Genomic DNA, 70950 nt, shown 5'->3' on the forward strand with positions numbered 1-70950 from the left:
CTGTTCCTAAAGAGAGCGAAGAGGAGATGCCCTGAAGCGTCAGGATCTGGGTCCGGAGGCCTGGTCTGAGCTGACAGTGTGTGTCCTGCGCCCTTACCCACGGGGGCAGCGGGAGGATGGAGGTGGTGTTTTCTTGACACATGGTGTCCCCCTGGCCCAGGGCAGGACCCAGTGCATGGGCACCTCAACTGTGAAGACTTGCCAGGCATCAGGCTCATTTCTGCCTGGCGCTGGAGACCATCTCATGTCTCAGACGACTGGGGGAAGAGAATGAAGGAGGAAGGATTGGTTGAAAGACTGGATTAGCAGAGTGGCCGTGATCCGAGAAATGTGGGATAAAAGTGAACCTGTCCCCTTATTCAGAATTGTCAGGGAAGCGAATTTGGTCCAACTCACTTGAACTGTCATTTCCTGAGTCATTGTGTTAGGAACACATTCTGGGAACGTCAAGAGGCCTAAGACACTATGCCTGTCCTCAAGAGCCTATCATATGGCCATGGAGACAGACTCCAACAAGAGCATCTTCTATGACATGCTATGGCTCCAGGTTTGGCGAGAGAGCTCAGTGATGTTATCAGAAACTCAGGCTTTTTCTATCTTTCTGCTCTGCTCTCCTCAACCCATGAATTTATTGTCCGCATGCGTGTTACTTCAGGGTTGCAAGATGGCGGCTGCAGCGCCTCCTATAATTATATTCAAGGCAGGAAACAAAAAGGCCGAGGAGAAAATGCGGCTGCATTTTTATCAGGGAAGAAAAGTATTTCCCAGAAACTCCATCTGAAAAGGACCTCTCATGTTTCATTGGCCAGGACCGAAAGGCAACGCTGCAAGGGAGACAGGGAAAGTGAGGGTCAGGCAGTGGGGGTGGGGGAGGGCGGGCAGGATGCTTGTGACATCTTAGAGGAGCCTTGGTTCATCCCTGGGGCCTGGATCCATTGCCACCTGAAAGGTGGGGGTTCTGGAGGAAGTGCTGGGCCATTAGGTAGAAGGAACAGTGTTTTCTACATGCAGTAAGAGCTAAGATCAGGCCTGGAATGCAGAGAGAAACCAGAGGGGCAGAGTTAGCCCTTCCCCGGGCGGGGGGTGGGAGGGCAGCAGTGCTGAAAAAGGTGATCCCTGAGCGATGTCTGGGGCACACCTATCAAGACCAGTCAGAAGGGGAACCTAGATGGAAGGAACAGCCAGAGGAGAAGCACGGGCGTGTGTGCACAGTTAGATATTAAGTTCAAGGACGAAGTCAGAGAGGTAGAGGTGGGTGCAGGTGGAGATGTGACAAGAAACCAGACTGTAGTGGGCTTTGCAAGTCCTGCTGCTTACTTGGATTCTACCCTGTAGGATCTTGAATGGCTTTCGGCAGAGGAGGGGCCCGGTGTGCTGGGATTTTAAGAAGGTGGGGGCACTGTGAATGGATGGGAGAGGCTGGGAGAAGCTCAGGCGGAAGCAGGGAGGTTCCTGCCCCATCCAGACAAGAGCTGCTAAGGGTCTGTAGTAAGATTTTCCAAATCTGCCTGCCAATATTTCAGCGACAAGATAGGAAGGATTCCGTGGCACGAATCTCTGGAGGGACAGATGTCTCAAGAGGGCTGGGAAGCTCCCCAAAATGTACATCAGACTGTGCAATCACACTCAGGGTAGTCTATGTCCCAGTGCTGAAGAAAGAGGAGCGGCGGCTAAGGAGATCAGTGGGCGGCATGGCAGCTCGGCGCTGCGTTGCTGTTTTAGGAAGGCTCGAGCGGAGAAGGGAAGGGCAAATCGGAGACGGGGCCATGAGCCTGTAAACACAGTGCCTGGAAGACAAAAATAGGCAGAACTTTGTGAGAGATACCAGGGACAACCGAAGAGCCCGTGGAGACCGGGACAGGAGGAGACCGAGGCCAGGCCTAGGTGATGGGGAGTGGAGAAAGGGGGTGTTCCTGAGGCTGTGTTGTTGGGGTCCCTCTGACAGAGACCAGAGACGAGGCCACGTTGGGAGAAGAAAGAGAAGCCCTTCCCCAGCAGCTGCTCCCGGGGTCTGCAGGGGGGCTCTCACCATAAAACATTTCAGGCACAAGGGAATCTTCTGGATAAGACTGCTGGGTCTTCTTGCTCCCCTCTGAGAAAGCTCAGAGCATGGAGCTGGGTGCAGGGAAAATGTGGCTCTGGGTTCAAAAAGAGAGGTTTGGAATCTATAACTTCACAGCTGAGGGCCGTTCTGGGCCAGGATCCTTGCAGACTGGGACAGGGATGGTTCACGAGCACTTAGAAAGGGAGGTGGCGGGATGGTTTCAGGGACCCAGCAGGGGCTCTCCGTGACTAGCGTGTCAGACCAATTAAAAACAAGAGTGTTGTGAAATAGATAAGAAATACCCACAGAATAAAATTCAAAAGGCACCAAAGAGTATACAGAGCAGAGTCCCCCTCTCCCCACTGCCTGCTAGCCCCCCAGCTGCGTTCCTCAAAGGCCTCCAGTATTACCACTGCTCATGTATATGATGCACCCATCTACCTACTCTTTAAAAAGGGCAAATGCGGCATATTTCACTTGCCACGTTTTACCAAAATTTCTTTTCCTCTAACAGTAGATTGCAGAGATTTTTACTCAACAGTGCACGTGGGGCTGCCTGGTTCTTTCGACAGCTTGGGAGTACCATAGTAGGACGCCCTGTCATTTATCCCACTGGCCCCCCACAGTCGCCAGGCCTTCTCTCTCATTGTCATATCTACAATGAATAACTTTGCATACATATCACTTTCTGCATGTTTGACATATGCAATATGTGTATGCATTTCTATAGAATAAATACTCAGAGAGGGAGTTGCCGAGCAGAGAATTTGCCCACATTTGATTTGGATAGATATCGTCAAATTGTCCAACTCCACAGAAGCTGTGCGGATTCATGTCCCCATCTTCATATATGAGAGGGTCTGTTTCCCTATATTTGAGCTAACTTTGTGTTTTCCAACTTTCAGGTCTTACTGGTGCTGGGCGGTCAGATAGAAGGAATCTCTAGTTTTTTTTTTTTTTAAAGATTTTATTTATTAATTTGACAGACAGAGATCACAAGTAGGCAGAGAGGCAGGCAGAGAGAGAGGAGGAAGCAGGCTCCCCGCTGAGCAGAGAGCCCGATGTGGGGCTCGATCCCAGGACCCTGGGATCACGACCTGAGCCGAAGGCAGAGACTCCAACCCACTGAGCCACGCAGGCGCCCCAGGAATCTCTAGTTTTAATACGCACTTCTCTTAATAAGATTTCTGACTAATGGGGGCGCCTGGGTGGCTCAGTCGTTGAGCGTCTGCCTTCAGCTCAGGTCATGATCCCAGGGTCCTGGGATCGAGCCCCGCATCGGGCTCCCTGCACTGTAGGGAGCCTGCTTCACCCTCTCCCACTCCCCCTGCTTGGGTTCCCTCTCTTGCTGTATCTCTCTCTGTCAAATAAATAAATAAAGTCTTAAGGGAAAAAAAAGATTTCTGACTAATGGATTTTCTGACTCCCAAGAGGATTGGATACTGGTAGATGCAGAAATTGTGGGAAGTGCAGGAACTCCACAAAGTTCTTGATAACATCTCTCAGGTGCTTTGATGGTCAAGATGGAGAAATAGAGCCGTGATCCTCAAGTAGCTTTATGGGTCAGTAGCTGGAAAAATGGTCATCCATTCATTCAACAAACATTCATGGAGCTTACATTCTACAGGAGGAGACCGACAATGAATGAAAGCCAGAACAAATAAGTAAATTATGTGATATATTAGAAGGCCATATGTCAACGATATTGCTTAATAAATCCACATTGGTCTAGAAAAGGACAATAGATGCCACGGGGGCTCCATCATTAGTCCCGTCTTGTCCATTCAACAAATAGTGATTGACTATCCGATATGTGTCAGGTGCTACTTTAGGAACTAGGGATACAGCTGTGAGCGAATCAGACAGAAATCCCTGCCCTCCTGGAGCTGACACTCCATTGGTAGGAGACCAACACTAACAAATTGAGTAAGAAAAATAGGGACGCCTGGTGGCTCAGTTCGTTAAGTGTCTGCCTTGGTCTCGGGTCCTGACCCAGGGTCCTTGGATGAGCCCCACGTCTCATCTCATAGGGCTTCCTGCTCAGAGGGGAGTCTGCTTCTCCCTCTCCCTCCTCCTGCTCGTGGGTGTGCTCTATCAGCCTCTCTCGCTCACTCTCCCAAATAAACAAATAATCTAAATAAAATAAAGAAAAAAATATATATAGCATATTAGAAAGAAAAAAAAAGTGCTATGGAGACAAATTAGGTGGGGAGGGCTAATAAAGAGTACCAGAGAGTGGGGTTGCAATTCCAAAATGGGGCTGCCAGGAAAGGCCTCACTCAGAAGGTAGCATTTGAGCAAAGACCTAAAGGAGGAAGGGAGCCGTGAGGCTTTCTAGAGAGGGAAGGCTGTTGCAAAGCCTGGGAGGCTGAAGCAATGCTTGGGTGTTGGAGGAGCAGAGAGGGAGGGGGAGCATGGAGGAGATGAGACAGGTTGGGGTGGGGGAGGGAGCTGGATGGTACAGGCTGTGGGGGCCCTCGTGAAGCCCGACACTTTTACTCTGAGGCAGGAGCCCTCAGAGAGTCTGCGCAGAGGAGGGGTGGCGTCTGAATTGGGTTTTCATAGGCTGATTCTGACAGCTTGGAGCATAGACGGAGGGCAGAGCAGGGAAACTGTAGTGATCCAAAGAGCAAGAGGGCAAAAGTCATGAGGCTCTTGCAAAAATCCAAGCGAGAAATGACAGTGGCTTGAACCTGACTGGAAGTGACAGAGGAACGGTTGGAGTCTGCTATGTTGTGAAGGTAGAGCCAACGGGATTTGTTGACACACTGGCCAGGAGATGTGAAAGAAAGGGACGAGGGCAATAGAATGGCCAAGGCGTTTGGTCTGAGCAACTGGAAGGATGGAGTTGACCTGCCCGGAGATCCTGAGATGGTGAATGGGATGTCTGGGATGGAATGCTGAGTCTGAGATGCCTGTGAGACACCCGGATGGGGAGGCGATGAATGGGGACAATGGGACATGCAGGTCTGGGAATCAGAAGGGAGGGCTGGGCTGGAGACTGAAGTCTGGGAACCGGCAATTTATAAATCTTATTTAAAGCCTCTCATCTGCTTGAGATCGCCCAGGGAGTGAATGAAGACTAGGAGGAGAAGGGGTCCAAGCACTAGCCATGGGGCATTCTAATGTCACAGAGTTGTGTCACAGAGAGGCACCAGCAAAGGAGGCTGAGAAGGAGTGGCCGGGGTGGGGGGGGGGGCGCGGCGCGGCGGTAGGAACCAGGAGAGTATGATAGCTTGAAAATAAAGTGGGAAAAAGGGTTCAGTGAAGAGGCGTAACCAGTTGTTCCAAATGGTGCCGAGGGGTGAACTGGGATGAGGACTGAGGAGAGACCCTGGGAGGGACTGGAGCACCATGCTGGAGAGGGGTGGGGGTAACATCCTGCCTCCCACTAGCTAGGACTTGGAGGAGGGCCCAGATGTTAACCGATCCTCTTGGGAAGAAAAGCAAACCACTGGGGAGGGAGTGGGGACACAGGAGGGCCACCATAGGTGGCCGTGAGGGACATAGAGATACAAGGTGGCATTTACCAGGCTCGGCATGGGGGTCCCACACATCAACCGTCTTGAGTACAAAAGACCTGAGACTTGTTGACAGCTCCTGGTGTGTCAGCAGTGACGTGTAGTGACCGAAGAGCATGGCAATTACAAGCTGGGTTAATGGACATATCGTATCCAGAATGAGGGAGGTGACTGACCTGCTGGGCTCAGCAGCATGAGGCACATGGGGGAACTGGGTTCAGCTGGGGGAGGGGAGCCGGGAGTGGACCCAGCAGATCCAGGCAGGGAGTGCACAGAGGGCCAAGGGCCTGCAAAGGAGTGGACTTGGGGAGCAGAGATGTGTGTCTACCGTTCAGAGAAGAGCTCTCCTAGGAGGGTACGTCTCACAGCAGTGGAACAAGGCTGAGGGAGCAGAAGCTGAAATGTGACCAGACTGGGTGCTGTGACTTTTTCTAGATTTACTGTGGATTCTCCATGAAATTTTGTGATTTGTGAGCATTTCAAGCCACTTCTGACCCAGGAGTGACCCACGGCTTGCTGAATGCCTCAATCTCAAGTCTTGGGAAAACAATGCTTTCTCTCAAGATCAGCTGAATGAAACGAGCAACTTCTAATCTGATCATCAACCGAGGCCAAGGAGGGTTATCATGCGAGGCCGCAGGGCTGGGGGCTTGGCCTTCCTGAGAACACGCTGTCACTGACAGGGCAGACAGCAGGGGCAGCCAGCTCACACAGTGCCAGCCCTCTCCCCTCCAAAGTGTCTGGGTTGCTGGGGTGAAACCAGGAGAGAGCAGAGAACTGACTCCTGTCCTCCCAGGGCCCCCAGTCTGATGTTGGGGGTGGGTATGGAGCAGACTCCAGGGGTTGGAGAAGATGGTGTGACCACACCCCACATTAGTAAGTAGCAAGCCACATTGAGAGACTAAAATGAACAGGTGGTATACATTTTAATCTACTTTATGTATTTGTACATATATTTATTTATTTAACCTACAATATCCACAAATAGTCTCATTTCAACAGCTAATCAAGGCATGAAAATGTCATGAGATAATTTACACGATTTTTTCATGCTCAGTCTTCAGAAGCCATGTGTATTCTGTTTACTCACAGCACATCTCAGTTTGGGCCAGCCCCCGGCGCCGGGCGTCGAGGGCTCGGTTGCCTGTCTCACGTTCTTCCCTGCGCTGGAAGGAGCCAGAGCCGCCCGCCGGCGTGCAGGGAATCGGTGCTGGCGCCTGCCTGGCTATGGAAGGGGCTTATGGGGACCCTCGGATGTGATCTGCTGCATGTGGGGTGCATGCACCCCTGTGTGCATTCCTGGGTGGTAGGGGGCTGTCCCCAGTGTGCCTGCCATTTTCCAGTGGTGGTAAATATTAACGAAGTGGTGGGTGGCAGGCCCTCTGGGAGGCCTGGGCTCTCCCCGAGGGAGGAATGGAAATAATGCTGTGTACCTTAGATAGGGCTTTCGGTCTGGCCCCGGAGGCTGCTGGGCCCTGAGCTGCTGGGGATACACAGGCTGGCCTTCTGTTCCCAGGACCAGGATGGCTTGCTGGGAGAGTCTCAGAACCCACAGACCTCAGAAGTGCCACTTGCCTCTACGCGTGCATCGGCCTCGCCCCACTCCTCAGTCTCTCTCGCAAACCACCTCTTCACCTGAAGACCTCTTCTCTCCAAATCCACTTGCCAACAAGTCCAGTTAAGCCCGATTTAAGGGCATAGGAAACACATGGAGTTTAGATGATATTTTCTTAAAAAAAAAAACAAAAACCAAAACCAAAAACCAGTCTGCACTCACTTACTGAGCACTTGCTGTAAGCTGACCCGTTACAAAGGCTGCCTCCTTCCTCACGGCACGCAGGGCCACTGGTTGTCCCCTCTGCCCCCCGCTCCCGCAGGAGAGGGGGCCTGAAATTCAAGCAGGTCAACGTCACAACTGGGATACAAGCCTGGGCATTTGACTGGACTAGTTCTAGCTACCAGAAAGTTCTCTCTGGGGAGGGGAAAGCAGGAGTAGTTACTTTCATTTGCATAAACAAACACCAGAAGGACACATAGAAGCTAATGTGACTACATATGGGAGGGAATGGGGAGGAATGGGGTACAGGAGGTTTCTCAAGGTATATCCCTGGGTATTATGTTGATATGATAACCATATCCATATAACCATATCTACTAATAATTAGATATATTATCTAATTTTAAAAGCAAATGAGATGAAATTTTAACTGTTCATTTTGTTCCTCCTGGTAGAAGAGGTGTTTCTCAGAGTAGATGAGCTTGATGGCCGAGCTGAACGTTTTTTTTTTTTTTTTTTTTTTTTTACGATTTTATTTATTTACTTGTCAGAGAAAGAGAGAGCCAGCACAAGCAGGGGGAACAGCAGGCAGAGCGAGAAGCAGACCCTTGGCAAAGCAGGGAGCCTGCCATAGGGCTCCATCCCAAGACCCTGGGATCATGTCCTGAGCCAAAGGCAGACACTTAACTGACTCAGCTGCCCAGGCATCCCCAAGCTGAACATTTTTTTGATATCCAGAATGTGTGTGACCTTACTTTCCGTAAAGATCAATTAATTAATTTAGATGACAGAAAAGAAGTGACTTCTTTCTGGTCATGACTTACAACTGGTCTTTAACTTATAGCCTTGGCTCCTATTTCTTATTCTAGAAGCTTCCAGTACGATGAGGAAAACAATTGATTTCTACCCCTCAAACAACCCCCAGTCTGAGGTAGAAACACAGCCCTGCCCTCAGGGAGCTCCAGTCTGAGGGAGAGACACAGCCCTGCCCTCAGGGAACCCAGTCTGAGGGGAGACACAGCCCTGCCTGAGGGAGCCCCCATCTGAGGGGAGACATCCTGTGTTCACAGAGTTCCCAAGCCCAGCTCCTCTGGACCATGTGAGAGAAGTGAAGGGGCTCCTCTGTGTTCTGAAGCACCCACTTCTGCCCTGGGTCTGGCTCCTTCTTCCCATCCCAGGAAACTCCTTCACTCTTAGCCTGCTTAGGGTGTCAACACCTGATTCATTTCCCTGAATGCTTGTCCCTGGGTCTCAGAAGATGTCTGTGTGTCTCTCCTTGCTTCCAGTCTCTCCTGAACCAGGGAATGCATGTCCTGAGGGCATGTGGGAGGTGAGTGCCTCCTTGAGAATCTCCCTCGCAGGACACAGACTATCTTGTCACTCAGACCGAGCTGGGCTGAGCCAGGGTGGGCCAGAGTGCTAGTCCGTGTGGGGATCTGGGGGCTGCCTTACCCTTTTCCCAAGGAGCACGTGGGCCGTGAGCACTGAGGAGAGGGCCCAGGAGGTTTCTCTTTACTTGGGGATCTCATTCAGTGAGTCTGACCTGGAATGAGGCAGAAGGATGGGAGGCCCTGAGTGTTCTCAGAGTACCAGAGGTCATTGACCTGGGAAGGAAAGGGCAAGCCTGGGGTGGGGCAGGCGGGATGCGTGCGTGCGTGTGTGTGTGCGCGCGCGCGCGCACACACACACACACACACACACACACACACACACACAGGCTGTGTTTCCTTCTAAGCAGAAGGTGCTGCCCTTGGCAGAACTGGAGGGGCCCATCCCATTCCCAGCTGGGCTTCTTCAGCATCTTTGAGGGGAGACAGGCTGTGAGGCGAGTGAGGCCAACCACACCCCACTCTATCCTGGGACAGTGCTCACACCACCCCACCCAGCCTACATTCCCTTTTCTTTCCTCACTTGCAGAGGGGTCCTAGGAGTTGGGACAAGGACTTGGAGGCTGGAACAGCATGTGGGGCTGGAGGGGTGGAAATCTGGTTGGGAGACTGCGGGGCGGCAATGGGGTGAACCCCTTGAATACCCTGCCCGTCTTCCCATCTCCAATCTTGACCTCCTCCACCTCCCAGCCTGGCCATGAAACTGAGAGGGAGATCCCAGCTGCCTGCAGCGTCCCAGGAGGCCCAGGCAGGGCCAGCAGCCACTCTGTCAGGTACAGACACGGAATCTGAGATTCCTAGTTCCTCAGAGACACAGAGGAAGGGTCTTGGCATGATGTGGCCCAAATGTCCTCATTGAACAAGCTGGGGAACAGAGGTCCATAGAGGTTCTGGGAACACATCCCAGAGAAGCCTCAGAAGAGAGGGTCCTGGGACTGGGTCCTGGAAAGCGATTTGTTGGCATGATGTGGGGAAAATGTCAGGGTTAGGGTGAATAAGATGAGAAAGGAGAAAGATATTCGATGGGGAGAGGGGCTGGGGGTGTCTGCCCAGAGTATCAGGCCTGCATAAAAGAAAACAAAGCATTCGGGATCTTGGAAGACAAGACCTCACGTAACCCCAAGACTCAGCAGTCAGCTCCCTAGGAATGTCGGCCGCTTAGCTGTACTTTTGACTCAGCGCCTTTGTTCCTCAGCCCAGAGTGACCTTGTGCAGGCCATCCCCGCTCTGGGCCTCAGTGTCCCCTTCTGTAAAAGGAGACTGGTACCCAGCCTTCTTAAAGGACCCCCCCATCTCCATGTTTTACATGGTATCTTTGAGTGGCTTTTCTCCATCGGGCACTTCTCACTCTCCCTATGAGTCAGTTTCTGCATCTGTAAAATGGGGATGAAAAATAATACTCACCTCCCAACCTTGTTGTGAGGATTAAATGGGTTAATACATGTAAAGCATCTAATGCCTGGCACACAAAAAACTCTTACTAAATGTTATTTATCATTGGGGTGCCTGGGTGGCTCAGTCAGTTAAATATCTGCCTTTGGCTCAGGTCATGACGCCAGGGTCCTGGGATCGAGTCCCGCATCAGATTCCTTGCTCAGTGAGGAGTCTGCTTCTCCCTCTGCCTACCTCTCCCTCTCTCTCTCTGACAAATAAAAATAAAAATCTTTTAAAAAAATTAAATAAATGTTTCTTATCATTATTATTATTAATAATTAGGAGAGCAATTGTCCTTGGCCTGTAGTACATTTCTTTGTTAATGAAAAGGACCTCCATGGGGTATTTTAAAGGCAACCTGGCTCCAGGGAGGCATACGTCCTAATCCAGGTGCCACCCATGTCCAGGCTGGAGAGCCCAGAGGTCAGTGAGAGCCAGGAGTGGAAGGCTCTGGAACCTCATGCCAGGTGATGAAGGGTCTCTGGGTCTTGGGCCCCAGAGAGAGAGTCAGCACCCTCCTCCCCCAGCCCCACCCCCACCCCAGCTGGAGACACCCAGCTGTGAGGCCGACTGGAGATAGGGGAACACCGAGAGGCATCCCATGGAGGGCTTTCAAGAGGCTGCCCTGCTCTGGGTCAATATTTGTTCAGCTCTTGGACTGGCGTGTTCCATCACTGCCTCTGGTCTCACATTCCAACCATCGCACCCCTATCTCAGGAACGCGCTCCCATCGACTTGGGGGACCACGCCCGACATCAGCAGTGGTCTGCCCTGGTCTGTTGCCGCCACCACCCCCATTCCCAGGCAGGTGCGTGGAGGATGCAGGCCAGGTACTGGCTCTGGGCCATGCGCCGTCTGCTTCCGCATCATGAAGTTCTGGCTTCCTTGCCAATTGCATCAGGGAGGGAGAGGGACAGGACCTTGCCTGCTTGCCGCTGAGATTCCTACTTAAATTAGATCATTACTTTGACAGACATTAACTAAGCACTTACTGTGTTCCTGAGAAGATATCCCCTTCCACCCTCAAAAGAAGAAAAGACTTCTTGTAGGCTCTTGAGAAGCTTGTAATCAAACAGATTCTTCTCAACCATCAGTAATGGTTAGGACCTCATTTCAAGGAAAAATATTCTAATGGGACCCCAGTTTTTTTTTTTTTTTTTAAGATTTTATTTATTTATTTAACACAGAGAGAGAGACGGTGAGAGAGGGAACACAAGCAGGGGCAATGGGAGAGGGAGAAGCAGGCTTCTCGCTAAGCAGGAAGCCCAATGTGGGGCTTGATCCCAGGACCCTGGGATTATGACCTGAGCCAAAGGCAGTCACTTAACTGACTGAGCCACCCAGGCGCCCCATGGGACCCTAGTATTAAATCAAGTTTGCTTAGATATATGCAGACATACAACTAGATATAAAATACCTTTCACTTTCAGCTTATGCACAACTCAAAAGGAAAATCAATTTGCTGTTTAAGTACAAAGAAAACAGTACAAGCAATTGATTTCAAAGGGAGGACACATATACTTTAGTGCTGAAACCAAATCATCACTTGCAGTGTGAACAAGCTAGGGACCTCCAGAATACAGGCTTTTGTTCCTTTGAAGGGGGGCCTGGAAGTGGCTGGTGACTGCTGGACCTTATACCTCTTTTACATATTAAGCACCGCCTCTGCTCTTTCCTCATTGGCGAAGGACAATTGGTATTAGTGAGGTCAGGGGAGGAGCAAGGAGGCTAGCTTGTAAGTGCAAAGGCCCTGAGGGATAAGAAGCAGGTCTGAGGACAGGATTATTCTTACATTCTTTGTTTTTTTCTTTTTTGGTTTTTTTTTCCACGTCAGATGGGTAATGTGCCGAGGTCATAACAAGGTTTAAGGGAGGCACATGTCACACAGGAGCATGAACACCCAATCATCATGCTTATGAACTACAAAAGGATCTATTCTTATATTCTTATTCCAAGGTGGAGAGGTGGGCAGGGCAATTTCTTTCCAAGTCCTTTCCAAGTCCCTTCCAAGTCCCTTGAGTTTTTGCCTTGCCTCTGTGAGGGAAGGCATGAATGTTTTTAAAATTTCTATTCTTATTTTGTTCCCTTTCTCCAAAAAAGGTAGCATACTTTACACATGGTTCTGTATCTTACTTCTTCAGTTTACTCCATCTCAGAGGGCTCTTGATAGTGGTATGTAAAGAATGCCTTGAGCTTTTTTTTTTTTTACAGCTGCATAATATTCCATTGTATGGCTGATCTGTCATTTATTCAACCAGTCCTTTGTTGAGTTAGGTCATTTCCTTCTTTAGTTTTTACAAACAATGCTGCAGTGAATAATCTCGTACATGCGTCATTTCGCACGTACGAGGTATATCTGTAGCATCAATTCTCAGACCTGGAATTGTTGGTCAATGGTTATATGTGTTTGTAATCTTGATACATATTGCCTAATTGTTCTCTGCAGAGGTTTTAACAATTGAACTCCCATCAGCAATGGATGAGTGTGATTTTTTCTCTACAGCCTGGCCAACAAAGTGTGCTACCGGAAAAAAAAAAATTTTTTTTATTTTTGCCAATCTGATAGGTGAAAAATTGTATCTTACTATAGTTCTAACTTGGACATGCTTTTATTCACAAGATGCATGCCTGGGAGGTGAAGGATGCGGTGTTCTGTTGGGGAGTGAAGGATTTCCCAGAGCCAAGCTGTCAAGGCAGGGTGCAAGCACCTGACCCTATTTGCTTTAATCTGTGGGCACCTGGCCCAGGGAGAGACTCTAACTGCAGCAGGACCCACCCAAGTCATCTCCGGATCTGAAGGCACCTGGAAAAGCCACATCAGCTTATCCTTGCCTATGGATAGGTTGGGTGGGGCCTTGGGTGTATCAGCTTAGAGCCTTCTCCCAGATCGTGGCCAGGTTGCTGGGACCTCACACCAGTGGGGAAGTTGCCCTGAGGTTTAACCTCCTCCACCAAAGACCATGGCATTTTTCTAGGTTGCTCCTCTGTGGTATAGGAGAACCATAGGACAAGAGGCTCCAGTGAATGACCAGATGCCAAGCCCTTATTGCTTGCTAGACTATATTGCTAGACTCACCATATTCGTGGTGTCCCTCAGGACCAGAGACCCTGTAGAAGGAGAAAACAAGGTTAACTTCATGATCTGTTCTATGTGAACCTACTCATGCTCTAGGGGATCAGCGCTCTTTCTGGAGATTCATTCCTCAAGGAGGGGTCAGAGACAACTTCACCCGAAATATGTGGGCCTGGCATGGCTGAGGCGTGGGAGGCTCAGAGAAGGGCTGCTGTAGGATCTTCTCCCCCTGGAACGTGCTTGAGTGTTCAGATGCTGGGCCTCTTTCCGTCTGAATGCCACAGTGTTTGCAACAGCACATGGGCCCCAGCGTGGGACCCCGGAGCCGCTGTGTGTGATCTGTGGGTCAGCACCCCAGACTCTCTGGACTGAAGAATCTTGGACGCAAAGCAGCTCAGACTTAGAATATGAAACACCGGAGCTGAAGTGACTCTGGCAGTACCCAGTCCCTCTATGGTACAGCTGGGGAAACTAAGTTACATGTAAGGTAAGGGACTCACCCAAGGTCTCCTAACCAGCAGATGGAAGAGGCAGGCAGGGCGCAAGTATCTGGACTCCTAGCCCAGACCTCTCTGAGCTCAGCTCTAAGGGGTGGGGACTTTCTGACCGAGTGTGGGGGGCCAGGAATGGTGGATGCCACTGCTTGGATGGCTGCCAGCTAAGGCAGGACCCCCAGAAGCTAGAGTGGATGAGGGCATTTACAGGGTCCACTGTCGGCATGCCCAGATTTGTTTCCCCCGCCTGCTTTTAATTGTACCTAATGATCCGCAGAGGAGCCCAGAGAATCCCTGGCTCCTTCCTTCGGCTTCCCTCCCTTCTGCAGACATGGGGAGAGGGGCAGGTGGAGGCAGCCGCCTTCCCAGAAGTCAGCCTAATCCCTTTGCCTGTCTTGGGAAAGCTCTTAATGAGGATTGTTCCAAAGGGCGGGGGCAGGGAGGGGGCTTGCTTCTCTGCCAGCACATGGAATTTCTGAGAATCCCCTCCCCCAAGATGCCAAGCCCCAGGTTTAGCTGCCAAGGCTCTGAATTCAAGGAAAGAGGAAACTGTGAACGAGGCATGGAAAAGGGAAAAGCTCCTGTGGCAGGGATAAGATGTGTCATTTAGTGCTTCCTCATTGCCCTCTTGATTGGTGGCCTGATTGCCAGCCTCCTTGGCTCCTGTCCTTCCTTCTCCTGGGAATTCCATCTCCACTGCTGTCTGCCTGTTCCACCACCCCCACCCCCCCCCCCCCACCCCCGGCCCCAATGGCTCAGTTCCATCTACCTTCTCAGGAACTTTCTGCTACTGCTCCAGCCCGGTGAGCTTTCCGCTCTTTGAACCCTCCATGGCTGGGATGCAGAATTTGCTCAATAGACCTTCCTTGATTAGAATGTGTCGAGTACCTAACTCTAGGTCGGTGTCTTGGGCTGGTTCCCCATCAAGATGAGGAATTGAGCACCAGTAGCTGATTTGGGAGGTGATCCCGTGAACTGGTGGTCAGGGAGTGAGGAAGTGAGGCAGGGAAAGGAAGCTTGGGCAGATGCCTGCTGTGGGCACCTGGGGCGGGGCCCGCACTGGGGACCCCTTGGAGACTGGATAGAATAGTCACCTCCAAGTGACCGCCCAAGGGGAAGTGAGCTCAAGTATCATCCCCCTCCATCCTGTGGTCATTGGTTGAGAGATCCTGGGGTTTGGTGTCAAGTCCCTGGCCTTCCTGGGCTGCTCTGCATGTGAAGCCAGGAGGGCTCAAAACATCAGAATGGGGAATACTGTGGGGATAGGAGCAGGTTTGTTTGTCCGTGTCTATGTGCGCTGGCCGCTGAGGAGACAAAGATGAGCCGAGCCGCCCCTGCCCTGTAGGACTTCACAGTCTATCAAGGGAACAGAGGGTTAAACACATCATTCCAGCATAGCCCGGGCAAACACCAGAATGGAGGTATCCATCCTGGGCCGTGGGAACGTAGAGGTGGGACACTTGACCAGCCCAGGACCTAGTGAAGATGTCCCAGAGAAGAGAAGCGAGCAGAACCGGAGTTTGCAGGGATGACTCGCTTTCGTGGGAGGAGAGAGCGGCAGGGCAACGGTCCACACAGAGGGAAGAACACAGCACAGTCATGATGGGGGCTGGGAGCACTTTGAGCCCATTGTCAGCTGACATCACCAGTGCTGCCACCATCTCTCCCCCAGCATGAGGGTCAGCTCAAGTTCAAACCAATTTTGAGATAGCAACTAATCTTAACCTTAACCTGGAAGGACTGGCTGATGTTGAATTTGCAAACACAGAAACATTTGCTCATTTAAGGAGCTCAGTTAGCAATGTGTCACCCACACTCTTGAAGTACCTCAGTGGTCTTGAAACACGGTGTGCAAGGCTGGCCCATCAATATTTGGGAAGGCACTGGAAGCTTCTATTTATTTTTTCTTTCACCCTTTAAAAATGTCTATTTGGGGTGTATTTTTCAATAATGTACATAATTATTAGTATGGTAGTATATGTAAATTAAAACAAACAAATATACATATGCTGGGGCATATCACAGAATCACAGAGTTTTTATTAATGGAAGCATATGATCGAAAGAATCAGGAGCCTGTTGAAGTGGAGGACGGCTGGGGCCTGCTTGGGATGTGCCACAGGAAGAAGTTTCTAAGAACCTGCTTTTCTCTATCCATCAGCAAGAGGTTTGGGCTGGGCTCTCCAGTGGCATTCCCCAGTCCTTTGTCAATAACCCTGTGCCCACTGACCCATCAGGGACTTGCACCCTCTTTGGTAGCAGGAGCCTGTTTGGAGCTGTTTCTATGGTAACGAGGCTGAAGCCACCATTTGCTGTCTCTGTTCCTGGGCCCCCTTCCCTCAGGCCTGAGGTTCCCAGGCCCAGCGTAGGCCCCTGTGCCCTCCTTGCCCTCCTGCTTTCTGGCTGACTCACAGCCTCCCCAGCCCCACTCCAGCCCCTGCACCCCGTCCTGGCCTGGCCCCTTGGTCTCTGATTGATGGCTACAGTCACTAATTACCTTAGTCATCTCTCCATCCATGCTTGTTGAGCTGATGGGGAAGGCAAACAGAAATCTCAGCACATGTGGAAAATTCCTGCTGACATGGCTAGAGGCCGTGCCCAGATTTGGGGGGATTAGACCTTCCCCTTTGAGGCTGCAGGGATGGATCCCCAAAGCAGAGTGGTCTCCATGGTTTCATGAGGAGGTGGTAGGCAGCTCTCCTGGTCAGCACCCTGTCCCCCAGCTGGAGGTTCGTCTTATCAAACACGAAGCAAGGTTGGCTCAGTGTGGGGGGTTGGAGGGCAGGACTCGGGCCTGGGGGCCTGGGGCTGTCTCCAGGTGGGACTCTCAGCTCTGGGCCCCCCAGGATGCCCAGCTGGCCCAGTCGGCAGCGGCAGCGGCATTGGGAGGGCGGGGCCTCGGCTGCAGGCTCTCTCACACCTGAGGCCTGTTAATAATTACCCCTGGGGAGGACAAGGCCCAGAAGACATCGCTAATGAGCCTGCTAAGTGACAGCTGGACCCTGCGTCCTCACCTGCTCTGGAAAACAAGATCTGGCCAAGGAATTATTTAACCCTCTTTGGGCTGGCAGCTCCCTGAGGACAAGGGCTGTATCTCCCCCTCAGATGGGGCTCCCTGAGTCCTTGGAGACTTCTCCATTGTCAGTACCAGACTTCTGTTCCTGTTGTTGATGCCGGAATTTCTGTCTTGAGCAGGTTCCTCCTTGCCCATGGGAAGCTGCTCTGTCTAGTACTGGTTATAAGGAGAGTTGTTCAAAAGAATAGACGGTGGGCGTGTTCTAGATCTGCTCTGTTGGATACAGGAGCCACAAGCCACATGTGGCCACCGAGCCCTTCAACTGTGCCTCTGAATGAAAACCTAATTTTAATTCATTTAAAAGTAACTGGCCACATGTGGCTAGTGGCTACCATACTTCTCAGTACAGGTCTGTGAAGTTTCCCAGGGGGGATCTGAATGGGTGGCAAGCAAATTCATGCCACCCAACCCTCTGCCATGCCGTCCATGAGCGAGAGCCCCTTTCATTGCCCTGGACGGCCCGAAGGGGTCCAAGGTCACTTTCTTTGGAGGATGCTCCAAGGAGCCTGGCAGGTTTCCTCTCCCACCCCCAAGCCCCCCAGACAGCTGAGGGGCCCAGAGGAGCAGGGAGCTGGCTAGAAAGCACCTGTTCTTAATGAGGGTCCCCAGGAGTCGGGCAGCCCTCCCTCCACAGGGCACGGGGCTGTCGCCGCCTGAATGAGGGAGATTTATGGAAAATCCCCTCAGACAACAGGCGGATTTTCTAAGCCTCATTGGCTGCTCTGGTTTGAGCCTTCATTAAGGAGAACGGGGGACAATGGAAGAGGTGGGGGTGAGGCCCTGGGTGCATTCAGCTCTCCATCATTCGGCACTGGGAACTCCATCAACGCCTGCTCCCTCCCTTCCTTGCTTGAAGAGAAGTCACACACACACACACACACACACTCTCTCTCTCTCTTTTTCTTAAATATTTACCTTTTTAAAAAAGATTTTATTTATTTATTTGACAGACAGAGATCACAGTAGGCAGAGAAAGAGGAGGAAGCAGGCTCCCCGCTGAGCAGAGAGCCCGATGTGGGGCTCGATCCCAGGACCCTGAGATCATGACCTGAGCCGAAGGCAGAGGCTTTAACCCACTGAGCCACCCAGGTGCCCCACGCTCTCTCTTTTTAATAGTTATAATAAAAGGGCCACATCCAGCAAAGTCAGACTCGGCCTTCGAGAAACATCTTTCCTGCATTTTAAAGATTTCCAGAGGAGACAACCTGTGGTTTCACCCTACAGTTCCCTGAGCCTTGCACAGTCTGGAAGTGCCCCTTACAGCTAACCTACTACTTGTATCCTGCTTCAGGTCCGACTCAGGAGGATTGCTCTTTCCCTTTAAAGTTATGGCAACATTTCGGGGCGCCTGGGTGGATCGAGCCCCACATCGGGTTCTCTGCTCAGCAGAGAGCCTGATTCCCCTTCTCTCTCTGCCTGCCTACTGTGATCTCTCTCTCTCTGTCAAATAAATTAATAAAATCTTAAAAAAAAAAAGTTATGGCAACATTTCAAAGTGTCAAGGGCAAGTGTGTGATTTCCTGGCAAAAAATCTTTGTTGGAAGAAGAAGTCATTATCTACTGGAGCTGAGGGGCTCTGGAGATTTGTGGGGTCCCCCACCCCCTCCCCCCGCTGTGCACTGAGAGAGGCCAAGATCCCCCACCAAATGTGTAGTGACAGAGTTTGAGCCAGAGCACGTGCTCCAAGCTGGTGTCTGCCTACATACTGACTGCAATAAATATCCAGGGATCCTTCCCGAGGAGAGAGCAATTCTTAAGCCAAAGGAATGAGTTTCTAATAGTGAAATATGAGGTCTTATTCCACAGATGCTTTTTTTTTTCTTGTCCTAAAACCCCTTCTGGGAAAGTATTTATTACGTGTGATAGAGATCAGTGGAGGTGTCTTAGAGGAGGTAAGACTTAACATGAGCCTTTTGGGGTGGCCAGGTTGCATGGAAGAAGAGAAGGGTGAGGCATTCCCAAGGGTAGAGGTAGCTGGGGCAAAGGCTCAGGAGGACCTGGAGCAGGGTCCTGAGACGGAGCCCTTCTTCTGTGTTGGGGACAAGAGAGTGAGTGTCACTCACTGAGCAGAAAGTGGATGGGTACAGCCCGTTCCCTGAGATAGTGAGGCATCCAAATCCTGGGGGGGACTTGACTTGTGGGAGGAACTGGCTGGAGCAGGAGGTGTTTATGGTTCTCCCTCTCCTGGGGGCAGCCAGAGCCAGCCAAGTTTACAGTTGCTCCGAACTCTATAAACATACTTGGTGAGTGTGTGCGTATATGAGTGCATGTGAAGGCAAGTGTCCCTGCTGCCATCTGACCTTCCCTTCCACAGCTACATGGGCCCTGACCTCCTCACCTGGTGAAGGGGCTTCAGCGACGTGCTGTTGGTTGTCTTGGGCCTGGTGACACTTACTGAGGGGGTCAGTAAGCATGGACATCATGGGACCCTGCAGGCCTCATAGATTTCCTGGGGAGGCAGGGCTTGGGGGGATCCTGGAGAATGGATGTGGGGAGGCAGAAGGGCATTCCAGCCTGGGGACAGCAGGAGCAAGGGGGTATGTGAGTGTGACAGTGTGTGTGTGTGTGTGTGTGTATGCGTGCGTGCATGCATGTGTGTCTGATCAGACAATGGGGAAGTGTGAGACTTGGGTACACAGAGGAGGGAAGGTGGGAGGGGGGAGGATTGGCTGGAGGTTTTCTAGCTTTGGGGAACCTGATGGTTAAGAGAGTCATATTCCAGATCCTTTTAAGAACTCGTGCCTACAAATACGCCTCCTGTCTGGTCCACGGGCCTCCATGTGTTGATTCTGTTCTTGTTAGTGACTATCATATGTCGAGCTAGTTCCCGCTGTTGTGACTGGCTTCCCCCGAGCACTGCACATTCTGAGTCATGCTCAACACGAGTGGGACAGTGGCCAGTGTTAGGACAGCCTGTGGTCTCAATAAGGGGTCAGTGGTGGTCAGGGTTAGGGGTCAAGCTGTGTCCAGGATGGAGTGAGCCTGTGGTTGAGATAAAGGGTCAGTGGTGGTTATGACTGGCTGTCGCTCAGTGGCGGGGGTGAGGGGTCAGATGCTGACTGGGAACTGTTTTCTTTGTGTTAAGCTAACAGCTCTGGACGAAGCTGACCTTGTCTCAGAGGCATTATCCTCAGAGACCAGTGCCTCTGTTTAGAGAACTCCAGAGGGGCCCAGAATGTGTTCGAGAACTCTAAAGACAGCTTTTAGGCCTAGTTCTGCTAACTTAGGAGCCGAGGCCCCGGGCAAGTCACCTCACTTCTCTGCGCTTTGGTCCCGCCTCTGGAGGAAAGTACCGCCATCCGCCGGCCTAGAGGGTGAGGTCTTCGTGACTGAGCACCCTCTTATAAAATATAAGCCCAGTGATCGCTAATTGTGCCACAGCCCACACTTCTCATCCCCACAGACACATGGGTAAATCCGCGGCGGTCAGGCGGTTGGCTGGAGGCGAGGTGGTTAAAGCAATACTCCCCAAACTTGGCCCCTGAGTGAATCCTCCTGGACATCTTCAAAATCATTCCAATGGTGGCTCTCACTCCAGCTCCCCCTTATTTTGAATTCACTGGTGTGGGGGCGACCTGGGCATCAGGAATTTTAAAAGCTCCCCGGGTGATTCTAATGTGCAACCAAGTTTGGAAACCCCTGGGTAGAAGCCCGTGCTAATTAATGAGCTTAAGGCAATGTGTCCTGAAGCAGCCACCTGAGCTGTGGGTAACAGCCACCAGCTGGCCCCCCCGCCCCGGTCCGGTGGGGGTCTGACTGAGGGAGGCGAAGTGAGAGCAGCAAGACTCCAGGAAAGAGCTTTCTCTCCTAACCTTCTCCACATCTCTGTTTCTCCATCTGTGAAACCGAGTTAAAAGGATATTAACCTTATGGTCGTCGCTGGGGGCCTGCAGTGGAATACAATGCCTTGTAATTGTTATGGTGGGCACCAGTCAACCAAGAGGCGTCGGCTGAATATTGGGGATACAGGTGGAGAAAAGCAGGGTCCCTCAAACCTCCCTTCAGAGTTCTCCTCACCAGAAATTCGTGGCTAGTATATTGATAGTCTGAAGCCAGGGAGATGGACCACACAGCCCTGGTGAACCCAGAATCTCTTGACCCTGAGTAGGATCTCTGGGGGTGTATATCTCCATTTTCAGGTGTTGTCCCCCTAAATATACTCACAGTAATTTGACCCTGTGTTTTATTTTTGGTTTCGGGACATACCGTCCCCATAATAACCTTTAGGGCGGGTAGTTGGTGAGGTGACGGGGTTCTGCCCCTTCTGGCTCTCCGCAGGGGTGGGGTGGGATGTTATGGAGCTCGGGGAAGTTTCAGCACAGGCTTGGAGGCTGCTCCTGGCCAGGTTTCCAGCATCTGGGGCCTCAGGAGAAAGTGGAGTTTTCTCCTGTGGCCTGTGTGCCTTTAAGACTCCAAGACCCGATGGGGGCACCTGACTGGGGAAAATTCCAACCAGTGGGTTCCTTTGAAATGGAAGTGACATCTAGTGGTTTGTAAAAGAACTGCCAAGCTGGCCCCCCAGGCCCAGGCTGGCCCTTGGGGTTCCTTTGCTGGCCTCCAGGCCCCTCTCCTCCTGGGCCGCACCCTGCTGAAAGGGTTTATGGCCCCAACAATGGGGCTCTCAATGGCGAGATGGCTCTCCTGGCCCGACACCAGACTGGAACCCCTACCCAGACCCAGGTACCTATACTCAGGCCCAGGACAGCCAGGAGGGGCCCAGGAAGGGTGTCCCCTTCTCAGTGTGTCAGGGTTACATTGTGGAGTCCCATGTGAACCAGATTCCTTGGACCTCCTGTCCCTTGATTCTGAGGAGCCCTGTGCTGGGTCTGGCCCCGCACAAGCCCCGTGCAGCCCATAGTGCTGAATCATCGGAAACCTGCGGCCAGGCCGCTGTTATGCAACCGCCCCACCACTGGACCGCTGCTGTAGGCTACAGGCCTTGCAGGAAGGCAAAAGGCCTCAGGGGGTGCTTGCACCCAGCCTAGGAAGTGTGTGAAATAGGGACCTGCACACAACCTTGGCTTTGGAACCAAAAGGGATGGACAGAGGAGGGGGACAGTGCCCAATCTATGGCTCTCCAAGGTCTCTGACTTGAAGAACCCTATTCTGAGGGGAGACAGCCCTGCCTCAGGGAGCCCCAGTCTGAGTGGGGAGACACAGCCCTGCCCTCAGACAACCCCAGTCTGAGGGGGACACACAGCGCTGGCCTGAAGAATCCCAGTCTGAGGGGAAGATACAGACATGCCCTCAGGGAGCCCCAGTCTGAACTGGAGACACAGCCGTGGCTTCACAAAAATCCCAGGTGAGGGTGAGGGCAGGAAAGAATGACGCACACAAGAAACAGGCTGATGACCCTTGAAAAGCTCTGGAAAAATCAGGGCAGATGATTATAGGGTAGCAGAGCCCCAGTGACTGGGCTGGGAAGGAGGCAAGTGACAGGCTCCTGGATTAAGTAGCAAGTGCTCAGGGGAGGCAAGGCCTTTAAAGGTGGCAGGAAATTCACCTCTGCCCTCCCTGTGTTGAGACCTGGGTTTTTCCCCTGGTATCTGGCTCACAGGGTGAGGGACCTCAGTCCATCTCAGGCACTGAACTCAGAGGCACCAGGGCCTGAGCAGATGATAAAAGGGACTAAGGTAGGATTGGGAGGGCTTGCTGGCATTGCCCGGACACCTGGCATACCTTCATTTCGTCCCCACTTGCTGTGGTCCTGCCCTGCCCCTGCCCTGTCCTGCCCAATGCCTGGAACAAGGCACAGCTGCTTCTGGCCTCAGCTCTGAACTTCTGGAAGCCTCCTTATGCCCCTTCTCTACAACCCTAGTGTCAGGCACATTCTTCTGGATGAAGAAGCGTCTGTTCCAGAAGGTTGAGTGTTTCAAGGTTGACTTCCTGAAAAAGCTATGCAGTTGGCCTCCTTCTGAGAGATTGAACATGTAGCATCATATACTAAAATGCTTGTTTACTTGGTCCTGTTAGTTTTTATTTCCAAGAGATCCTATATGGACACGGTAAAACAGAAAATTCAAGTACAGTAACAATTGGTGAGTCTAGGTCCATATAAATGGCGGCGGCGTGTCCCCCCACCCCCTCCCCTGCTGCTCCGCATTTTGGCTCTTTCACTTAATCTGTCTGGAAACCACGTGATGTGAGCGCACATAGCACTGTCTTGTCTTTTCTTTATGGCTCCAGGGGATTCCGTTGAACTGGTGATTCACATTTTCACTGGGAAGATACTTTATCACAAAGAGGGAAAAGAGCATAAACTCTGGAGTTTAGATCCCTGCTCAGCTACAAAAACTCATTTAGTGTTGAAACCTGTGAGTCTGTCTCTTAGGGGCTCAGTTTCCTCATCTGGGAACTGGGGTTAATAACGGCGTCTACCTCAGAGTGCTCTGTGCAGATTCGATGAGAGAATGCTCTCGAAGGACAGAGGTCGCTGCCTGGCTCCGAGTAAGCACTCAGTAAACGCTGGCTGGGCTGCCGCGAGCCCGCTCAGCCCGCTCCGAGATAGTGTTGCCAGACCCCCTAGAGAGAGAGTGGGGCTGTTTCCGGGCCTTTATTTTTCTAAACAATGCCACCCACGAATATCCTGGTCCGCACCTCACTTGGTACTTGTGGGAACGTCTCTGTAGGGAAGGTGCCAGGGACTGGAGTCGCTGGGGCAGAGGCCATGTGCATTTTTAATTTGGAAAGACACTGCCAGGTTGTCTCTTCCCCCACCCCACCCCCAGCTGGAGGGGGTCCTCACCTAGAGACTGGAGCCTCTTACCCATTAGCCTTGTCAACACAAGTGTTTCGCTTGAGCACAGCCCTTCCCAGATTTACTTGGGGCACGGAAGCCCTGTTGTAGAGCTCCTTGGGGGGAATCACCCAAGTCTATGAGGGTATTTGTTGGGTGAAGTCAAGCCCACTGGACGATTCTAGGTGGGCTAGAATGGTCTACAGCTTGCAAAATCTAAAGCTGACTCTGCCGAGACCCATGCACGTGCACTCGCTTTATGCATTTTTATTAAACATATGGCGCTCACCAAGAGTCTTTGATTGTTGGTGGCTGGTTTTTCTGGGCCTGTTAGCACAGCACAACTATTGGTTAAATCGGATAATATTCTAGATTGTGCTTATTGTCACCAATTCGTGTGTCAGCCAGGGACCCGCAACTTTTAATTACATTGTTAACATTTTATCACACATATGAAGGCACACAGACAATGCCAGTGTGCAATTCACTGTCATCATGGGGAGGCCTGATTCTTCTACCTGGAGTTAGACTTCCTGCTGTGGCTCACCAGATCAACCAACCTCTCTCCCCTCTCTTCGTGGAAAATTGGAGCCCATTATAAAAAAAGAAAAAAGAAAAAAGCAGACCCTGCTTTGAGTAACCTGTCATCTGAACACGGAAACCTCACCAACACGAAATGTATCTGAAGGGTGAGTATTCCTTTACAAAAGAGTTTCTACTGAGTTAATTTTAGTAGATTTTTATCGAAGCCCTTTTAGGGGATTAATACAGCTGGGGGATTGTTTGAGGATGGCGGCGCAGGGCAGGAGAGCAGACCCGCTGTAGCTCTTACTGAATCGAAACGTTCTCACCCACAGCCTCCGTGCGCCCAGATCTCGCACAGGCCTGGGCTGGAGTGCTCCTTTATGATTCACCCTGATTGAGGCTGGTGTGCCAAACTTTCTAGGACTTTTGTGGGCTCCCCGGCCTAGTCAGGCATCAAAGCCTCCGACGCCTCTTTCCCCTCCAATGACCTTGAAGATCTGACAAATGCCAAGGACTTTGCCTGCCCTAGATCTGGTGTGGAGTCCGTCCCAGGCTGCTCAGAGTGGTGGAAACAAATTGGCTGCCTCTCCAGAAGCCCCTGGGGGATCAGGTTTAAGGTGGGGGTGCCCTTGAATGAAGGTCGAATAGTTTTCCTTTTTTTCTGATTGTTTAATAAACTTTAATTATAACACACATGTAGAAAGGTACACAAATCCTGAGTACGCAGCTGGATGGTTTTGTAACATGGATCTCATGTGTTCTACATGCAATTAATCATCCAGATCAAGAAAGAGAGCCCTGCCAGCTTCCGGTAACTCTTGCTCAATGGCCCTCCCCAGTTGTCATCCCCCGTCCAAGGCAGGGACTCTTCTGTCTTCTAGCCCTGACAGCACAGCGTGACTTTGGAACGTGATATAATTGGAATCACATCGCACATACTCTATTGTGTCTGCTGCCCTGGGCTCAGCATTGAGAATTCACCATGTTGTGTGTCCAGTTTGTTCATGCTTGTGGCTCTGTAGTAGCCTACAGTGTGACTAGACAAAGTTTAATCCGTGCCGCTGGTAATCATTGTGTTGTTTCCAGTTCAGGGCTACGGTGAATAAGGCTGCTGCAAACATTCTTATCTATGCTTTGTGGTACACAAGTGTACGGACTTCTTCGGGACCGAGGGGGGTACTTACTGTGCCAGAGGGTAGATGGGGCCGTTTTTGCAAGTGCTTTTCCAGGGGCGGTGTACGGGCGTTCCAAACAGCTGCTCCACATCCTCACCCCCGCCACAGTCAGTGGTTTTGCCGATCTGGTGGTCAGAACGACCTTTCCAAACCACAGACCTTCTGATCACCTTCCTGCTTTGCCCCCCCACACTTTATTGAGAAAACTTTCTGACGTAACAGAAAAGCTGAGACAACTGTACCTTGAGGACCCGTACCTGCACGATCGCACGATGGAATCACGTGGTTGATGTTCGGGATGATCCTATTTTTTTCCGCGTGTCTAACCATCTGTCAACTATCTTCTTTTTTTAATTGTCATGCTTCTTCAGGAAGGTTAGACTCACGGAGCCTCACATTTATGCACTTCAGGAATACATTCAGTGGTTTCGGCAGCTTTGGACAGTTGCGCAACCATCGGTAAGTCCGGTTTTAGAATACTTCTGCCCCCTGACGGAGTTCCCTGAGCCTTTTGTAGTCAGTCCCTACTCCGACTCCCAAACTCAGGCGACTGCACATCGATCTGTTTTCTCTCTATGGAGTTTTACCTTTCCCAGAAATTTCATACACACGAAACATGGCCTTTTCTATCTGGCTTGTTCCATTCAGCATATGAATGTGGGTCGTCCATGCCGTAGCGGGGCACTCACTCCTTCTTACTGCGAAGCCGTATTCCAGTGTGTGGATATACCACAATTTGTCTATCCATCCTCCTGTTAATTGTCCCCCTAGGGTTTTAATGACAGGGTCACAGTCTGTCCTAAGGAGACCTGGCCCATTTATGGAGTGATTGATCTACGGGAAGAGGAAAAGGCAGAGAGAGACAGAGACCAAGAGCGTTAGAGACAGAGAAGGCAATCTTCCTGTTGCCGCCACACGTCCTGTCCAAACCAGCACTGGGCCTCCTCTCTGTTCGGAAAATTCCTGACTGCCCTGTGCTCAGCTATCTCTCTGAACTCTGCATACCTGGCCGGCCGCCTTCCTCTGGTGTCCACAGTTCACTGCCCTAGCCCAGTATCTCTTTCATAGCTGACTGTCTCATTAAGTCCTACAAAGTTCACAAAGAGCTCAGCACATCCTGGCACATGCATTAGGGCTTGGGAAACAGTGGCCTTGGGTGCCGGGCGGGCTCTTTGACGGCAGGAATCATGGCTTTTGTGTCCTTTCGCTGTAGCTCCAGGCCTGGTACGGCGTCAGGTGCACAGGAAGAGAGAACGGTGGACAGGGCAGTGGGTCGGGGGGCCTTATACGGTCAAGGCCTGAATACCCCAAAGAGCTCAGGCCCTCTGGGGAGCTCCCTATTAGGGATGGCCCCTGGCCAGGTCTGAGGGTCACCAGCTTTGGGTGCCAAACCACAGTCAGGAATGACACTAATGAGTTCCTAGTGAGCCTGGGGAACAAGGAGGCTCCTGCCAAGAGAGTCTCAGGCCCCTGTGAGAGGCCGCTGAGACCTCCCGCTGGTGAGAGGCCAGAGCACCAGCCAGGCACGCTGCTCCCCTCTCACCTCTGTTTCTCCCTTAATTCCCGCGATTCCTAACTTCTCTCCAGACCCCAGGCTGCTCTCTCTGCATGCTTCTGGGAGTGCTGGGGCCGGTGATGCCCCCACTCCCTCCTTGGCCCCACTAAAGTGATGGCCCCAGATCTGAACATGCCTTAACGGCTCCACTGTCCATGCACGTGTGGCTAAGGTTCTCGAATGCACTGGTCTCATACCTGAGTGACATGTGCTCAGGTACCGAAATGAGTTCTTGATTCAACATATGAAGGTAGGGCCTGAGAATTAATTTTTTGCATGTCTAGCAAGTTCCCAGGTAAGGCCCATACTGCTGGGCCAGGGACCAGTCTTGGAAAATTCCTGCTCTAGCACCCGGGTGGCTCAGTAGGCTGAGAGCCTGACTCTTGATTTCTGCTCAGGTCATGATCTCAAGGTGTGAGGTTGAGCCCTGGGCCAGACTCCATGCTCGGTGGGGAGTCTGTTGGAGGATTCTCTCCCTCTCCTTCTGCCTCTCCTCCACACTCACATGCTCTTTCTCTTTCTCTCTAAAATACATAAATAAATCTTACAAAGAAAAAGAAAAAGAAAATTCCTGTTCTAAAACTTGGGGTCTTTCCTCCAGGGGCTCAGCTGGGGGAGGGCAGGGGAGAGACACCTGTTTCCTTCTCTGCACAATTCCTGAGAAACATTCAGATTTTGGTGACCGTGATGGTGACAGTGGGAAGTTCCCACTGGACTTGCCTCTGGCCAAAGGGCATGGTGAGGCTTCCACAGGAAGGGGCAGATACAATGTCTTGTGGCCAGCGTATCATAAAGACAAAAACAGATCAAAGTTGGAGTGTCTGAGTATAAAAATTAGTAAGTGCTTTCATGAAAGAGATCATCAGAACTCACTATCCTGTTTTAACTGTAGTGTCAGTAATAAACTTAGTTTTGATTTTGGAAGTAACCCCTCTAAGAAGAGCTCAAAATTGCATGGGTCAGACGAGATAGTAGGTGCAGTTTTTCTGGCCTAGAATGGTTGTTCAGCTCAATCCTGTGGTCAAGCTGGGCCTAAAAAAAGGTGTGTAAGAGTTCTCTAATGCACTCAACCCTCAGGTCAGTCCTACGAGGCAGATGCTCTCATTCCCATTTCACAGATAAGGAAACTGAGGCATCACTGTTAAATGGCAGATTCAGGATTCCAACACGAGTCTTTTTTTGACTCCACCTCAGACTTGAAACCTCAAAGTGAGGTGATGTTGCCCCCCACTCCCCACCTTTTTAAAGAAAATACTGAATGCTAAGTGAGATTCTCCCAAATACTTTCTAGCCAAATTTCAGAGGCATCGGGCTGAATGAAGGCTAAGGCAAGCTCTTCTGTTCCTGGGGGTGTGAACTCCCTCAACCCCAGCTGGCTACCAGGAGAAATCCAGCATCTCTGCTGTCAGAAATGACAGATTGGGAAAGAGATTCCTCTCTTGGCTTATCTGGGCTTAAGACAAGTAAGATCGATCGGGGAAGCTGATCTCCTGTGATCACTTTTAATTGTTCTTCAGCACCTGGGACCGTGTGTTTAAACAACCAGGTACACTGTTTAGCGAGTCAGGGGGATTAGAGAGGGCGCTGCGTCAGCTGGGCCCCTTGGGCTCACCCTGGGACAGATGGGTGGTAAGTAAGGGACGTGTCTACCTCCTCTGAGTGTTTGCACGTGGTCACGTGAGTAGGCTCTGCTGGAAGGGACACCAGTCGAGTCGCATACAGGATGCTCTTGCCTCCTGGAACTATGGTGAGCTCCCAGATTTGTGCGACAAATTTCATTCCAGCCAAAGTTTATCACTCAGCAAAGAATTTAGGCAAGGAGTGAGACCAATTATGGATTAGACAGTGACCTCTGGGTTGGGACAGATGAGCTCCGTGGGCGGCAGGGGTGAGGGTGAAGGTGGGAGAGGAGTGGGGATGGGGAGGTTGATGGTTGGCGATAACAGAAGATGGTGACAGCCGTGGTGGGGGATGGTGGCACAGGAGATGGGATGCGGGAGGAAGGATAGTTATTGGGATGATAGGCTGAAGAGCTCAGGAAACCAGCTGGAAGTTCCCAAGACGGGGATGGAAATTTGATCATGGTTTGGGGTGGCCGGGGAGAGGGGCCGGTCGCCAGGAGGAGGCATTGCTTTCAGATTACCCACTCCCTCTCCAGAGGTGCCAGCCGGGGTATTTACCAAACCTGCTTTAACAGCACAGCTGGGAGGTCCTCCCTGGCTGAGGTTTAGCAAACCTGTTTCCCTAAGAGGCCTCTTTTCCCACCACAAACAGGTGGGTGCTGATGTCAGCAGGAGGCAAAGCTGTAAGTCAGCACTGGTGGGGGCTGTGCTCAGGGGCAAGTGGAAGAAAGGGCCCTGACTGTCATGGCCTCCTCTGACCGCCCCGCTCCCCCCAACACCGAAGGGGAGGCCCTGGGCAGCTTTATGGAGGAGGTGTGCCCCCTTGGGTGACCTGAGGCTCGAGCTTAGAGTCAGAGAACCCTCACCATGGAAATCAGCAGGACTATCTGGTTCATCCCCATGCAAAGAAAAGAGAGGCATTATGATTCCCATTTCCCAGATGAGGACCCTGAGGCCTTGGGAGGGGAAGAGCTGTGCCCAGGGTCCCCTGGACAGGCGGCAGCAGAACGAGGCCCAGCACCTCAGGCTCCAGACTCCTGGCTCTGAGCTGTGTTTGCAACAGACCCTCCATTTGCACACGGGTGTGGAAGTATGGAGCGGTGGGCCTACTGGCCAGGAGTCAGGCAGAACCAGGCGGACTCCTGGGTCTGTGGTTCACTTGAGGGTATCACTAGGCACCTCTGTTTCCTCTTCTGTGAAATAGGAGTGCTCAAATATTGCTCCAAGTGGTGGGGTGGTGGGGGATTCAATGAGATGGGCATAAATAAAGCTCCTTATGAATGTTAGTTTTCTTCCCTCCCCTAATCGTTAGTCCTGGGTTGGAGTTTTCCGTGTACTTCAGTGTGAGAGAGCATGTACAAGACTTCGGATGAGAGAGAGAGAGTGTGTGTGTGTGTTTGTGTGTGTGAGAGAGAGAGAAAGAGAGAGAGAGGAGACTGAGATTTTCAAATCCTGACCAGGCAGTCCCAGGGAGGGGAAGCCACAATGTTTACTGATCTTGGGGGGCATTGAGAAGTTGGAGCCTCTAGGAATGGCAGAGCATGGTGGCAGGGGGGTGCCTGACGAGGGAGGCATTCTGGGACCCTCCAGGCTGCTACAGTCCCTGACGGCTGCTGCCCTAGGAGCTGGCGAGGCCGGGCAGGGCTGGTCTCAAGGTTGGGCAGCTCATCTTCAGGGCTTAGGTGAGCTTGTCCCCCAGCCTCAGTCCTCAGAAGTCAGGACTTGGGCATTGGTCCTGAAGGGGTCCCCATGGGCATTCGGAGAGCAGTCCAGTGGGGATGTCTGACGAGGTGTTGGAAAGCAGGCTTGAGGGCACCAGGAGAGGGGGAAGGAGGTAAGTTAGTTCCCAGGCCTCCAGCAAATTCCACCTTCTTTGTAGCCCCAAGTGACCCCGCCTCTCCCTTCCCCCTGGTCTGGGAAGAAACTTGAATAGGGGAGTCTGGTTATTGGTGCTGCTTATTAACATTTGCATCACAAGCCTTCCAGAGCCTAGGATGCAAATTCACTCGCCAACATGCAGATTTTGTGACATCACCAGAAACACCAGCGCCTGGGAAATTGCTAGGGCACAGGAGGGTCCCCCTCAGAACCACTTCTAAACTGCCTATAATTTTCCTCATTGCATTCACAGAGGCATAATGCGTTAGAGTCCGTGAAGGTCAAAGCTGAAGTCAGATCTCGATGGCCTTTCAGTCCAACTGTCTTACTTTACAGATAAGGAAACTGAGGTCCAGTCAGGAGACATGACTTGCTCCAGATTATACAGTCAGTGGCAGTGTGGGGTCAGGACCTGGTCCAGCCTCTTGCATATTCATCTCTTGACTAACTACGCACAAAAGCATGGATTTGGTGAGCATCCTTCACACACACCCAGCTGGGCCTCTCGCAGCACCTCTAGCTTCCTTTTGCTTCATAGCACTACCTGACATTACATATTTTGTGGTTTATCTTCCACTCCATTCCCCCCCACCAAGAAGGAAGCTCCATGGGCACAAGAATTTTCCCCCCATTTTATTCATTGCCATATTCTAAACATCTAGAACATGTAATTGCTCAATAAGGAATTGCAGGATTCATTCCTTCATTGGCCACCTCTCTCCATTCTGGAAACTGATAACACAGCAAGGTGTCAGAGCTGGCCCCTGTTCCACAGAGGTCCCTTCTTCCAGGCCCCCCACTGCTGGAAGGAGGGAAGGCTCAGCTTTCCTCGTGTACTCTGGAAGGTGACCCTTGGGGAGGGAGGAGCTGGGGTGAGGTGCTGGGAGTCTTTCCCGAGAACCCAGAACTGGGTCATATCCCAGGACAGAGGCAGGGGAGCCCAGCAAGCACAGAGGAACACAGAGGTGTGAACACAGGCGGCTTGTGACCAGAGGGAGAGGGAAAGAAGGGTAGAATCCTATAAGGGGGGGAGTGGGAGTGTGGAGGTTGGTCTGGGGGGAAAGGGTGAATGTGATTCTGTGGAGGGCCTGGGTCCTGGTGTTTGTGGCAGGTTGTTAGGGGCAGGGGGTGGAGGGGGAAGGACGGTGACATTTATCAACGTTCGGGCGGGCAGGAGAATGGGGCCTAGGGCAGAGAGAAAGAAGTCCAGGTTCCAGCCCCTGCAATGCATATGGACCGATGGGGAGACATTGCTCAAGCCTAAAGAAGAGCACTGGTTCGAGGCTCAGTTTTCTCATCTGTAAAATGGTGATGAAGACACGAGTCTGGTGGGGGGTGGTGAGCCTTTGTCTGAGATGATCTGTCTGAATGCCCTTTGCCCATGCTGGACCCCCAAACACACAATGGCCTGTCCTAACCACTTCTCCATTTTCCCCTGGGGCACAGGCTCTGGGGAGTTTGCTCTGGGTCTCTGCCCTGAGGAGTGGGCCGGGCTCCCCCCTGCTCCCCAACGCCTCTATGGTTGGCGGCCCAAGGGGTCACCCAGTTTCCTCTGTCCCAGTTGACCAGACCCTCTGGGCTCTGGGGGCGCTGTGGGTTTCCTGGCCAGGACCCAGGCCCCGGCCTCACTGGGGGCTGTGAACAAGAGAGCAACAGACCAGATTTTGCAAGCCTGAAATAGTTTATGGCCAGGCTGAGGCAGGGAGGAAGCAGGGCATGGCCCCAGGAATGCGAGAGGAATGCCTGGGAGGCTTGTTCCTGCCCCCCACCCCTCCTCAACTCTCCAGGGGAAAGCTAGCACAGGCTTCTGGTCACTGGGTACTGGGCAGCAGAGAGGGAAATGGTTTGGACCCTAATTTCAGGGCCAGGGAGTGGGTATATATGTGAGGGGTGAGCTAGTCTTCCTCCCTGAGGATCATCTCCAAGGAGGCCACTGGGACAGACTGACCTATGCCACTAACGCCTGTCAGGCTTCCCCCTGACTTAGCCAGCACCGCCATGAACCCGTATCTTCACTACAGGGAAGGGAGAGGATGGTTTTTTGGCTTCAAACAGGGCCTCTGTGTTTTCCTTTAGACTGGAGCCCCCTGAGGTCAGGGTTTGTGAATTCCCTTCAGGCTGGGAATTCCTTAAGGCCTGGGACCCTAAGGCCCCCATCAAACGGAAGCCACCCAAAGGAAGGGTGTGCCCCCCTCACCCAGATGCCTCTCTTGGCCAGGATGGGGTGGCTCCCGAAGCTGGGCCTACAAGCTGTGGTCTCCATCTGCGTGCCTCCAGGCCCAAGACTCAACTGCCTTCAAACCTGCCCGCAGGGTGGGGAGCATCTGCGGCCCAGCTGGGTCTTGTGGACACCAGGCTATCGGCAGCGTTTACCCCCTACTGCTGTTCACAGGACACGTGAGGCTCCTACCTGTGTGTTGGGGGAGAAGTCAGGTCTCCATTACCCATCTGGGTAGTCTACTTGGCCCTGCTAGTACCATACTCTGGGCTTGCTTCCTCTGCTCATGGTCTGGGGTCCATCCTGGGGAGGGCTTGGGAGTGGACAGGCCATAGCGTGCCATTGTCTGCCCGCTAATAATACCTGCACATTCCTGGCACCTGTATCAGGGCCAGTCATCTTCCCTTTCATGTTTGACCCTGTCCCAGTGAACCAGTGGATGGGGTGGGGGCCGGATAGGGCCACAGGTCAGGGACAGATGGGCAGGAATAGTGGGGGGTGGAGAATAGGTGTCTGGCCTATTCTTAAGGTTCTAGCGCCCCCAGTTCCCAAGAAGGCTTCAGCTCTGGTAGGGAAAACCCGAGCTGTCAAAACACTGGCTGGCCAGATCTCATCCCTTTTTTGAAGATATGCCTCTCTTGCCTCTACTGGTAGGACATCCCTTTCCAATTTCCTTCACACTCCTAGATCAGCCCCCAAGAGGTCAATCTGTGGTCAGGGTTACGGATAATCTATGCAGAGTTGGATCACACTGTGGAGAGAATTAGGGGGAGTTGAAGGTCAGGCTCTGACCAGGGTTGCAAGTCAGCCTGTTTTCTGGGCTGGGGGTTTAGTCTGGTTAGGTAGGATCAGGGGTCAGACTGCATCCAGGATTAGGGATCAATTTATACCTACCTAGGATTAGGAGTCAGTCTGTACCCAGGACCAGGGATAAGTGTATATCTGGAAGTAGGAAGTCAGTCTGTTTTTAAGATTAAGACTCAGTCTGCACCCAGGACCCAGGCTATTCGTAGGAATGAGGGTCAGTTTATACTTAGGATTAAGAGTCAGTACAGGGGGCAGCTGGTTGCTCAGTCAGTAGCGTGTGCGACTCTTGTTCTCAAGGTCATGAGTTCAAGTCCCACATCAGGACAGAGCTTACTTTAATTAATTAGTTTTAAAAAGGTAAAAAAAAGGGGGGGGGCGGCATGATCCCAGGGTCCTGGGATCAGGCCCTGCATCGGGCTCTTCTGCTCAGTGGAGAGCCTGCTTCCCCCTCTCTCTCTGCCTGCTGCTCTGCCTGCTTGTGCTCTCTCTCTGTCAAATAAATAAATAAAATCTTAAAAAAAAAAAAAAGGGATTAGGAGTCAGTCTGTACCCAGGTCAAGGATCAGCCTAGACCTAAGAATAGAGTAGTCTATACCTGGAATTAGGGGTTAACAGGCACCCAGGGGTAAGTGCGTGTTTTGCGTTGACACTGAACCTACAGTGTGGCCACAGAAGGTGATCCTGGCCCATCTGGTCATAGAAGGCAGAGAATACAGTTTGCAGTTTGGGGGCGTGGGGAGTTGGCCGATTCCTAAGCCATCCACTCTGGGAACTCGCTTCTGGGAGTTAATGAGGGACAGAATGGGGAGTCTCGTCCCTTACAGAGAAATCTTCAACTTGAAAAGTCACCAGCAGCACCAGCCTAAGCCCCCTGGGGATGGAGCACGGCACCCAGGCAAGGAAGGTCCCCTGATTGGCTCAAAGGCAACATTACCCAATGCCTTGGCCCGGAAGAGCCCTGAGCAACTCCCCAGATGGCACTTGTATTTGCACGGGACTTCTCGAAACTCATTTACCAACAGCTCACTCTGCAAACATTTCCTGAATACCTACCATGCTTGAGACTAAAGGTTCTCAAACTTGAGTGCACAGAGGAATCATCCAGGAAACTTGTGGGAAAGGCTGATTCCCAGGCTCCGCCCTAGGAACTTGGGAGCACAAAGGTGCTGGGGGCCGCCCAGGAATCTGCATTTCCAGTAAGTCAAAACTGTAGCAGTTTTAAGACCTTACTTGTGGGACCTATCCTGAAAGGGCTCATGGGTTTAAAAAAGGATTGTGGAAAACACCCGTAATGCTGCCTGTTGAGTTCAGTGGGTTGGTGCCAAGGATTTCCCGGATAAAAGGGTGTGCATGACCATTTTCAGAGAAGCCCCAAGAAAGCCCTGCAAGGAAGTAACTAACAGCAAAAAAATTAAAAAAATTAAAAATTAAAAAAACTAACAGTGAGTCTCTCCCTTGTTTCTGACCACCACTAAGTTAAAATCATACCGTTGTTGCAAGAATTTTCTAAAACTTCTCTGTTTAACTATCCCAGAGCATGTTCATGTGCTTGGCAAGGTAGGAGAATTAGACACACAAAAGATGAGTTATGAGCAGAGAAATGTAAAGCAAAGCATAATTAATGCATTAAATGAGGCAAAGGAAAAGAATGCATAGGAAAACTCCGTCTGCACCTGGCGCTAAGGAAGGGGCAATGCACCACAGCTGTTATTATTAATAACTCATCAATTGTTTATAAACAATTGTCCGGACAAACACTACTCAAGGAGCCCAGGGCAACTTCATTTAAGCCATGGCCCTGTGCCTTGCCCCGCTCTCCCCCACACGCACACATGGCCCTCTGCCTTGCCCCGCTCTCCCCTGCACGCACAGCGCCAGCGAAGAACCCTGCCTTACAGTGGGTCTTTGGAAACCACAGGGGGTATGCTTTCTTTTTCCAAATAGTAAGTTAAAATATCAATTATGCTTCTGCAGACAGTACATTTCTCTCTCCAGCCTGCCCCTGGATCAAGAATCCTGGTGCTGAAGCACTCGGTGATCTTGAGCACCTTGCCGAAGTCCCCGTCCACCCCCACTCCGGCTCAGTGCCATGTGGCATCCTTCTGCAAGGTTACATAAACTTTCTTTATTTAAGGTTTCCACTCTTCCCTGGGAGAATGAATGGACTTCCGGGCCTGCCTGTGGGGCAGGAGCTTAAGGTATTGTGCTGCTCAGAACGGGAGAGAGGGCTGGACAGAGTCCCAGGAGCTCCTGGAGGCTACACCCTCCCTGTCTGGTCCTGGGAATCCAGACCCTCCTGCGGGGAGGAGAGGAGATGACCTTCCATTCCTCTGGGCCGGGCTGCAGGCCACCTGGTCACAGCCTCTTTGAAACCCACCTGGGAGATTTTTCATCTATCCTAGTTCGATTTCACCTTTGTTGGGTTCAGGCCAGCGTTTCCAGAGTGGTATGGGATTCTTCTGGTTCTTCCAGCCCGCGGTGACTTTCCCAGCCCTCTGGACACTCCCTACCTTCAGAGTCGCACCTCCCCAGGGCGTTGTTCCCTTCCATTCATTCATTCAACAAGCCTTCATTGAACCGCCCTCAGATTCCCCGTCTGGGGCTAGGCGCTGAGCTCCAGAGGTAGATGCATGGTCACGGTGCAGACAGACCAGGCACAGAAGCAGGTCATTGCTCTCTAATGTGGTATAAGCATGCCAAGGGATTAAGGGGGCATGGAGGGCCCGTGGAAGATAAGGAGATCTTCATGAGGGAGATAACACTTTATCCGAGTCTCGTGTTATGAGAAGGGAAGGGTAGACGGGGGGTGTCCAGGCAGAGAGAACCTGGAGCCTGGAAACAGCCTGGCCAGGGATGCTTTCGAAGTCACCTTCTAGGGGCTGCATTGAGAGGTTCCAAGTGGAGAAGCCTGCAGGGGCAAGGTCATGGTAGAGTGTGGGGAGTCGGGGCCTGCCCTAGGTAGTGGGTAGTAGAGAGCATGGAAGGTTTCGACTTGGAAGAGAGTGACCTGGTCAAGTCTGTCAACTTGACAGGGTCCATTAATAGCCTCTGATATATCTTTTTCATGGCTGTGGGTTCTTTTTTTTTTTTTTAAGATTTTATTTATTAATTTGAGAGAGAGGGAGAGAGAACACACATGAGTGGGGGAGAGGGGCAGAGAGAGAGGGAGGAGCAGTCTCCCCAGAGTGCCTGACCGGGCTGATTCCAGGACTCTGGGATCATGACCTGAGCTGAAGGCAGATGCTTAACCGACTGAGCCATCCAGGCGCCCTGTGGCTCCAGGTTCTTAACAGCTCTGGGAAGGCAGGCTGCTGTAAGAACTGGACAATGTCATGAGGCACTCAGCTGCAAAATCTGGGGGAAGGGGAATTCTTCCAGATTTAGATCCCTCACTATGTGAGTTCTGCCAAGGTACAGAACCCACCTGAGCCTCAGTGGCTCCATCTGTAGAATGGGAGTGATCTAGTGCTGAAGGCCGAGTGGCAGTGAGCAAGTGAGAGAGGCTGTATAAGAAACTGTCAGGGAAGGGGGCTGGAGCTCATTCCAAGACTGTAAGTGGGGGGACCAGAGCACCCTGGCTGCCCTCTCCTCAGCTGCCCGAGCGGCTGTCTGTGACGTCCCTCCTTGCGGGAGGTCTGATAACAGAGCCTGGAGAGCTATCCCCACCATAAACAGTCAGGCCTGGGTTTCTCCTCCTGATCTGGTACCTCGGCCCTGTGTGAGCTGTGGCCCCACCAGCCCTCTGGCCTCAGACCAGGGGTGGGGAAGAGAGCGGTCTGCCCAGCTTCCGGCAGGCCTCATAGTTGTGCAAGGCTGTCTGAGTCCAAACAATCTGTGACCCTACCACCTCCCTTGCAATTCCAAGCATTCTGGCCAGCAGGTGGCCAGGCTGCCACCGCTTGGGACAGCCAGGGTTCAGGTCCCATGCCAGGTCCACCTGATCAAGGCTGAAACTAGTCTCACGGTGTCTGGGTCTGTCATGGCTGGGTCTCTGGTGGAACGGAAGGAACCCTGGGCAGGGACTCAGGGGTCCTAGGTTACAGTCCTAATTCCCCCACCAACTCACTGTGTGACGTAGGGTAAGTTCCTTGTCCTCTCTGGGCCACAGTCACTTTAGCTGAGCCCCAGGAGTTTGGTGATGATGATTCAGGGTGGCTTCCATCCTGGCGTGCTGGGCATTTGAATTGTTGGGACCTAAGTCCTTGGAAAGATGGTGTGGCCTTTCCCCAACTCTGGGCAAGGGGCCTACTGCCCCTCCTCACTTATTCCATATCAGCTCCAACTCCAGAGAGCAAACCACAGGCATGAGAGGAACTCTGGTCACATGTGAGGGCCTGTGTAGGAGTGAGGAAGAGCTTCTTGGATGTTTTGGAAGCTTCTAGGTGCTGCTTCATTCATTAGGCCATACATTCTTCCATTCAATGAAATTGAAGAATGAATTCATTCATTCCTTCTTCATTCACTTGGTTAACAATATGAAGGGCCCCTATTCTATGTCAGACCCTATGCCGGGACCTGGGATTTACTACTGAGCCAGATGGTCTTACCGGAGCTCCTGGCTGGCCTATTTTTCCGGAGAAACTGGAATAGAGCAGGCCCCTGTGTAGTATTTGAAGGATCAAGCTTGGGAGCCCGGGGCCCTAACCCTGGAGAACCTTGTCCTGACCACAGAAGGGGGAGTGGAGGAGAGGGGAAATGTGTCTCTGCTCCAGGAAGCCGGCATGCTGTGCGGATCCCCAGCCCTGGCTTCTGGAGCTGGTCCCGGAGCCGGCCAACCCCTCAGGGACCCACGGGAGCCACGCGTCAGCGGGAGCAAAGCCAGGCCCTGCCCCGGCGGTTCTGGGCGAGGGCAGCCTGCAGCTCCCAAGGAGCAGGGAGTTTTCTCTGGGTTGCTGCCTCTGCTTCTGGGTCATACAGTGTGCAGTAAGGAGGGGTTGGGGAATGGAGGCTGAACATGGCCCCGTTGTGATTTGGGTCTGGGGATACCATAGAAGGGGTCAGGCCGCTGGGGAAGATTCTGGGTCCTTCCCAAACTTGGGAATATGGAGAGGGGCTCTTTGCTTGGTGCCACAGGAGCTTCTGACCCCCTGGGGGTCTCGCCAGCACAAGCCTGCCCTTGTACCTAGCCAAGGCAAGGATGGTGTCAGAGAAGAGGCCTGCTCACAGGGGACCTGGCCCAGAGAGAGGAGTGCCTTCAACAGGGGTGACGGGCAGCTGGGCCATGCCCACTCTCCCTCTCCACCATGGCCCAGTCGACTAGCCTCTCCCCTCCCGGTCTTCCAGGCACCTGCCCGGGGAAGGGACCCAGAGGCTCAGGAGAGGTGCCTTGCCTTGCTGCCCCCACACTTCTTGCACCAGACTCTTGCCAGAGTTCAAACGGACGAACATTGACAGACTCCCTCTTTTCTGTCCCTTCCCTGTCACTGAGCTTTCAGTGATCTCCATTCGGTGTAGACCCCTGTAGAGCATGGTCTTTTGGGCAGTTCCAGACAGTATGTTTAGCATTCGAACTAGTTACCGTAGTCTAATATCCCAAGTCAGTGTCAGCTGAACTTATTTTCTCTTGGGGGAACGGGAGTCCCAGAGGGAGGACAAGGACTTGCCGGCTCCTGGGTCCGGCCAGGCCTGAGCTCGGACCAGAACCCTCTGGGCATCCTCAGGTTCCCCTGCTGGCTGGCTCCTGGGCTTGCTCCAAAACTGCAGGCGGAGCCAGCTGCATAATTTGTGGGGTCTACGGCAAAACGAGAATGCCCGGTGCTTGTGCAACATTATTAAGAATTTCAAGATAGTGACAGCAGAGCATTAAACCAAGTATGCAGCCCTTCTAAACATGGGCCCTTGTACGAGAGTGCAACTCACATGTCCACAGAGCTGGTCTGAACCCTAGGAATGCGGAAGGAGGAGGGGGGACCCCAGCCAGTTCTCCCCTGGGAGATCAGAGGATACACTCCTCATTGCTGGATGTGTCTCAGAGCCAGCCGAGATTTCCAAGATCAGTAAAAGCCCCCATTTGGGGACTTGCTCCTGCCCAGAGGGTCAGTGGGGTACAGCGCCAGGCTTTCCAGAAGTCGGAGGGGTGGGGGGAACAGACCCAGAGGATACCTTTATTAGCAACTAGCTGCCTTAAACATCCCCTGTGGAAAGTTCCTAGGGACCCTCATGAGGGCCTGGAGGTGCAGCCAGCCGCAGCCACCAGCAGAGGCTCTGGGCCAGTGACGAAGGAGGTGCCGAGGGGGAGGAGGCGGCCACAGTTCCTAGCACCTTATGCAAGAGGGAGAACAAAGGGGCTTTGCTGGGAGGTATTATAAGATTAAGTGGCTGGGTCCAGGACAAACTCAGCAAGCCCCTTGGGACCTGAATTAGCAACAGCAACTGAAAGGGGGGAATTAAAGCTCTTGGCCCTTTCAAGGAGGCCCCCACACCCAGAGTCCCTGCCTGGGCCTCCTCACAGAGCTAATCTGCTGCCTTGCCCAAGTTCCTGCCTGGGGCCTGTGAGAGGGGCTGCTCCCCTCCACTTAGAGGGGACTGGAGCCTTCCTGTGGAAGGAGCTGCCTGACCCCTGGCCCCTGACCCCTGGGGCACAGGCTCTGAGCAGGCTGGGTGGCCCAATTTGGGCTGAACTTAGATACTTGGCTGAGCTCTAGGTTTGAGGGGAAATTGTTGCTTCTCTCTGGGCCTCTCCTTCCTGCTGATAAAGTGGGAATTTGGGGCCGTGGACCCAGTGGCCATTCTGGGGGTCCTTGAGCTGGTTCCAACAGGCCTCAGGGTGGACACCCTTCAGCCACATGATGCCCAAGGGACAAGAGTGTCCCCAGTACAAACGAGAGTTTGGAATCTCGGGATAATGGGTATCAGATTAATTTTAAAAATGAGAGGGTGTTTGAGGTTCCACCACCTGGTCCCCACTGGCCTTCCCACTTTCGCTTTCTACTACCTCCCCCAGGACGGTGTAAGCTGCAGGGGCTCCCCATGCTGCCTGCCCCCGCTGTTCCGCTCTCCGGAATTCCCTTTCCTGGCTGGCTCTTCCCTTCTTGAGGCCCCCGCGCTGTCTGTACCTTCGAGAAGCTCCTCTCTGCCCCTCCTGACGTCTTTCAGGGCATTTACTAAGCTAGCAGCCTCCTCTCTCTCTGTGTCTGTGGGCTTTTAGAGAGCCGGGGCCAGGCTGTTCCAGGGGGCCGCACAGGACCCAGGCCTGCGTGCGGCGCCTGGATGCACGGCGGCCAGGGTGCGATGACATTGGGAGCTCCCAGCGCTCAGAGGGGACAGGGATGACAAGGCTGCACCACAGCTGAGGTGCCAGTGTGTTGAAGACACTAGAGAGAATTACAAAGGGGATGGGAAAGGACAAAACAGGAGGAATCTGGAAGTAGAAGGTGCCAGAGGTGAGACCTGGTTCGGGGAGGAGAAGACGAGTAGGACAGGAGGAGAAGAGCCTTCCAGGCTGAGGCAACCGAGGGCGTGGGGGCCTTGAGAGGACTGGGGAGCTGTGCACAGGAGCCGGTTGGCGGGAGAGGGTGGGAGATGGGGCCTCAGGCGGAGGGGATTGCAGACCTTATCCCGAGAGCAATGCAAAGCTATTAAGGGGTTTTAGGCAGCCAGAGTGAGCGAGGTGATGAGATCTGCATTTCTAAGAGATCACTTTCGCTGCTGTGTGGAGAGTGGATTAGGAGCACAAGAGGCTCTTGCAGTCCTGAGAGGGGACAGAGAGGGGACTGGACAAATGGAGAGATTTGGGAGGGGAGTTGACAGAATTTGGAGGTTGGTGGAATTTGTAGGGAAAGGGAGGAGGAGGGGAAGCTCTGGGTATCCAGCCCATCCCTTGGGGTGGTCAGTGGTGCCTGTGGACTGCGTGCCTCTGGGCATTGTGTCCCCCCCACCCCCGCCACCTGTTAGCCCGGCCTGGAGGTGTGGATGCTGGGCCAGGCTCACTCCTCAGGCAGCCCCGTGGGGCCACCCAGCTCTTCTCCACTGTTAACGTGCCAGTGAACGTGGACAGGACAGAAGGACCCACGGCCTCGAGGACTCGGACATTACATGTGTGTACACCGACCCTCGGGCTCATAGATACATTCATAGCGCCCGCTTGCATACAGATGTCCACACACCCACAGGCTGGTCTGGAGCAGGCCCCCCGGGCATGCACACGTTTACCTGTGTAAATAGATCTGAATTATTAAGGATAAAAATAACCAACATTCATTGAGCGCATGGTATGTGCCCGGTGTTATACTGAGGTGCTAAAATTCGGCCACAGCGCACTCACAGTACGTCTGTGAGTGTTCCATGCATGCACTCACAGAATATCATGCAGTCCACACTTTGATGCACATGGACGCGTGTTTGTGACAGAGGCACAAGTCGCTGCAAACAAATTTTCAAGCACACACACAGGCACACTCAGATGAGTACGGTCTACACACTCAGTTCCCACACACACGCTTGCTCTCTTGTGCAATAACGCACGTTCTCCCGTGCAAACCCCGAGGGGTACATACTTGCACGTGCACCCCCTGCTTGTGTGACAGGCTCCTACACGCAGCACACGCCGATACAAATCCTCTGACCCTTTCTCCCACAGGACAATTTATGACCATCCGGGCTCATGTCCGGATTTGCCATTAACATTAATGAGGTGATGTCGCCCGGGTGTTCGGAAACCCTTGTCCAGGCGGGGGTGGCGGGGTGGCAACGGGAAGAGGACAGAGAGGCCATGGTCACAGAGGAACAGCTAATTATCCGGCTGACCAAGGTTTGATTGTTTTTCCCACGGCTTCCCCCACAGTCCCCAACACAAGGCCAGGTTCTGGCTGTACCAGAGGGGGTTGGGGGAAGGGAGCAGGACTAGGGAAGGGGAGGGGAAGAAGGGAGTGGGAGAAGGTGGTGGGGGGCAGTATGGTGACTGACCTCCATTTCAGTGTGGCCCCTCCGCCTTCCTCAGACTCACTCTTTGCCTAGAGCTACCGGGAATTGTTTCCTGAAATGCTTCCAAATTCTTAAAGGTGTGAGTCTCTGTGGCCCTTTCTGGCCCACAGTGAACCTGGTATCAGAGTCAAATTCAACATCTGCATTTCAGGAACTTTTATTTGCTGACCTGGGGAGCATAAGAGGAGTCCCACCCTGATGTTACCAACTTATGGTACTGTCTAGCACAGGACACAGTGATAACCATCCCCAGAGCACATTGCTTCCTCCATTCTCTGAACCAGCATCTTATGAACCATGAGACATTGTTTTAAGCACTTCCAACTTCCTACCGTCACTCGAATCCATGAAAAACCTTTTCTAAGCAGGAGGGAGTATGGGCTCCCCATAAACTCATCAAGCGGAGAAATGTCTCCCAAGCCTTTTGGGCATTACAGTAAGAAAGGAAAATTACAAAATGAAAATGGAGTAAATCCAAGTAACCTCTGTACACCTCTTCCCTGCTTGCAAAGGTGTCTTTCCCCCCAAAGATTTTATTTATTTCAGAGACAGAGAGTGCTTGAGTGCTCGAATGCGGGGCCTGGGGGGGTGGGCAATAGAAGAGGGAGAAGCAGACTCCCGGCTGAGCAGGCTGTCAGATCCCAGGACCCTGGCTGGGATCATGATCTGGGCCACCAGGTGCCCCACAAAGGTGTCTTGCACATCCTTCATGCATCTGAGGCTCACAGCTGTCCTACAAGACTAGCAGAGTAGGTCGAGTTATCCCTATTTCACTGATGTGGAAGCCGACTGAGAAGGGAGAGGTTTGCCCATGATCACGTGACTTAGGGAGGAGCGGGGCTGAGCCTGGGCTCTTCCAAGCCACTTCTCTGAATCACATACTCCTTGTTCTCTGCCATTTATTTGTGGGACTGCCTCCTAAAACTTAACACGGATTATACTCCGTGTGCTTCTGGGAAACTTTTCGTTAAACCTCCTGAGTTACCTGAAGCAGTCCTGGGGTGGAAGGTGGAGAGTGTGGTCCCCAGCCAGAGATTAGGGTCATGGACTCTGATGCTGGGGGGGAAATCTGGGAGTCCTTCTTGTCTTCCCATAGACCTAGATGGAGACGGGGTGCCTGGCTGGCTCATTCGGTAGAGCATTAGACTCTTGATCTCGGGGTCCTGAGTTCGAGTCACACATGGGGTATAGCGATTACTAAAAACAGAAACAAAAAAAGATAGAGATGGGGACATCAAGGGCTTCTTGAGCCCAGATGGCACCAGGTTGACTCCCTGGGATGCCCAGATCAAAGATCGGGGGGGCTGGGCTCCAAGACCCCTGGTCTAAACACCACCTTCAGGCATGTCCTCTTAAGGAATCCTTAGTCTGGTTTTACAAACAAGGAAACTGAAACCCTGACAAGTCATTAGGACAACAGCATTTATTGAACACTTATTATATTATGAAGCCCTGAGCCCAGTACTCAGTATGATGAAGGACTAAATAAGCACAGTTCTCAAGGTGCTTGCAGTCTGGCAGGGAAGAAAGAGTTTGAGACTTGGGATCACAGAGTCTGGGTCTGAGTTCCAGCTTAGAGAGCCATTTGTTTTTGGACAACCCTGATTTAAAGTCACTTTAACCTCTCTGAGCCTCAGTATTCACATCTCTACAATGGGAATGTTCCTACTTTCCTTTAAGCCTGCTGTGAAAAATTAGATATAAAATGCCCGTCCCAGTGCCCCTCACAGATGTGGTCTTCTCTTAATCTCCTGCCAGGCTCTTTTCTGTTCAATTCTTCCCCCTCCCTCCCTACTGACTACTCCTTCATGAGCCACCTCTTTTGGGAACATCTGAACTTTTGGCCCAAATTTGTCAACCCCCCACTGTCCCCAGCCACATCCTAGCTTGAATAGGAGGGGTGCTGTGAGGGGCACAGAGCCAATAGCTCTCCCCTGCCGCCTTTCACTCTATCCATCCCCCACCCAGAAGAGACAAGGAGACCCACAGGCACCCCCTCCCTCTTTCTCTGCTATCTCAGTCCAGAATACAACTATTCCCAGGAAACCCTACTTCACTCAGTCACTGAAGTCCTTTCTCACTGCCCTTGAGGGCCGACTCCAGAGGGACAAATGCACAGATTGACAAGTCCTGGGATGTCCTGGGAGTGCTGGCTCAAAGGCCCCCCCTCGGGACATCTGCTCCCCTCTCAGCTCTGCAGCTTAGCTCTGTCAGGTGAAGGTGGCAGGGGCTGGGGTGGGGGCACCTGTGGCAGGAGCCTCTAGCTGAACAGAACGTGGACACTGTAAGGTCAGTGGGGTCTGCCAGGATTCTGCAGAACCTGGGCAGCTTTCCCCTCTCTGTCCAGCCTGGAAGGGAGTCAGCACCCCAGATGGGGATGGGGACTCCTGGGTCCCTGCCCCTGCTGTGCCTCTGCTCCCGACTGGGCCTCCGATCTGCCTTCTGTCTCCTTTCCTCTAAAATGTTAGGATAACCCTCCTCTGGCCCCCGCCAAGTCTATGCAACCTGGTATGTTATGGGCATCTCATAAAACTATGAATAAGAAACACACTTAAATGCCTGCAGTGTCGTTCAGCTGGAACTGGGGTCCCTCATGGGAACTTGGACAGAGCTGTGGGGTTCAAGACCACAGCACATTCTTGGTGGGCGGACAGGCTGCCCAGGCTGAGGGGCCACGCTTCCCTGGCCCCGACATTCCGCCAGCCTTAAGCTATAAAAATACCAGCTAAAGAGAGCCAGAGATCCTCAGAGATGCTGCTCCGCTTCAGGAGCAGCGCAAGGCAGCGGGTCCTGCCAACAGCAACACGGGGAGCCTGCTGGTTGCCTGGGTGCCCTGGTCCAGCCCCTGTGCCCAGCAGCTTCTCAGCGGCCTGTTTTCTGGGTGCAGGTGGCCTGGTGGGAGTCTCTCCCACCTGGGAGTCTCTCAGCACCCGTCCGGAGATTTCATGGCCCGTCCTGTCCAGGGTCACCTGGGGCAGTGGGGATGGCCAATGGGGGATGCCTGGAAACGGTGGGTTGGGAGAGAAGTGGCCAGGAATGTGAGCAGGGAGAGCAGGGCGTGAGAACAAACAGCGGAAGGAGCAGGAACGTGGATGCGGCCGTGGGGGCAGGTGGGGGATGCTGGCTGGGAGCACCGGCTGGCAGTCGCTGGAGGACAGGGCAGGGGCTGAGGGATGGGTTCCGGGGATAGAATGTCACACTGTCCCCCAGCACTCAGGAGTGGGGGATGGGGTGGATACTGGGGTTCCTTCCCTGACCCTGCAGGCCAGGGTTCTCTGTGCTTGAGGGGTCTGAGGTCCTACAGGCAGAGCTGGGCTCAGGGCCTGCTATGGGTCCCATGCCCTTTCTACCTCAGGCTAGGGAGCTCTTCCCAGAAAAGGGCCCCAGAGTGCTTACATGGGCTTGCAAGAATCAGGGCCCCAGTGTCACCTGGCTGAGGAGGCTGTCCGTTCCATTTCTGCCTCCTTGCAGTACAACCGAAGGCAGAGGGCCTCCTCCCTGTGAGACCTCAGGTCTTTTCATCTGTACAATGGGGATAAGGCAACCTCTGCCTGCCACTGCAGGGGGAGTGGGGCCAGGGTGGACTGGTGTGGGCCTCTGGGAGAAGCCCACAGGGCCCCAGAGGTGGTCTTTGTGGATGAGAGGGTAGGCACCTTGGTGGGACCCGAGGTGGTGGGGAGGGACGCGGAGCTCCTGAGCACCTCTGGCCCCACTCACTGAACAATAAGCACATGATTTAATGCGGCCTGTAAATCCTTTTCCGCCTCAACCTCTCAGCTACTGCACCACAGGCTCAGAATTCAGCTTGAAACAAGTCTAGGATTAGGGCTGCGGCTGTGAGATGCAGGGGGTGTCTGTGGGGGGAGGGATGCACTAGCCTGGGGGGTGGGGGCAGGCATGCTGCTTCCTATGCAGGGACAGGGAGTGGGGGCAGGCAGGCTGTCTGCTAGGCTAGGAAGGAGGATGGCCCAGCAACTATCTCAAGAGGAGTTCTCAGGACCCTGGGGGTTAGGGCCTTGCAGAGGGGTCCCCGGAGCCACAGAATCTCAGGGCTGGGAGGGACCCCAGGCTTCATCATGCCACCAGGCCCCAGGCTATACCGGGCAACTTTGGAAAGGGAAGGGGGAGGATGGGAAGCCGCCATGGATCATCACTGGTCTTACTCTTCATACATGGGATGTCTCTGAAGCAGAGCCTGCTTCTCCGTTCCCATGAAGCTCTGTCTGGTGTCTCAGTTTTTCAGAGGGCTGGGAACCAGGGTTGGAGAGCCCCCGTTAGAGATGAGCATGCAGACAAGGACAATTGTGGGACTCTGTCTTCAAACCTGGGGAAGGCTTCCTGTGGGAGACCGGACTGGGTGTCTGCAGGGTCACCTCACACTCCCCCCGCAGGATTAATACCAGTGGGGGAGAGCAACCGAGATCAGACAGCCCAGGGCCCCAGCTTCATGACGGGAAGGGTGCTGCCCCGGGAAGGAAGGAAGCAAGCTCCCCGTACGGAAAGAGAGCAGCGCCATGCGGCTCGTTGCTACAGAGGAGACTCAGCGTCAGTGAGGGGGCAGCAGATGTCATATTTAAGATATGGCATCCGACCCCGGCCTCACGTTAACAGCAGTACATGGGCGAGGTACTTCATCTCTCCAAGGCAGTGGCCATGAGGGTTAAAGAAGATAATAATTCAAGAAATGTTTGTCCCCCAGAAAGGGTCTTGGAAATTCTTCAGTGCATAGAAATGGAACCTTTCCCAATGAGCTGGTCTGCTCTAAGGCATAGTGGGATGTTAGTCCCGGGGCATGATGGCACCTTTGCCCCAGGGCATGGTGGGATGTCTGCCCCAGGGCATGATGGGGTGCTTACGCCTGGGAATTCTGGAATGTTTGACTCAGGGCATAAGGTACCTTTATCCCAGGGCATGGTGGGATGTCTGCCCTATAGACCACTGACTCCTTTCTATGCTAGCTAGACATCCTTCCCTCGGCTCCCAGGATACCCTGTGCTTTGTGATTTCCTTGACTTCTTCCTCTGCCTACTCTGCAGAGAGAGGGCCCAGGATCTCACCCACCTCTTTGGTCCCTGCCATCACCTTCACCGGCAGCTCTGGTCTCCAGCTCTCACCTCTGTCCTGGACCCCTCCCCCTGCCCTTCCCTGTAGCCAGACCCCTTCCTTCTCTGACTTCCTTGCTCACCCATGTAGTCAGCCCAGCCACAACTCCTGAGCTCCATCATCGGACAGCACTCATGAACAAGGTCCCCTCAGTTCTGCCTTCCAAACTTCCTGGGTCCTCCCAGGCTCTCTTCTTCCTCCCCAGAGCTGCTTCCTCTATCTGATTCCTCACGGCTTCTCTGGCATCTCATCCAGTCCCCTCATCCCCTGTACCCTCCCCCTAGCCATGCTCAACAGGTCACAGATGAGTTGCTTAAAATGCACATTGTGTCGTACTTTAAAAAGCTCTGACAGTTACCACTCTGGCCCACACTCCTCATATTTTGCTACCTCTGTGCCACGGTACAAGCTTTTTCCTTTGCCTAGAATACTTTCCTCTGCTTCTCCAACCCACAAAGTGCAGCCTCAGTAGAGCCTCCATCACTTCCTCAGGCTCATTCCCTGTCCTAAAACCCTCCAGTGCTCCTCCTAGGCCTTTGGAAGCAAGTTCTGGGTCACGGTCCCAGCAGGCCTCCGAGACTGTCGTAAAGGGGAAACCGAAGGGAGTTGGATGCTGTTTACAGAGCTGAGGGAACCAACACAGGATGGAACCAGCGGTTGGTCTGAAGGAAGCAGGGAGGCAGCTGTTGCTTCAGGAGAGGGGTCACCTGCTAGGACCTGTGGTCATAGATAGAGGGACACAACCCCTGCCAAGGTGTGGTCTAGTAAGCCTGCTAGGGTGCCTCTCTCTCTTCCTTTCCTGAGATTACCTCCTGGTGCCTTCCATTGGCTCAACACAACCAGAAGCCAGAAGCCTGTGGGAGCCAGCCTCCCCAGACAGAGCAGGGTGGAGAATGGACCTGGGGGAGAATAGCCGTCATGGGCCTCAGGTCCAGATGTGGTTGACTTGGCATTCTGGCCCCAGTGCACCTCCAAGTGACAGGCCTCACACACCCTCTAGCACTCCAGTAGGCCCCCAAACTCGTAGTGCCCCAGCTTGCCAAGGCAAGTGCTGTTCCCTGGGCCCTTTCCACCTTCCTGTGTTGGCTGAGACCTGCTCATCCTTGGACTCTCAGCTAGGGTTGTGCCTCTGACCCGAGGACCTGAGTCTGCGCTCCCAAGGCCCCCTAGGCCCACCTTCATCAGGCACTTAACTCTCACTGTCCTGGTCTCTTCACTCCCCCTGAGGCTGTTTCAGAAGTGCTTATTTCTGGCCCTGCTTGTGGTAGGTGCTCATTGAAATGCTTACTGAGCCGAATTCTAGCACCTGTGTCTCTGGAGAAGGTTGACTCACTCACGTTGCTCTGGCCCCAAGACCGCCATCTCCTTGCGGACAGGAAGCAAGTCTAACTCCGTTCAGTATCCCCTTAGCGCCCCATACAGTGACATTTTCAACAACGTTCGTTGATGGCTCACATGAAGGAATGGACATTTGGGAGGCAAAGCAGATGGAAAGAACACAGACCATGTGCTCTGAGAGTTCAGAGGAAGACGTTGCTCCTGGTTAGGGAGAATCAGAGAAGACTCTCAGAGGGCTAACTCGGAACTGGCCCTGAAGGATGAAGTCATGAGGAGGGGCTGGGAGGAACACTTCCAGGCGGGGCATGGCCTGGTGAAGGGCTTGAAGCGGGGGTGGCGGGGGGGGGGCGCGTCAGGAGGGTGCCACCCAGCTTTCTGGGTATTCCTCTGGGCAGTTGCTCCCTCTCTTTTCCTCTGGCTTCTCTTCCCATTCCTGGCCTACCTCCTCCAGGAGTCCCATGACTGAGCTGCCCCCCTGGGTGCTTCTGGACTCTCGGCCTCCGCCACCCCTCAATGTAGCACCCCTCCCCCTCTGCCCGGCTGCAGAGTCCTGTGTTCTTGTGTTCTCCTCCTGCCCCCACTTCTTTGGGCCCTGGCTTGGAGCCTCTGAGGGCTTGAGCTGTGAGTTCGAGTTTGGCCAGGAGCCTGCTCGTCCCCCAGTGACGTGTTGGGGCTGTCTGGGCCACAGGGAGCCAGACGTGCAAACCACCGGTCCTCCGAGCAGGGAGGCCGGCCACAGCACGCCAGCCTGGGTGCCCGCCCTGCCCCTCCTGCCCCTCCTGCCCCTCCCTTCCCTGAGGGATGTCCCCAGTGGACTGGCCAGTGGCCCGAGGCTCTAGGGGAACAAGCTTTCTGCAGGCTGTGGCTGAAGGAGGATGAACCCGCTGTCCTGCCAGCTCCGTGTGGGGAAGAGGGAGTTGCCCTTTGCCAGCCGGCACCCCACAGGACGCCAGCCACAGGCAGAGTGACCGAGGCTCTGGCCTCTACTCCCTAACCCACTGGTCATTTTCCCCTTGGGGCCTTTGATGGGAAAGCCAGAGCTTCCAGTACTGGGGGGAGTGACTCCCAGGGAGGGTGTTTATAGGCATGGGCTCAGGGCCTGGGAAAAGCCCGTGCGGGTGGGGACCACTGACTTCTAGGGTCCAAAGCAGCTGGCAGACTGTGGCAGGGCAGAGAGAGGGAGCTCCTTCCATGGCCCTGGTGCTTGGGGCCCCTTAGAGCCCATTGTGGCTGAAAGGCGAGCTGAGCTCCCTGCCATTCTTGGCCGTCTGTTGAACACTTACCCTGAGCCAGGCGACCACTGGCCCTCAGAAGGCAAGGGGGGAAAGAGGCCAGAAAGGCCCCAACAAATCCTCCCAGGCCTCCTCCTCTGTCAGCCCTTCCCCCAGCCCTCCCAGGCCTGAGGGCAGGCACCCAAGGGAAAGGCGCCCTCAGCCTGCTCCAGTGATGCAGAGAGAGGCCTCCTCTGAGAGGGGCCAGGCGTGGAGGAGTGGGCCCCAGGGGGTGAGGCTTTCTTAGGGGGTGAGGAGTCTGTACTGGGCTTGCTCCCCACTGGTGAAAGGCAAACAAAAACAGAGCTCACTCTTACCCTCCACAGGCAGCCCTCCTGCAGTGAGGGGCCTACTTCCCTGGCTGTTGGTTTTCCTCCAGAGTAAGAAAGAGAATCAAGAGAAGGATCCCATTTCCTTCAGATTCACTTATTGCTTCAATCTGTCTCTCCCTCAGTGCTTGCCTTGTTGGTTCCTTCCTTTGTTCCTTAGTTCCTTCATTCGTCCTCTCAGTAAGTAAACGCATCTGAGTACCTGACAAGTACTTGGCCTTTCGCTGGGTAGGCTCTGGGGGGTCTGAAGAAGTGGGAAATGAGAGTTCCTAACCTTAAAAAAAAAAAAAAAAGATTTTATTTATTTATTTGAGAGAGAGTGAGAGAGTGAGAACAAGCAGGGGGAGCAGCAGAGGGAGAGGGAGAAGCAGGTTTCCCTCCGAGCCGGGAGCCAGATGCGGGACTCAATCCCAGGACCCTGAGATCATGACCAGAGCAGAAGGCAGAGGCTTAACCAACTGGGCCCCCCAGGCGCCCCCCACCCCAACCTTTTTGGGAGCAAAAATCTTCCTGATGAGTGAAGACCAGACTACGTCCGCTCTCTCAGCAAACTGCCTATGTCACCAGGCTGGGTTAACAATTCCTAAATGCTACCAGCCTCGGGTGGGGGAGACAGACATGAAACAGAACTAAACATGGTGTGAGAAATGCTAAGTGGGTTTGATTTCTGACCTACTCAGTCTCTTACCTCTCTGAACCCGGGTTCCTTCGCCTTTGAAAAGCAGATAATTCTATCACCTCCCTGTGTCACTGTGGAGACTATGTGAAACAAACTCCAGAAAGGACCTAGCAGTGTCTGGTGGACATTAGGTGTTCACGTAAATGACTCCTCTTTCCTCCCACCCCTAGGAGATTGGCACTATTATCACTCCATGTTACAGAAGAGGAAACTGAGGCACAGCAAGGTGAAACACTGTCACACGGCTGTTAGCGGGGCTGGGATCTGCACCTGCTTGGTCTGGCATCAGAGTCTTTGCCCTAAACCACTACTCTGTATTGCTTTTCTAGAGCGGCTCTCTTTCCTCACCACGCTAGGAACCTCTAAGTCCCACTCAGCTTCTTGCAGATCCCTTCTGGTGGAACAAAGGATCCAGGCGAGAAAATGGAAGTCCTAGAGAAAATTTACTGCCTTTCCTAAAAATACAAGTTCAAGTCTAAGCATCGAGGCAAGGGGGAAGGAAGCCTCCAGAAGACCAACTTTAAGGAGTGGTAGGACCATCAGTCTAGAGCTTGTAGAGCTAGGTCTGGGTTTTGTTTCTATTACAAAACCAGCTCTAGAGGTGGGGGCAAGACCAAGGTCTGTAAAAGGGCTTTGAGGCCCTGTGTGCCTTCCACGGCCTCACCAATGGCCAGCCCTACACCAAGGCCTCCCATCTGCCTCTTCCACAGACTGTGGGCTCCACCGGGGCGGGGCCAGGTCTGTGCTTCTCTCCCAGCTCCTGCACCCTCCTTGGTACAAGGGGTGCTCTATAAATGCTTGCTAGATGAAGAAACCAAGACTCACCTCCCAAACATCAGACCTTACACCAAGAGGCCTTCTTTCCTTCTCCTGGTCTGGAGGCCTTGTACTTGCCTGTCCTGGGATTTCTGGGAGAGCAGCCAAGGTTACCAGAGGAACCTTTTTGCCAAAGTCCAGGAGAAGCACCCGCCACCTCCCTGGCCCCCGCCTCCCCTCTCAATCTTGAGTATCCCAGCACTCGGGGCGCCTAGCCATGCCGAAAGCCTGCTGGACCCAGACTGAACCCCACGGCCCTAAGTCACAGACAGGTGGCCCGAGAGGGACCACGTCATTTCAGTTTCACACAAAGAAACTGCCAAAGTTTTTTCTATTAATACACTGGCCTTCTCCCCACAGTCTCCCAGGGACCCATCCGGGAGAGCAGGAGTGGATGTGGTTGAGCCCTCTATCAGAATTTTATTTTGTAAATTGTAACCTATGTTCTAAGCATGAGGTCATTGGCTAGTTTAAGGGCTCTGCAGTGACTCCCTTTGTAAACTGGGGATAGAACTCCTTGAGGGAACCTTTCTACAAATCTAGGCTTGCTTAAAGGGAAGCAAAAACCTTGTCCCGGGCTTCCTGTTTCACAGAAGGGGAAACCAGTGTCTTGAGGGTCCGAGCACCTTGCAGGTTGGGGGAGAAGCTGAGCGGAAAGGAGGCCTGTCCCCCTGGGAGGAGCCATGGAGGATGGAGACTCCCCGCAGTCAAGAGCAGGGGATGGGGATGGGGGCCGTGATGCCACATGGGAGTGCTGGCAGGGGTGAACCGGGAAGGCCTGCCCCAGCTGAGGGCTGGCCAGAAGTCTGCTTATCTGACCGTCCAGTTTGGGTCAGTGGGCCGCCATCCATGTGGATGAGACAGTACGAGCTTTGTCGAGCAATGTCGCTTACCAGGGTCTGAGCCAGTGCCCAAAGAAGCACCTCACAGAGCGGGGCTTGGCTGGTTGTGGCTGGATAATCACCCAGAACGGCTAGAATGGATTCCTCTGGGGGAGGGGTGTTGCGTGTGGATGGATGGGGTAGGTGGTGGAGTAATCAAGAAGTCCAGTTGGTCCTCAGCCTGAGGGGCCCCTAATCTGCAGGAGGAGGCTGACATATCCCGCACCATAGAATCTGAGGTTAGAGAACACGGCGGGAGAAACAGCAGAGTACATGAGAACTCCAGCTCTAGAGTTGCTTTGTTTAATTAATTAGTTTGACAGCATTTACTAAGCACCTACTATCTGCCAGGCACCAGTCTAGGCTCTGGGATACAACAACGAACAAAATGAACTAAACCCCCTTCCTTCATAGAGCTCACATTCTGGTAGGTTAGAGATAGTTAAAAAAACAGATAAATGTGTGTATACACATGTCAGTAGCCAGAATGGCTCTGAACAAATAGAAAGCAGGGTGTGGGGGGGAGGAATAGAGAGGAGATGGTAGGCTATTTTATTCAGGAAGGGCAGGTAAAGCATCTCGAAAAAGTGATGTTTGAGTAGAAACCTGTTGGAATGAGTTCTATGGATATACAGAGAAGAGCATTTTAGGCAGCAGGAGTAGTAGGTGTAAAGGCCCTGGGGCAGGTGTATGTTTGTTGGGTTGAAGAAATAAGGCTGAAGCCAGCGAGGCTGGAGTGGGATGAGGGGGTGCGTGGTGGGGCTGAGTTCAGGGACGTAGCAGGGGAGCAGCCCACCTGGGGCCTTGGCAGTCATAGGAGAGCCATGCTTCTGGTGGGCAGACAAGAGATATGATCTGACTCACACTTGAACAGGCCCACTGTGGCCAATGTGTGGAAAATTCACTATAAGAGGCCAGGTGTGGGTGGAGGCAGGAGACCATTGCTTGGGCCCTGCAGCATCCAGGCAAGAGGCGATGGTGGCCAAGATAGCCGAGAGCCGCTGTGTGAGTAGGGGACAGAAAGCAGTAGGATTCCAGCTCGGCAACTTTCTAGCTGTGTGCCCTTGGGCAGATTACTTAACCTCTCTGGGCCTTTATTTTCTCAGCTAGAAAACAAGGTTGATAAAAATATTCACCTGCTTACCTGGTGGGATTTTTGTGATGCTTGCACGAGGCATCAGCCCAGTGCCAGGCTCACATTTGGGGCTCCCTCCGAGACAACTCTTAGTCATTATTAACCCCCAGGAACCCATTGCCCTGGGAACCATATATTCACAGTGGAATTTACAGAGTCCAGAACTCCCCCTCACCCCAGAAGGAGTGAGGGGTCAGTTGGCTTAGCAGGGAGAGAGCTTTAACGTGTTTAAGTCCCCAGGGTCTTAGGGCTCAGCTGGCTACTGTCCTCTCACTGCCTGTCTCTAGCTTGCATGCCCAGGGGCAGAGGTGCCCTTGGCCTCTTGTTTATTTGTTTGCCTTTTACCTGCGTTGAAGTTTCAGCTGAGAAACCGGCCCCACCAGTTGCCAGGCCTAGGCACCCCCTCCCCCAGAATGGGCTTCCAGCTGTTCCTGCAAAGTCAACAGTGCCCAGGAACAATGAAGGGGGAGGGGACAACTAGAAGCCTGACAGCTCTCTGTGGTCCCTGGCAAGCACGTGACCCTGGGGGAATGAGTGTTGAAGTAATGATGGGGAACATACCCAGGGAAGGCGGAGGGCTAAGGAGGAAACTGAGGTCTCTGGGCAGGTGCTGGGGGCTGTAGGGCCTGCAGGACTGGCTCTCCCGGCTGTAGACGGCCATGGCTCTGCCAGACAAGGTGTGGCTCTTGGGACATTTGCCTGCCCTGGAGGACATCGGGCTAGGAGCCTGAAGGGACAGGCCCAGGAGGGGTTGGTCTAGCCCTGGTGCACCCATGTATTGATTCCCTCTTTCATCTATTTATTGCAAATACCGAAGCCTTTTGTTTGCCTCGGCCTGGGCAAAGATTCCTCCTGTGAGGTACGTTCCTCAGAGAAAGTGAGAGGAGAGAGAGGAGGTGACTTTTCCAAAGTCACATAGTAGTTTCCTGCAAAGTCCTTCCAGGACTCCCGACTCTCTGTACAGTGCTCTGACCAGTAAGAGCCCTGACTGCTCTGGCCACCACTTGGGTGGCAGAGGCCAGCCTGTGTCCATCCCCAGGAGCTCCCTCCTTAGTGCATCTACGTCTGCCTGGTTACCTGGGATGGGGAGGGGACTGTGCCCTGCTCAGGGCCATAAAAGCCAGAGGACATGTCTCCAGCCTGGCTGGGTACGAGTGTGTGTGTGTGTGTGTGTGTCCTGGACCAGCCAGGGAGGGGTAGCCCCCGTCAGGCATGTGGCTTCCGCTTGCTCAGGGTCATCTCCCTGGATCAGTTTTTAAGTGGGAATGGGTTTCTCTGCCAACTTGTCAAGGTCACTGTGGGGAACATGAACGTGCTTTCTAAAGCGCCCCTCATCCCCCATGCAGACGGGAGCAATGTGGGTCAAAGTGGGGATGAGGACAGGAAGGTGAGTTCCTGGTTCCTGGGCTAGGCATCTGGCTTGTCAGCTGATAAGCCTGTCACTTCTGGGAAGTCTCTACTAGCCTGTAGGTAGCGGAGGCTGTGGGGAGACCCACCCTGCCCTTGGGAGGTCTGCTCAGAGAGACACAAAGGCTGCCTGTGGGAAGTCCTCAGTCTCCTAAACCCAAAAGCTTAGTTAGAATGAGTTTATCTGGTGGTTCTGTGGGCCCCACTGGCCCCATGGCACCCCCAGAAGTTGGTATGTGAGCTAGGCACCTGCCCTCGCCCCCAGCTCAAAAGGGTAGGAGGTCTCTGCCTCTGGGCACGGAGGCTGACCCACTCGGGCTCTCCCAGCCCCTCCGCGCCAGATGGCCTTGGAGCCTCCCACGGTGTGAGCCACGCGTGCCGTCTTCACACCTCTGGTGCCCATGCAGCCGTGTGTCCACTTCTGTCTAGTCTCGCTCCTTCCACACCTGACCTGGAGTCAGGGTGTGGTGGGACCCAACAGTGATGTCCTTGAGACTCTCACCCTAGGGGAGTGCCCCATAGACAGCTGTGTGCCTGGCTACTGCAGACACACACACACACACACACACACACACACACACACACACACACGCCAGCCTCTCTCAAGTCTCCGTGTTGCTGGACACTCAGAACTACAGATCCAGCCTCCTGAGACCACCTGCTGACTGGTACCCCCCAAATGGGCCCGTGGTCCAGCCTGGGCAGCCCCGTCCTTCCTCATCAGCCTCAGCATCCACGTCCAGGTGGCTTCGGGCCTCAGGCCGCACCCCAGAAGGTTCTCCTCCCTGCCATAGGCTCTGGCACTGCCAGACTAGTCCAGAAAGATGTGCAGAGCCGGCTTCGTATCCGGCTCAGCCTCCCGGTCCCGGGGAGGGTGGTGGGAACCGTGCTGAAGGTCAGGGTTGGGGCCGGCGGGGCCTGGGAAACTGCAAAGTCCACGGTGGGTCAGGAGGGCCCAGCCACTGTTTGTTGACCCTGCACTGTGGACACAGGAGGAAGCACCACATCCCTTCCTGCGTCTCCTGCCTGGACTGCCTTCTACCCCCCTCCCATCCCTGGTGCGCTGTGGTCACGCGCCCTGCCCCCACCCCACGAACCACACTTCTCCTCTTCTTGCCCATTTCCCTACTCGCTGGCCACCCCACTCCAGGCCCACTCCAGTGGGGCTTACATGTAAAAATATCCCAGCTTTTTTTAAGCTTGTTATCTACTATTTTTATCAGACGGTCCAAGCAAAGCATGGCCGAAAAAAGGGAAAATCATACAGCTCTGTTTGCCAAGCTCAATAGAAATAGCAACGGGTGGGCTATTTTTAACAAGATGAATACCCCTGTCCTCTGAGGTCTCCCCTGGCCCCACACCAGCGTCCTTTGTCTCTCTGCCTGGACAGCAGATTTTAAAATACGCCCACAGTCGCCAAACCACTAAATGCACCCAAGACAGTGACTGAGGCGCTTGGAGCCAGGGAGGACCATGGGGGGTATTTTTTCCCTTCTTCTTGCGTCCCCTGAAGGAAATCACACTCTTTTGTTTGAAAAACCTTCCAGGTTGGTTTTCGAGGCCTTTTCCTGGTTGTCCCACTCCCACGGGAACAGCAGAGGTTACTCGGAAACAAGCAGTGGTTTGGGCAAGTGCGAGCCCAGAGGCCTGGCATGGCCCGCCGTGGACTCACAGAACGAGCCCACAGAAGCCAGGCCCTGCGGAGCAGGGCGGGAGGAGACATGGCGGCGGTAGGGGGACTGCCCGAGGTCAGAGGCACCCAGGGGGTCTTCACTCGGCCTCTCCACTCGGCCAAGGCAAAGCCGACGCCTCGCGGCTCCTCCCCAGCTGCGGTCCGTACAGAAAAGAGTCACACACCTGTGGCTGTGGGGAAGCCACCTCTTGTGGGCCGAGCAGCATGGGAGACTTAGGGAGAGAGCGAGTCACAGCCTCTCTCCAGGTCTCCGTGTCCCCCTGTGTACCAGGAGGGGCCTGCTGGACTCGCTTGGGCTCTTGGGAATGGGTGGTTGGGAAGGAAACGGAAAACGGAAACAAAAGGTCACATGCATTGAGCTCTTAGGGGAGGCATTGAATGAAACACTTTCTATCCCATTATTCTTCCCTGACTTAATCTTCACCCCAACTCTGTGACTGCTTCTGCTGAGGGTTACAGAGCATCCCTCTTCCCTGGTGGTGGAGGGAACACCCAGGCAAGGCCTGGAATCTCGTGCCCACCTTGGGGTCCATCATTCAGGCCAAGGGAGTGGGATCCTGTGATTGGCTGTGTCTGATCCCAGGCCTTCCCTGCGGCCAGGTCCAGGTCCAGGAGTTCGGGATAGCAACTGCAGGCAGTGGGGGACTGATGCTGGGGAGAAAGGGGCAGGGGCTGGGCAGAGAGACCAGGAGCGCCCCCTACAGGTGTGGGAGCAAGACACCGACTCCGCACACCCTTCTCCTGGTGCCCTCCTGCTGACACTGTCTGGAAAGCTATTCTGCTACAGGTCTGGGCAGAAGGAGGGAGAAGTGGGTCCCGGGCAGGAGGAGGTGACAAGGGCCCGAGGGCCCCGGGTGTGACTCCGCTTCAGGCATTCCGGATCCCTGAGCCCCCTCCCCACCATGCCAAGCTCGATCTTTGTCCTTCTAGCAGCAAAATGGCCCCCCATCTCCCCTTCTCCATTTCCTAACCTCCCGTACATTTAAAAAAAATTATTTAAATTCAGTTTATTATCAAATAGTGTATTATTAATTTCAGTGGTAGATTTCAGTGATTCATCAGTTGCATATAACACCCAGTGCTCATTCTATCATGTGCCCTCCTTAATGCTCATCCCCCAGTTACCCCATCCCTTCCTTCCCTCCAGCAACCTTCAGTTTAAAGACCCATCTCAATGGCCCCTCCTCAAGGAAGACTTCTCAGTTTCCCAGGCAGTTCAGGGACTCTGGGACCCCTGCCCCTAAGCAGTAGCGTATGGTGACTGCCTGCCACATGCTTGCCTGGGGGCCGGGACCAAGGCCCATTTGGTCTGTTCCCATAGGGCCTGGCACAGGGTGTGAGTGCAGAAAATGCCTGTGGAGTGGATGAAAGGGAGAAGGGACAGAGGAATGGGGACTGAGAAAGAAAAATGAGAAGAGAATGGGGTGGAGGGCTGGGGGAAGGGAAGAAAGGAAGTGCAGGCATAGGCCAGGGCCCGGGAGGGCATGATCACAGGGGAGGGAGGGCATGAGCACAGGTGGGTTCTCCCATTCCGGAGGCTCTGGCCTGGGTCTCTGCTCCTGGGGGGCAGTGGCATTAGTGGGTAGACGTCACCTGCTTGTTACGTAGTAGTATCTGTCTACTGACTGACTATTGTGTGCCTGATGCTGTGCTGCCCATAGGGTCCCTCTTCTCCACTGGCTTCTCTAGGAAGGTGCATCAGAGCAATGGGGAGCAGGGCCCTCATAGCCTTCTGCAGCCCTGAGGAAATGGATCTGCCTATTTCTGGACAGTGGGTATCTACTCCCACCTTTCCCTGGGTGCCTAGGTCGGCGCACTTCTCAGAGCACATTGCACGGCAGGGACACCCCTAGAAGCCAGGAAGGTCCTGTCAGCCATGCCTGCTGGAGTCTTGCCCACTCCCCCACCCCCGCAGTTAGCCCTGGAGGGGAGCTCCCACTCAGGCTGGCCCCCCACACCACTCCCATGGCAGGAAGGATAGAGATGGGGAGAGGAGGGAGTCAGTCGACCAGCTGCTGCCCAGCCTGATAATGAATCGTCCCAAAGTTTGCTGCCCCGTCTGAATAGCTCTGCTTTTGAAAGGGGTTTGTGACAAAGGGTACATTGAATGTCCGCCACTAGACAAGGAGGGCCGCCTGCACGCATACACACAGGGAGCCCTTTGGGGAGCCTGTGAGAGATGGCAAGAGCGATCCAGACAGGGAACAGCATTCTGTCGCTCACTCAATCTGCCTGGTGGGCTTGGCTGGGTGCTCCTTTCTGACTCTAGGACTGAAAGGGCTCTTGCCTGGGGTGTATGGAGAGCTTGCCTGGGGTGTATGGAGAGATGGAAGATCTCCTTGGTGCTGTCTGTGGCCCGGGGACCAGCTGAGCTGGGGTGGGGGGCCGAGATGCAGTGGAGCAGAACTGGCTCACAGAGGGCCTCTGGCCATTTAGTTGGGAATGTGAATCACAGCTGTCCAACTGCGGGACACTCCCTCCTCCTAGGATCCTGATGGTCAGGATGCTCCCTGGGCCTCCTCTAGACCTCCGCCCAGGTAGACTGCATTCCTAGAGGCCAGGGTCTCTCTGTCCTGCCTCTCTGGGATCCCCACCCCCACACCTCCTGGCAAAGCAAGTGGCCGAGGGTGGGGGCCCTAGTGCTCACAGTTCTGGAATTGATTATGATTTTGTTTGTTCAGAAATTATTGGGAACAGTATTTTCTGTTGATTCGATTTAATGTGCACGTTCCTATGCATATTTGGTTTTCTCCACCAAAACTCTGGTTTTGCAGAGCCTGGGTTAGTGGCCCCACCTTTAGTCCTGAAGTCATTTGTGTATTTATACAGCAGATTTTTTTTTTTTTTTTTTTTACGAGCATGGGATGTACCAAGCCATGGCTGAACATCTGGAGTCCCAAGGACTTCCCTCACGCACTGGGCCACCCTGCGCCCAGTCTCTTTGAATGGGAAAAAGGGATCAGATGAGAAATATTCCCGAGATCACCCTTCATGAGGCCATGAGGACAAACGGATCACAGCTGTCCTGAGTTTGTAGCCATACATCATAGGACATTCTCCAAATGCTGATCTGGGGGCAGGCACATGTCTGCTGTGACTTGGTCCATTTGCCCTGCATGCCACAACACCAAAATGTGTCTGCATGGGCTCCAGCCTTCCTAGAAGGGGCACCGAACACGAATCCTGACTTGCCACTCACCAGGGTGAGGATAATGGCAGTATCTCTATGGCAACCGATTCTCCCAGTACCTTGCTTGGTTTTCTCATCTGTGAAAGGGGGATAATGGGAGGGACTGCTTCACTGACTTGTTGTCAGGTTAATACTGCGAAACACTCAAGACAATATTTTGCACGTAGTAGGTACTCAGTAGATATTAGCTATTACTACTATGACTACCTCCACCTTAGAACGTGCCTTAGGTCAAGTTCGCCAGAAGCAGATCCTGAGAGGGGATTCCTGGCTCAGTGATTTCCTAAGGTAGTGCTCCCCGGGGGACTGGGGAGGAGTCTGGACAGCAACTGGGGGATGGGAGAGGAAGAGGCCAACAAGGGTACAGAGGATGGCTTCAGCCAGGGTCTTCCCCATGAGAGATAAGGGAGCTGGGACCTCCCTCTTCTGCTAAGGGCCACTTTTGGGGGTTGTAAACTTCCAGGTACTTGGGGTTCTACAGACAAAGCAGCTCCTATAGCTGGGGTTGTCACCCAAGGGAGCCACAGAAGGTAGGGGGAAGCGCCCAGGCCCGATACAGAGATCTGGGGGACCTGAGGGTGACACCAATAGTCTCCTCCACTGAGAGACATCACGAGGGACAAATGAGCAGGGCCTGTACTTGGCAGCCCATGGTCCACGGTAGTTTTAGTCTCTGCCTCACCAGCCATAGGTTGCTTTTGGTCCCAAGGCAGGGACACCCTACGGTCTGGGAGGGCCTAGGCAGGTCTGGGGCCTCATCTGTTTGTATAGGACAGTGACTCCCGCTCTGACCAAGGAACCAGTGAGAAAAGCCTGTCTACTCTGGCTGCTTGAGTGAGGTGTTAGCCGGGTCAGCCCTGCCAGCTGGCACAGGATCCCTGGTGTCTGCCTCCGGATGCTGGGAAGGAGGAAGAAGCCGTTTCAACGTCAACAACTATGTGGATACCCTCCTGGACACCAAACACCTGCTACCTTGTCCCTGCCCTCTGCCTAATTTCTGATTTCACATGGCCAGTCCAGCCCTGGGTGTCCCTGGGCCTCATGGCGCTGAGCAGCTCTGACCAGGTATGAGCCTGGGTGTCAGACGGAATACTGGGGATCATGGTAGACCCAGCGAAACTGGCTTTGTGAACAGTCCGGACCCTCCTAGAAAGCTCCCACAGCCAGGGAGGCAGAGGCAGGAAGGCGGCCCGGTGCGGGTGACTAACTCTCAGCTGAGGATCACGGGAATAACCTGCTATCACGACATGTCGAGTCATCACTTTGTTTCAAACGGATCCCTCTGTAGGTACCATTTTATTTAACACCTGACACAGAGCTGTGAGGTCATAGCTCCCATGTCCTCCTTTTACCGGAGTGGACTAACACTTGCAGAGGCAAAGTTTCAGACTGGCTGACACTGTTAGCCCATGGCCACTCTCTCTCCAAAGCGGCTTCCACTCACTCAGGGTAAAAGCCCTGGCCTCACATCCATCCCTATGCCTTTGCCTGATCCGGATTCCTGGGGACCCCAACCTTCCTTCCTACCATCCTCTGTTTGTTGTCCCCACTCCAGGCCATCAGCTGCCTCTTGGCTATTCTTTAATATGTAGCATACTAGCACTGGCCTCAGGGCCTTTGCACTGACTGCCCCCTCTGCTGGCAAGACTCTGCCCCCAGCTGCTGTGACTCCTGTCTCTTGCTTCCATGTCTCTACTCCAGTGTCACCTCCTGTCCCGCTACCCGTGTTCTCTATTTCCTTTACTCTGCTTGCTTCTTTTTTTTTTTTAAGGACCTTTTAAATATCAATCTGTGGATTGCCTGTTTCCATTCACTAAAACACCAGCCCCATGATGGCTGCAGTTTGCTTCTTGTTCCCTGCTGAATCAAGTCCTCTATTGGTGTGACATGCAGTCAGTGTTCCATAAACATGTGCAGAATGATTAAGGGTGCCAAGACTTGGCCTCGAAAGCTCCAATCATCAGGCATCTTCGGGTTGGCGGAGGGTAGCCGACGAGGCCGGGCCGAGCCCTGGGGTCTGTGGTTCTGTGCAGGCTGTCTTTACCCACAGCCAGAGGGAACAGAGGACAGTGATCTTCAGGAGAATCTGGCCCCAGGCACTCCCCTCCTGTGCCCAGTTCTGTTCAGTGCGGCCACGAGGAGCCTGCCTCGGGCTCTCGGCAGCCTCCTTCTCTGGGCAGCTCCGTCCTTGGCCGGCTCACACTCACTTCCTTCCTCTTGACTCTGAGGCCTGGGGGAAATGCTGCCCTTTCTCTCTCAGTCTTGGATCCTTCCCGAGTTTTCAAGTCCAGAGGAGCTTGGTTTCCTCTAAAGTCCACATCTAGAATTTCCTCCAAAAGGCCTCCTGCATCAACTGAACACTTGTTCGCTCAAAATAATACTAACCAAGCATTTTCTACGCTCCAGGCACCCAGACAATGGGGGGAAGGACCCAATTTCCAGCTCTTTGTGTCACTGCCAGGCCAACCTGGCCCAGGAGGCCTTATAATGAGTGCCTGGAGCAGAAGGGGCTTGGGATACTGAGGCGGGGCCCAGAGCTGTCCTCCCTTAACCGTACTTTCCTGCCAAGAATGTGGGGAGCAGGAGAGGGAGCCCCAAGAGGCAGCCCTACCCAACACGGCTCCCTTGGGGAAGAGAGGCAGCTTCTTGGGTCAGCTGGGTGGAAAGCCAGCCTTTCCGAGGAGGGAGAGCAAGTCAGGCATTTGATTTGAGGGAAACCTGCCAGCCTCTGTCCTCTTCCTTGAACCCAATTCTGAGAAAGCCTTCCCTCTCGTCTTCCCCATCCCCCCAGATGGTGACCTCCTTACCCCCCCGAAATGCCTGCCCAGGGCTGCTATGGCAGGGGAGCCATGGCAGGGGTCTGGTTTCCCCCCAAATCCCCGTGTCTCCCCAGGAGGGAGGTGGGTAACTTCACCTGTGCCCTTGGAACCCAGGCCACAGGCTGCCACCTGCCCCTGCCCCACGTGAACACAGGCTTCCTCATTCCAAGAACTCGTAGACTTTAGGCTTCTGTCCAGGTTTTTCCACGTCTCCACAGGCCTTTGGCAATGAATCCTGGAAGGGAAAGAGAAATGAAGGCCTTCACCGGGACAGCAAATCAGCGTCATGAGTGTCCTGAGGAAGGTGAGGGAGGGGTAGCTACTGAAACCAGGAAACACACAAGGAGAGTCCCAAGTCTGGTGGGGTCTATATGGCAGGAGTGGTATCTGGGCCTGCTAAAAATCTCAAAAGGGCATCAACAGTTGACCATGAACTTCCTCTCTGGGCCTCAAAATCCTAGAAGGGCCCCCAAGTGGGTAGCAGTAGGGTGTTCAACATAGCCCCCTGAACGGCCTCGGGGATTGCGCCCCAACACTTTCATCAGGAACAGGGACCTCACCTCAGCTCAGCAAGGCTGAGTCGGCATTCAGCAGGTTAGCCCTGCTGGGGACCCCCCGCCCTCCCACACTGCCCCTTGCTCTTCAGGCTCTGTTCTGTCAGAGGATGAGTAAGTTCCATACGGCAGAAGCCCCAGCCGGGGCTGGTGGGCTTTCAGTTCGTGCACCTTGAGCCCTTGCTGCCTTCTCCTTGGATGCGGGGACCTCCATCCCCACCCCGACCAAGGCGACCTCAAGGTTAGGACCCAGTGTGACTGGCCTGTACCCCCAAGCCCAGGAGCAAGGGCCACCGTCGGCAGCCAATGGCCCGAGTTCACATCTTACATCTGGCACATTCTGTGTGACCTGAGTCCTATGTTTCACCCCTTTGTTGCCTCAGTTTCCTCCTCCATAAAATGGCTGAAATGATAGACCTATTTCATACAACCGTGGTGACCTTAAGTGGGATAATCCAAGCAGAGCCCTCAGAACAGGCCGGCAGCAAGTAGGTGGTGTTCTGTCAGCTGTTGACACTCCGTCCTGAGCTGTGAGGGATTCTGGGATTGGGTCCAGGTGGGCTTTCTCCCCAAGATGACCTGATCCTTTAGGAGACTCCTGAGGAGAAGGGGGCCCTCCCAGCCGCTTCCAGGCCCCCGGGGGTTGCGGCTGTTCTGGAAAGCCCCGACTCACCACACTGTTTGGATTGGGTTTCTATTCCCAACACCGGTGAGAGGCCTGCTATTTATGGGCCCCCCATCCCACCCCCCGGTCGGCCAGACAGTGCGTGGGCTGGGGACCACATGGCCGGCAGCCCACGCTCCCCCCCACCCCACCCGGGCTCTCTGACCGGGGCACGTTCCACACGCTGGTCAGCCTGCTGGCTCCGCCGCCCTGTCCCCAGCTCCGTCTGGCCCCCCAGGGGGAGAAACAGAGACGGCAGGGATGGGAGGGGTCATTGGCCTCTCCATCCTGGCCTCTGACTTCTAGAAGTTCTCTCTGAGGAGAGGTGGGTTCTAGAGGTGCTGGGGATAATACTTTCTATTTCCACCCTGAGAATGACACATGCTGCCTCTTATAGCATCTGGTTGGTTAAAACACGGGCACTGGAGCCTGACTGCCTGGGTTCAAGTCCTCCTTTGAGCCCTCATTAGCCACCCTGCGCTAGTGCCCCGACCTCTTTGTCCCTCAGTCTCCTCAGTTGTAAGATGGAGCTAGTGCTCTCACCTTCTTCACAGGGCATCATGAGGGTCAAGGGGACTGGGATGGGTCAAGCATTGAGCACTGGGTCAAGGTCGCCGTTACTCCTGCAGGGTCTGGTGCGGGATGGCAACTCTGGCCTTCTTCCCATGGCTCCTGCTCTTGGACTAGGCAGGCTTACCATCCCCTCTGTGCACATGGAGAAGCTGAGTCCTGAATGGGGGGAAGGACTTTGCCAAGGGCCCATACCTCAGCTGCTTCTTGATCTTTAACCACTAGAGTCTATCCCTGCCCCTCACCAAATAGATAAGGAGCTCCCAGCTAGAAAAGGAGGGGACCTGACAGGTGTGTATCCAGGGGGAGCCAGGCTGAGCTCGCCCCCTGGGCTTGCCCGCTCCTTGGCCGGTGCCTCCAGCCTGCCTCCTCAGGACGGAAGCTATTTTTAGCATGTGGTGTTTGTCGGGCAGTAGGGGATATTTGCAAAGGGTCAGTCTGCTGGTGTCCTTTGGCTTCCAACTGGAAACAGCTCTCGGATGTGCATCTGATTGGCTGAGAGCATGAGGCTTTGGCTAGCCTTTTCCCTTCTCTACAAAATGTGGCCATTTCTCCTTCCTGTCCACCCTCTTGCCAAGCCCACAGCTTCTGTTCCTGGCTCCCCGCCGCCAAGATGGTGACAGCTTTCCCAGGTCTGGTGGGATGAGCAAATTAGGCAAAGTGTGGTTTCCTGGCCCTGGCCCGGCATCTTCCCTCCACTAATAAACCTGTGGCTAACCATCCGTGGCCTCGCGCTCCGTGGGTTAGAGTACCACTCCAACAAGGTCACACTTTACCCCAACCAGGCTGGCATTGCAGGGACGTGTGCTCTGATCCATGGCCTCGGCTTGCCACCCTTGCCAATGCAACAGGGACTGGGAGCAGGCCTGGGAAGGGCTGTGGGTCAGGGAGAGTGTGTGTGGGTGTCTCTGTGCCCCTAGCCCTGGGGGGGGGCCCAACTGAGCTGGTCCACACGCCCACTGAGCCGGTCCACCTGCTCGCCAACGAGCAGGGCATGGAGCCAGGCACTTTCCTACGTGAAGGTTGGCACGTGTGTTGGTGGGAAAACACTGGAGAACAAGAGAGTGCCAGGCTGGCAGGCCCAAGGCTACTGAGTCAGTCTTCCGAATCCACTGGGGAGGGCTCTGGAGAGGCAGCAGAGTGGCAGAGTGTGACAGTTAAGTGAAGAGACCGTGAGGTCCAGTCAAATCCCTGATGGGACACTTCGTAGCCATGGAGTTATGTAAGGACTCTGGGCCTCAGTATCCCTATCTGTAAAACAGAGACAGTCCTAGGCCTATCACAAGGATGAAGTAAGCTAAGGCTTGGAAGCACTTAGCACAGTAACTACTACGTAAGTGTTAGCTCTGGTCACCACTGTAGTATCTCAACACCCAACCCCCTTTCCACGGCCGCTGTACCCCTCAGCTCTGGCCTGACATCCCCATCCCCCACTGCCTCCCTCAGAACAAGCCAAAGCAGTCACTGGCCCCAAGGCCTTTGTGCTGTGGAAGGCCAGGAGTATGGGGAAGCCAGACCCCATACATGTCTTGCCCTCACCCCTGCCAGAAAGAAACTCAGTGTCTTGGGAACGAGTTGGCATGGAGCAGGTGCCCTGCTCCGCTCCTGGGGCTCCTGCCCAGGAGGGCGCGGCCACTGAGCTCAGGTCTATAAATAAGGTATCTGGGAGGAACGGCTTTAATTTGCACTTTACCTATTGGTGTTTACTTTGCTATTTCCAATATGGTAATTTAATTCTGCAGGGCGCCTGGCCGGGAGTTGGAGGGGGGCACCTGGGACGTGCGGTTACCTGACCGCACCAGGAGTGACTCCCGTGTCCCCGTGCAGCTCTGGACACAGAAGCCCCGGGGATAGCCATGATCTGTGGAGGCCCCCAGTGTGGGCATGGCAGGAGGGGCTTGGCTGGACATTGAGACCCTTCTGTACTCAGACCCACAATTCTCCCCTCTCCATTTGACTCGTTCCTGGACAACGGTGGCAGCATCCCCCTTCCCTACTGCCTCCACATCTCTCCTTGCCTTGGGTCAGGGCCTCCATGTCCGCTGAGATGACTGCCCTCCTCCAGCCATTTGGGAGCTCTCTCCAGGCTTCTCTGATGGCCATACAGCTAATTATGATACAGCCTGTTAGGGCTCTTCCCCCCAGCTGCTTGTTGTGTTTTAAATTTTTGTATTTTGTCTTTTCTGTAATGTTGTGGGCTCCCCCTCCGACTGGGGCTCCCTGAGGACAGGGCCGTGTCTCCCCTTCAGACTGAGGTTCCCTGAGGACAGGACCGTGTCTCCCCTCAGACTGGGGCTCCCTGAGGACAGGACCGTGTCTTCTCTCAGACTGGGGCTCCCTGAGGGCAGAGAATTGGGTTTTCCCTCAGAGTAGGGGTCTTCTGAGGTACCGGGCTATTTTTGTCCCCTGCTATGATCTCCCCAAGGGCAGAGAGTGAAGGGCTCCTATTTCACGTACCTGTTCCCTTTTCTTTTTTCCTTCCCCACAATTTCCAGGGTGTATGGCCCCAGGAGAGCTTTGGCCCAGGTGTATTCCCTCTGGTCAAGGCTGTCCATTAGGACCACCAAGAGTGCCTTTGCCCTACCCTCAGTGAGTGGTGGCACTGGCCAGCAGGATCACATTATGAGTTTTCTGGGCCATAGGCACTTTTGCCTTTGTGAGCCCCTCCCTCCACAATTACCAAAAATTATATTATATGACTGTGTTGGAATAAAGACAAATATATCTAGATTGTAGGAAAATATGTTATTTGACTTAAGAAATCATGTTTTCTTTTCCACTTTAAAATAAATGAAAACATTGGGGGTCTGGGTGGCTCAGGTCATGATCTCAGGGTCATGAGATTGAGTTGTTATCTGGCTCTTCACTCAGCATGGAGTCTGCTTGAAATTCTCTCCTTCCCTCTGCCCCCTCCCCTGTTCTCACTCTTGTGCGCTCTCTTTCTTTCTCTCTCTCAAATAAATAAAATCTTAAAAAAAAATTAAAACATTTTCATGGACCCCTAAATGTCTCATGGGCTAACACTGTGCTGTGCTCTGGACAGAGGAGCCTGCGGGGACCAGGAGCTCAGTCATCTCTGGCTGGGACGCCTTGCCCATCCCTCAGCTCTTACCAGCCTCACAACATCCCCATGAGCCAGGCAGGCCCCACACCCGTGGCAGGGTCACGGCCACTGCTAGGGGCAACAGCCGAGGCAGGGACCCTGTCAATGGCACCCTGCTCCGTGCCAGGCGCTGCACTGAGCACACAGTCCCCTTAATCTTATCTAATCCTCACAGTCATCCTATGAGGCAGGCACTGGGATTTTTTTTTCCCATTTCACAGATAAGGAAAATGAGGCTCAGGGGGAAAAACTGACAGGTTCAAGGTCACCCAGCCAGTCAGTGACAGGGAGGGAATGGAGGACCCAGAGGTCCTGGCTTCCGAAGGTCTAGGTCCTTCCATGGCACAGAGGGTGAAGGATGAGGCAAGGTATAGGTGGGGGTCTGCCACGGAGATCGGTTCTGATGTCTGCAGGCGGGTCAGAAGGAAGGTGGCACGTACCTTGCCCTAGAATTACCAATCTGCTTTCCTGCCCCCCTCTCCTCTCTGGCTTCCAGCCCCTCGGGGGCTTTTTTGCTAGGGGTTATAGACTTGATTCCATGGTGGGGAAGGGGTATAGGGATTCCCGATGAGGTGCCCCACGCCCGTCCCCCTGAAGCTCTGCTAGCTTTCAGGCTCTCGTCCTTCCCCTTCAAGCCACCTTCTTCCAGAAGCTGCCTGGGAGACTCACCTGGGCAGGGAGCTGCAGGTCCAGAGGGTAGAGGCTAACCTCTAGGGTGGCATGGGGCGTGAGCTCAGCTTGGGGGGCAGGGCTGATGGAACCCTGCTCATTTAGGGAGTGGGGGTGCTCGGAGGCCTGCCTGCAGCCTTCACCTGGAGCTGGGGCGCCCTCTCTTGCCTTGCTGGCCCATCTCCATACCCTTACAGCTGTCTGCCTCATTCCTCCTCTCTGATGTTCCCTCTTCATCTCTGGCCTGGCTTTAAAAATATATGTCTGTCTGTCTCTCTCTCTCTCTCTCTTTTTAACTTGTCAATCTCTCCTTCACACTCTTGTCTTCATCCTGTTCCCCTCTCCCTGTTCCTACCTACCCTTGCCATCTCCGCATTTTCTCCCTGGACATCTCTGCCTGTCTGGTAGGCTTCTGCTGCCCGGCTCTCCTCTCTCGCTCTGTCCAATTGTTTCTCCTCCGCTCTCTGTCTCCGAGAGCTTCTCCTCCTCCTGCACCGGCCGTCTCTCTGTCATTCCACGTCACTCTTTGTCTCTCTCCCTCTCCCACAGGACTGGTGCCTGGCTCGGCGGGGACAACACGTTCCACAGTCTCATTACCCAACAGAGGTGGTGAGACTGTGCGTGGAGACGACCTTCCTCAGGTGCCTGGTCCCTTGGCCCAGCTGTGCGGGTTGTGGAGGGAGGGGAGGCCTAGGAGGCGGTGGAGTGTGGGGGCCAGCCCCCCACCCCCTGGAGGGGCACTGCTCAAGAGCCCTGGAAAGGAAGCGGGGAAAGGCCTGGCCGTTTGTGCAGACTGGCTCCACTTGGCTTTCAAGCAGCACGTCTTTCTTCCAAAGCCAATCCTTTGATCCCTAGAGACATAAAAGGAGCCATCTGCATTTGTGTTGCCTACAGGTACTAGAGGTGGGGAGGGCTGGGGAGAGAAAGGGGGGAGGGCAGCAGACATCTGGGGGTTGCTTAGAGGGGCCACACCAGGCCCCTGGAGTCCCACATTTGGGACCCACTTCCGTGCCTTCTTGAATGGGGGACCTCCCTGTCAATGCGCATATATAATAACTAAATAAATGGGCAATTTTCAAGACCAAATAAGATGATGTGTGTAACAACAACAACAAAACCCAGTAAAGGGACTTTGAGGGATTTGGTGTAGTGAAGAGCAGAGCCACACCTTACTTTTGAAGGCTCTGTGTCCTCAAGGTGAGTGTTCTCCTCCAGGAGGCTCCTAGGTTAGCCCCGGTCCCCAGGGTTTCTCAGCCACTGAACCCCTCCAGTGCCTAGGTGCCTCGGTTACCCTCCATGTCAGAATGGATGCTCGTTGTCTCCATCTCCCTAACACACCCGAAGGTGGCAAAGGGCGGCGCCAGGCCTTTCCTCTCCCCTGCGGCCTCACGGCCTGACCCAAGTGGGATGTATGGGATGTCCTTGGTCCTAAGAATGCTCTCCTGTGGTCCCGAGGAGCCTCTGATGTTCAAAGTACTTTTGCAGATGCTATGGGACTTGATCCTTGACCAGCCCAGTGAGGAAGGTAAGGCACGGATCAGCGTCCCCATTTTAAAAGCAAAGAAACAGGTTCAAAGGGGTCAAGTAACTTGCCCAAGGTTGGTTAACAAGTGAGATTAGTAAGACACCCAGAGCCTGTCTGCAATCCACATTTTACAGAAAGGGAAACTGAGGCAGAGAACAATGGAAATCCGAACGATAATCTCTGGACCACCCTCCTGACCCCATGTGGTAGACACTTATCAGGGGACACCAGGCTTTCAGAGAGGGTTCAGGAGACCCAGGGCTATGCCAGGGGGGCCTGCCAGGTGACTCACTGGGATAGAGTTCAATGCTATGCGGATCCCAGATGCACCCTCGTGAGAAGAGGTCAGAGATCCTGCTCATGGGTGACATGGGGCTGAGATGGTGACATGGGGCTGGATCACCCCTGTCCTTTTCTTTCCCTCCACATGCCAGGCTGAGCCCAAGAGCCGCAGGAGACAGGGACAGAGGGCTGGTGCCATGGGAGCCTCCCACAGGCCACCCCAGCCTGACCCCACCATCCCTTTAGACAACACAGAGTGTCTCACATGTGGTCTGAGAGCGGGGGAGAGATCTGAGGACCCACGGCAGGGCAGACCTCTCTCCAGCCGTCATGGCTCTCAGGACCTCCAAATTCTAACTCAGAATCTTCCAGAGTCCTTGATCTGGGGCTCCTCCCTCCCTCAGCCCCAGAACTTCAGGATTAATGCCCCTCCCTACGTTCCATGTTTTGTCTACCGAATCTGCCACTTGTTATGTCCTGATCCATTTCCCCATTTTATTAATGAAGGAAGCCTGTTCCTGAAATAAGCGGTTTCTGGTGTTACTATACTGAGGAAGTGCCAGTGAAGGGCAGACATTTGACATTTGAGTTAGAGGCTGCAATTGAATGAGGGAACTGGTAGGATTTCCAGGTCAATGTTTGCAATACGGGAAAGAGCTCAGGGGCTTGGGCCCCCAT

The sequence above is a fragment of the Martes martes genome (genome assembly GCF_963455335.1).
Source record: "Martes martes genome assembly, chromosome: 6".
Lineage (NCBI taxonomy): Eukaryota > Metazoa > Chordata > Mammalia > Carnivora > Mustelidae > Martes > Martes martes.